This window comes from Phocoena sinus, chromosome X (genome assembly GCF_008692025.1).
Source record: "Phocoena sinus isolate mPhoSin1 chromosome X, mPhoSin1.pri, whole genome shotgun sequence".
Taxonomy (NCBI): domain Eukaryota; kingdom Metazoa; phylum Chordata; class Mammalia; order Artiodactyla; family Phocoenidae; genus Phocoena; species Phocoena sinus.
The window spans coordinates 35,595,503-35,667,150 of NC_045784.1; positions in this window are offsets into that span (position 1 = coordinate 35,595,503).

Consider the following 71,648-nt stretch of genomic DNA (forward strand, 5'->3'; position numbering starts at 1 on the left):
GCGACCCAGAGGGCAAATGCTTGGAGAAAGAGGAACCCCTGCACGTGGCCAAGGCCATTCTAAAATACCCGCATCTGGGGACCTCCCTGGAGGTCCAGTCGTTAGGACTCTGTGCCTCCACTGCAGGGAGCACGGGTGGAACTAAGATCCTGCATGCCACGTGGCGTGGCCAAAAACAAAAAATAAAATAAAATACCCGCATCTATATCCCAGTTCCGACTGCTCTAAGGCACCTCAAAGAGTTACCATCTCAGACGCAGAAAAACGCACGGAAGTTTCCCATCCGGCAGCTACGATTCTGCACCCCCAGTCTTTCGAAACCACAAGGCTGCATTTTCTCCTTTGTTTTGCTGTGTTTTTCTTCGCAACTCCAAGGGTATTACCCGTGCAGAGCTCTGCGTCCACAAAGCCACGTTTATGTAATCATTCCAAAACTCACAACTCCTAAAAACTTTGAGGAATGTTATTAGGCCCTGTAGGCCAGAAGGGCCGTTTCCAGGGTAACAGCAGCTCCACACTAAGGAAGCGAGGCCTTTCCTGTCCTGCACGTCTCTCAGAGTCCAGGCCACTGGGGAGAGACACAGGCCTGGAGCCTGAGGGACGCTCCCCCTGGTCCTGGCCCAACGAGCCAGCACCCACGGTGAGGACACACCACCAGTCCCGGTGCACTTAAGGCCATACCTCCTGCCTCCCATACCTCTTCCTGTTGTCTTGCCATAAATCCACCCGTTCTTGTTCATCAGCACGTCCCCATCTGCGGTCTGGAAAAGCCAGCAGAGATGTGAGAGGGACTCCTGCTTGGAGTTTGTTTTTCCACTGTGGAGCTGGAGGCCAGCTGCCTGGTTTTTGTTTGGAGCAAGGTGGAAATGAAAACTGTGTCTCGAAGGGGAAGGAATGCTCTTTCCAGGTGCTTGAGTGACTCCAGGCCCAGAGAGCTTGACTGTGCCCCTTTGACCCTGGTGCAAAGATAAAGCATCAGTGTCCTTCTTACCTAAACAAGATACGTTTCCCGCATCTGATAAGGAAACCTGGAAATGAAGAGGGAGGCCCGCAGGCGAGCATTGGGAACCGCTGTCCATGTAAGGCTTTCTCCCCTGTGATTGTCAGCTCTCTGAGCTGCCTAATCCAGCCCAGCTCTGGCCCGACAGCTGAAGGGGGGTGCGTTCAGCTGGGTGATAGACGCCCCCTGTGGGACTCATGACTTCTCACTGAAGTCCAAGAACAGGGTGATAAAGCTCACGGGGCCAAGGCAGGTCAAAGCCAGCAGCCGTTCTACCCTTTCTTCCTTCCCGTCTCTCTGCATCCCACCTCCCCTGCCCCCGTGGACACCAAAATCGGCCTTGGCCTTGCCTTGGCTTGTAAGTTTCTTACTCAGGAAAAGTCTGAGCTATGGCTGGCAAAACAGATGTTTCTGCCGATGACACTGAACTTCTCTGATTCATATGGAGTCAGACCTTCTGATTCCGCACGGGTGCAGAAGAAGTGACGAACAGGAAACCCTTGGGATTATGGGCCTTCACCCTTGGGAATGGGAGAGCCCAGAGGAGAGAGAAAATTAACACGTGTGACAAATAAGGGGCAAGGGCAAAGCTGAATGGCTCTATTTAAATTCAATAGCAATTCAAGAGCTTTTGGGGTGGGCCCACTTGAGAGGGGAGGGCCAGGCAGGGGTGGGAATGCCCCTGGCCTGTGCGAGCAGAGAGAACGATCCACAGAGAAACAGCGTTTGCTTACTTCATTTAGAGGGTTTTCTGATACAGATTGGAGCCACTCAGCATTTACCGGGCACCCACTACGGGGTACCTGCTGTGGGTCAGGCAGGGGATCTGAGGCTGGTTCAGCAAGACCAGGACCGAACAAGCAAGGACAAAGGATCGCAACAAAGTGACATGTCATCTGAACTTGGGTCCCCCGGTAGCCGCCACTGAGACAAAGACAAGTGGTTTATCTGGTAGGAGGCCAGGAAGTGAAAGCAGCCAGTGAGCAGGTTACCCTGTGGACAATCGAGGCTCAGTCCCACTGGGGACCTCTGAAAGCCGGCACAGGACAATCACTCCAGAATGTTCCACCACGGGGTGAGGGAGCTGGGGTGTTTATCCACCAGCTCCCAGAAGTCATTGGTTGAGGGCTGCTCCCAGGCAGCATTAATCCCCCGGCACTTCCTGGCTCCTGGGTGGCTAGACACAGGTGCTGGCAGCTGAGAACAGAAATGGTGAGCACAGGCACTTCCCTGGCCAGCCCAGTGGTTAAGACTCTACGCTTCCAAGGCAGGGGGGCGCGGGTTCGATCCCCGGTCGGAAAACTAAGATCCCACGTACCTCGGTGCGGCCAAAAAAAAAAAAGAAAGAAAGAAATGTGAGCACAAGGGGATGGGCGTGAGGCATGCGTAACATCTGCTGCACATGTGGTTGAAACGGGGGCGGGGGGGAGAAGAGGACACGGACTTGTGACCTCAGCAAAGACACCAGGACAGAGATGGGTTCCCGAAATAGTCCTCGAAAGATCCTCTGGAATCCAGTATGTTGATTGAGGGGGGGTGGGGAAGAGGTGCATCATCTCACATAGATGGAGCTACACGAATAATGACAGCCAAGCAAGGGTCACGTCTGCGGGAGGCTGAGAGGTGCAACCTGGCTGAAGCGCAGTGGCTGGGAAGGTCGGAGGGGCACCTGGGTGACCCCGTGGAGAAGGCAAGCCCTTTGACCCAGGCAACGGCTTTACTCCTCATTCATAAGCAGTGGGGAGCCACCGAAGGTGCTGGAGCAGGGGTGGCATTGAGCTGTGTTTGGGGAACATTAACCTGGCCAAAAAGCAAGGGAGTAACTCCGAGGTGGGGCGACAAGAGAAAAAGTCCCCAAATGAACCATTTGTCAGCCACAGCGGTGATGATGTTGCCGGGGAGAGAGATGAAGGGGAGCTCTGGCCCCGAAGAAAGGCCCTGAAAAGAACGGCGTGGGAGTTGCTAAAAGGGGGACCAGCCCCTCAGCTGGCTGGCCCGATTGTTCCTTCTGGCGGAGATGTGGGCCCACTCATTTCTCTCCTATTTTCTTTCCTCCCCAAAACACTTTTGGCCTCTGGTCGGTGAAAGCTTTGCTCCATGAGTTTAAACAGCATCTCACAGCATGGCCGAGCAGTAACAAATGGCGCCTGGTGGCTCGCCTGCTGCCGGCTTAAAACACAATTGATGACTTTTAATCAGCTGAATGAGCGCGGGACAAATGACAGCGCGGCCTGAATGCGCCCAGACGTCATCGGCTGACATCAGCGGGGAGGAAGGAGGTGTCCTTCTGGCGAGCTCAGGAACAAACAAGAGCAGTTCCTGGCCCGGGGCCTGACTCCATGGGGAGTCCCGCCCATGCCCCAAAGCTGCAGCTTCTTTCACAGCTTTTGGGGAGACCGGGAGAACCAGCTGCAGAAACAGCAAGGGTAAGCCTCTGGGAATTACAGAAACCTGCACATGGTGTCACAAGACCTGATGGGCGAAGGGCTGGGGCCCCCCCAGGTCCTTTGAAACCTGCCCAAGTCAGTTTTCCTCCAGACCTCCGTCTTCCCCTCTGGAAAATGGAGGTGACAAAGACAAGCCCGCTTCCACTGTCAGGTTGCCCCGCACGCCGGATGGCTTTGGGAGGGGGCCGGATCTCTAAAGGACTTACTTAGGGGGGGGTCTGTCTGTGTATTCTGCCTCTCCCACTCCTACCAACACCACCCCCCCACAATGACTCCCCCAACCCATACACCGAACAGTTCTGATAAAGGGGTACAAGGTAGAGCAAATGAACCCGAAATGGCAGGACCGAAAATGAAGGTAACTATTGAGTGTTTACCATGTGCCGGGCCTCGCGCTAAGCGTTTAGAGACGTTATCTCCATTTTGCAGGAAACAGACTCTAAAGGGTCAAGGCATTTGCCCCTAGTTCCACAACGGCTACTATGTTGTAGTGGGAGGGATCTGGACGCCCCCCCCCCCCAGCTGCTTTCAAAGCCTCACTTTTCCAGATCAAACGGGGGCACAGCGCCCACCTAAGAAAGTAAGAGGCCAGGGAACACGTGGCTCATTGCGGGAACACATAAATTATGTTAAGAAGAGCCCAAAGTCCGACTAGGCAGCTAAAAGTAACGCTTACGGGCTACACCTCGGTCAGAAGCACAGGAATGCAAGACCTTTGGGCCATGAATCCTCGCTGACCACCAGAAATTAGGGATCAAGAACCTGCTTCCCAGGATTATATTTTTTTCCTTCTATGTGCACTGCAGACTTTCCTGATACCTTCTGTGCCCACAGCCCCTTCCCAATCTTCCTTACGCCCATCCTAACACTCCCTCCCTCCTCTGACCTTCCTAGGACTTACTGTCCGTCTCTGTCACCAGCCCATCACAGACCCGGTCCCCACGCGCAGGAGGAAATCCGGACTCTCCTGCATTGCCCCAGGTGACGCCTGCTCTCCATGCTCCGTGCCCCTCTGCACACTGTTTCTCTCCCTCAGAAGGACTGTCCATCCCTCCCTCCTCCCCTCCCTCCTTCCCTTCCTCCCTCCCTCCCATTCTTGTGTCAGGTTGCCTGGGAGATGAGCCCCCAGATGGAGACCAGTATTTAGCAGGTTGGCTGGAGGGTGCTCTCGGGAACAACGTCCGAGAGGGAGTGAGGGCCACAGGATGGGGCAGAGAAGTTGAACTACGTGCAGCTGCAACAAAGGCCTCAGCCGACCAAAAGTTCTGGAGCTGGGCTGGCCCTTCAGAGGTGTCTCAAATTGAGGCAAGGGGGTGTGCCCTAGTACCCCCCGCCAAGACCAGTCATTGAGTACAAGTTGGCCCCCCCGGGGTAGGGGGGCATTACGTTGGGTAAGGCAGCTCAGCACCCCTCAGCTAAGGGCAATTCTAAGTGGACAGCAGTCCCCCGCTAACCCCTGAAGGGGGGATCTAGGTGGTACACCACCGCATCGAGTACCCCAGCCGTACAAAGTTCCTGCTCAGCTTTCCATTAACAGCTCCAGCCTGCCCCATCCTTGCCAGACTCTAGCCACCCCCTAGGTGCCTGGGACTCGCCACTATTTCAGTACTGATCACCGGGCTTCAGAAAAGTCAGACAACTCCTTACTCTCCGTGTCTACACAGTGAGAAGCAGGGATCACCTTTACTTCCCAGGGACCCCCTGAGCCTGGAGCACTGTTCTTGCCACACAGAAGTCTCTCCCTAAGTGCCGAGTAGATGGATATTGCATGGGAGGTACCAGCAGGTCCATGGGAATGTTCCAGCTTCCACGATTTCTACTCTGTCAGTGCCTCAAAGTGTCGACGTGGCTTCTGCCCATGACAGGCAGGCACAGAGAACGCTTGCTTCCACGGCCAACCTGGCAATCTCTCTTGGGCTCAAGCCAAGAAAGTCCTGTCCTTGTTTCCTTCCCTGTCCAGCATTCTGCTGCAAGTCCATTTCCTAGCTAAGAGGACCAAGTGCACAAGTGCATTTAGAGACCTCCGTGCCAGGGAAAGCCCAGTACCATTGCCAAGCGCGCTACATCGCCGTTCTTCTGAAGGAAATTACTATTGATCCCACAGCTCGCCTCCCCGTGCTGTTTGCCGGGGACAGCCAAGGATTCCCATGCCAGCTGGGCTCCCACACGGCTCCACTGTTCCTGCACCAGATGGCCAGACCAACACCCTCTGGCTGCCACACGCCCCTGGGAGACGAGGCTCTGACGTCTATCCGCCTGGCTTTTTATGTGCGGAGGGCTGCAGGGTCAGAGATTACAGGGCCAACCACATTACAATAAAAATCTCTGCAAAACGAAAAGAGGTCCAAATCCCAGTCGCTGTCAACGGAACCAAAGAACCAAGTTTTTCTGTAGCCCTGACTTTCACTGCACACTCACCAGATCCCAAAGACTTATTCGGCCAGAGGGATGCAGTGGCGAACAAGACAACCCTTACCCTCAGGGAAGTTACAGTCTAGCGGGACACAGGGAGGGTGACTACATCATTTATTGTTCAAGCCAGGACGCTTTTGAGAACAAAAGGGTGTGCGATTAATAGTTAAACCAAGGTTGTAGGCATAAGGCAGGACTTGTCCCAGGCAAACCAGGACCCTTGGTCACCCCAGATATAGATCCAACATGTCCAAAGTGGGGGAGTTCAGACAAGGGGGTGTGGTAGTGTTAGGTTGTGCCACAAGGTGGCGCAATTGAAATACTCGTAGCTTTTCTTTGTTTTTGTTTTCTATCTTGATGAAAATTAATTTTTCTTTCCATTGCCACAGAGCAAATAGAAGCCTTCCATGGTGTGCTGGAGCTGGAGAGTACCAGTTTGTGAGAGCTGATCATTAAATTTTCAGGAGTTTTGTAAGCCAATTGTTAAACACAACCCCCAATACAAATGAAATTAAAATCACTAAAATTAAATCACAATTAAAGTAATTAAAAACTGAACGTTGAATAAACCATATTAAGAAAACAACGGTGATAAATGCTCAAAACTCACGCCTTCCTGATGACTTTGCTGCCGTTTCTATTATCTGTGTTTCTGAGATTAGCTAATCTGTGTTTCTGTGTGGTGGAAATGCTACTTAATGGTATGCTATTGTCGCTCCCCAGCTCCACAGTCAGAGCCAGCGCCTGAGTAGCTTGAGACTGGCCGGGGTTGGAGTATTTCCATCATGGAAATCAACAGATGCTACAGCTCAGGAAAGGAAGTGGGTGGGGCAGCCAGTCGTTAAGCATTTACCAGCACACTGCTGAAACCAGAATTTAAGCTCATAATTTAGGTGGCCAACTTTCATGTACTTTGGACAGTTTTATCACATTCCCCCAAAAGGACGATGTCCTCCTCCACCTCAAAAAAACAGAGAGTTGGGAGAGAAAGGGCTCACGTTCCTCCCATAACCTCATCTAGACAAGTAGGAGTGGGGACCCCGCACAGATAAGCCAGTTCAGCGCTAAATGTCACAACAGGGGTGAGTCAGGGGGTCCACAGCCAGGCTCTAGACTGTTACGGAAAGCTTACCCCAAGTAATTGACGCCTAGCATTTGCATATTCAAATTGACCAATAGGGAGCTCAAGCTATCTTGTCTGTGATTGGTGAGATGACTTTGAGGCCGCCCACAGCACAGCTCTCGCTGTCCTGAGTCAGGGCCCCAGCGGGAACGGATGGCGCCCTCAACAAGACGGTTAATTGGAAAGAGTTTAGCAAAGGGGCTATTTACAGAGGTGTGGGAAGATTACAGAAACCACGAGGGACAGGGAAGTGCCCTGGGACTAGCAACAGTGGGAAGCTACTACCAGGCCCCGGGCTGAAGAGGCGAGGGCTGAGGGCTGTTAGCCGAACAGGAGAGAGCTATAGGTGAAGGCTGCCGTGGGCATAGAAATGTAGCCCGCACCAAACTGCAGCCCAGCCAGGGAAATAAATACTCCCACCTCTTGACTCTTCCTGCCAGCCAGGTTGCCCGTTGGTGCATCTCACTGGCCAAACCTTAACCCAACTGGGAGTCAGTGGCGAAGGCCACCCAACTGATCTGGTCCACGACGAGCAGCCTCCTGGGATACACAGACAGCAGATCTGCGGGGGGGGGGGGGGGGGGGGGGCGGCAAAAGGATCTGCCCAGCCAATGTGGTGCTGCCCTCACCGGGCAGCAGGCCCCAAAAGGACGCGCCAGAGACCACTCACCTGCTTGAGGCCTGGCCCGGCAGAACAAACGACAGGCTGGCCGTGGCCTGGCAGGGCTATACCAAAGAGTCAAAGAAGAGCTGTCCCACACCATGCACTTGACCCACGCTTAACGTGTGAACGTGTCTTAGCTACACGTATGCCTGTAATTAAGCATCTGCACCGGTGTGGATTTTACCTTGACGCTAATAAAGATTAATGTTCAGGCCACGGGACAGGGACTCTTCTCCCACCACCCCGCGTCTTGAGGGGAAAGAGGGGTTTCTGGGCTGCTACCTAAGAAGTAGGATCTAGCAGAGAAACGCACGGCTCTCCCTGACCCCAGCTTCTCTCAGAGGACCCTTTCCCAATCTCTTCCTTCTCGGGGAGAGGGTTAATAGATACGAGGGGGTCGGCGGAGGCCTTTTGTGGCCAAACACTCTGGAAAAGATTGGCGCTCCCCCCAGCCCCCCGAAGATTCACAGTGTACATTAGCATAGTAAAGGCTCCAGATAAAGAAAGCGTTTGGCTTTGTTTACATTGGAGGTTACCCGTACTTCCTGGAGCTTAAGCTGAAAGCGAAAGGAAGGGTAGGAGCTAGATAAGAGTGTTTGAGGCTGAGGGCACGGCCCAAGCGAAGGCCCGGAAAAGGCTGGAGAAGTGGATGAAGTTTGAGTGCAGCTGGAGGAGCCGGCCTTTGATCCAGAGGGCCCCGGGCGACGATGCGCTCGGAGCTAGCGCGCCGCAATCCGAGGCAGCTCGCCCAGCTCTCCGCAGGCTTGGCTGGCTGCCCCCTTGCATCCTTCCATCTGTAACCGATGTCTGGGGGACGGGCAGGAGTGGAGGAGGACCGCGGAATTAGCACGTCCTCTAGGAGTTTCTCCCCCGTAGCCTCCGGCTCTCTTCACTGGGAAGAACCACAGTGCCCAGGGGTCCCCGGCAGCAGATAACCCTGCTAGACCCTCAGAGGGGATGTGCACTTCAGGCTGGTTTCCCAGGAACCGAGGGAAAGTACTGTCCCCAAAACCCTTGGCCATGGGGCTGCAGCCTGGCACCACCAAGTAAAGCCGGGCTCCGGGGACAAAAAACAAAACAAACAGCCCGCAGGGGTGGCACTGGCTGTCTTGGAAGCTCTACAACCCAGGTCACTGGGTGCTGGTCTCAGTCCCGTGAGACTTCACAGTTGCCAGGGATGGCAGAAGTGAGAGTTCACAGATGGATCCTCTTCAGAAAGGTGGGGGGATGGACGGAGGTGCTGTGAATGGCTGGCAGAACAGGAGACCTCCGCAACGCATCCCTCTCCGCCACTCTCCTGGTTGAGGGCCTGTCCGTTCTCCCCAGCGAATAGTATCTGTGGACTGCATCTCCCGGACCAGAGTGCACTCTCCAGCCTCAAATTACCACCCTCCTTATGTCAAATATAACACATTCTCCGAGCTAATGACCTCTGCCCTCGCCTTTTAAAAAAAAACAGAAAACAGCCCTCCACTTCATCTGTCTTTAGGCTGGTGACTGCCTTTCCAGGAGCAGGCGGAGAGTCTAGCAGTTCTTTTGTTTTCCAATGATGTTTTTTCTCCTTGATTCCCTTCCTTTCAATCTGATTTTAGTCCATGTCTCTAAAGAGCAGGGCGGCCCAGGCTTACTGGCTCACCCTGGCATCAGGTGGAAGGCGGTCAGGGGAGCCTCTGATTCGATGTACAGATTTGCAGGGTTGGCATTCAACTCTCAGATTCATGCTCGGAGTGGCCATTCGGAAGGAGCTCTGGGCTTCAGAGTGCGGCCTGGCCTGAGGACTGACTTTCCAAGAGCAGCCGGGCAAGCTGGTGGGTAGAGCCAGCCTCTTTGGCAGCAGGGGTCCTGGGCAGAGATGAGTCCGACTGTACCCAGGAGCAACTGGAAGAATAAATACAAGTCACAAGCATCACGACCACCCAAGTGTGGCAGCGCGCCACCTAGCCTTAGAGGCACGTGGGAGAGCGTCTGGTGCCTACAACCTTCTGGAACAGGGGCAAAGGAGTAGCCGAGAGCTCCGAGCTTCACCCTTGACTCTACATGACCCTGCACACACAAGCGTTCTACCTAAAATGGTGGAGAGCACAGGAGTCTGAGTGTTGGTCCCTGTGGCAGTCCGGGTCCTCCAGGTAGCAGACACCAACGTGGAATCAGAAGTTCAGGAGATGTATTGGGGGTAATGTGCGTGAAGGATCAAGGGGGAGGGGGCAGGAGTAGGTGGGAGAGCCTTCAGGATTCAGGTCTGATCCCTGAGAAAGGAGGGGAAAGGAAGGAGGATGGGGTGGGAAGAGCCTCAGAGGAGCACAGCTCTGAGAAAGGCTGCACCAGGCCGATGGGGAGCCCCGGAGCAAGGACCGCCCATCAGAGACGTCCCACGTCCGGCAGAACGGCCCAGCTCTGGTGCCCCCATCTTGCGGTCACTGGGTGGGGCAGCCTGGGGGAGCGTGTGGTCTCAGCTGCTGTGGCTCCTGAAGGTACAGCAGCTGGGGGCTGTCAGCTAAGGGTACTCCTTCTAGAACCTTCTCCACCGAAGGGAAGCCTGGGCAGGACCCCCCCATGGCTGCCACAGTGCTTTTGTGCCAAAGCAAGAGGCTGTATGGGAGGGTGCGGTGCACTGGCTCTAACCCTGGTCTCCTGACCGCAGACAAACTTTCCCCCCTTTTTGTCTCGGTGTGTGGATGAAGAGAATTAGCTGTCACCTCATCTGTCCTCGTCTCTATGGGATGCTGAACACCCTTGGATTCTGGTTATTTTCATCTTTGAGCTCCTCCGAGGTAGATACGGAAATCAGAAAGGATTTGGGGACTGAGGGGCCTCTACCCCAGAGATAATTACATTCAAGTTGGAAAGGGTCCAGAGTCGTATTTGCAAGTCCAGAAGGGAGGTGCGGTGGGCCAAGACCACTCAGCTACCCGTTGATTTGATTATTCCTCAAAGGTGTCCTAAGCACAGGCTCTGTGCCCAAGAGAGGCCACGAGTCTCGAGTACCCCAGCAGCTGGAGCAGGAAGACCCTGCCGTCCACTCCCTCCATCCCCCACCCCTGAGGTAGAGAGATGAGGGCTTCAGAAGTTCCCTAAGATGGAGAATGTAATCCCAACGCCCCCCTCACACACACACTGCCCATTCACAAATGAACGCGCGTGCGCGCACAGAACACACATACACACGCACGCGCGCGTACAGAGCCATCTTTGGCATCGTTAATAATTTATCTTTGTAGAACTCTGTACAGTTTACAGATATGAAAGCGTTATCTCATCGTTTCGATCACAACAACTGCTTTGGAGTAACCTCATTCTTCCTGATGATGAAGCTGGGCTCAGAGACAAGATCTGAGCAAGGTGAAACAGCTGCTAGGCAGTTCTTAACCTTTGGGGCGACCTCAGATCCCTTTAAGAACCCTCCTCTCAGAAAAATGCTGACCGACTCAAATTCTTCCCCAAGCTTTCAGTGCATGACAATTCCCTCCTCCAAACCCTCCGAAACCAGGGTGAACGCCCCACCCACCAACCCCTAGTGGTAGCAGGCCAGACTAAAGTTTCGACCTGCTGGGGCTGAGGTCCTTGAGGCAGACCCTGGATGCAGTCCTGAGAGGAATCTGCATGCCACCACAGCAGGACGAGGAAATCTCTCAGCCAGGTTGGGCATGGAAGGGTTAAGGGGGTGTAGGGTTTTGTTTTTCACCTCTGAGGACTCTGTTCTGGGTCATTAAGAACACACAAGGCCGAGTGAGCATTCCACTCGCCGGGCCTGCCTCTAGCTCACAGCTCTGCTCCCCAACAAGATAAGTCCTGTACAGAAGACAATCCTACTTCCCCGAGAGGCAGATGGGAAATCGCCCCAGATAAGGGCCGTCCAGTGCCGGAGTCACACGGGGCCTTTCTGCTGCAAGAATGGCCAAGCCCGAGGCTGCATTTTTTTGCAGGCTGAGGTGGAGGAAGCCTTTCTGAGGGGCCCCCTAACACAATGCTCTTTCGGGCCGCTGTGGAGGAAGAATCCTGCCCGGGGTGCAGCACGGTACGAGGCAGAAGAGGGGCTGCCTCCAGGTTGTGGAGACGTGGCCTCGGTGTCGGTTTGGGGCATGGCTGGGTTCCAGCGATCCCTCAGCCGTATCCTGCTGGGCTCACATGCCGCTTACCCACCCTACCCGGGCTTTGGAGCACCCCCCAACCCCCATTCACCATCCAGGTAGTACCTGGGCCCGCACAGGTAAGTAGAAAGGCCTGTGGAAAACACCATTACAGATAAGTAACAGCCCTTTTCAGGTTTAATGACACGTTGCATCCATCCTAAAGCTCTCAGAAAAAAAAAAAAAAAAGGCCCTCTCGAGGGACAGCGCCTCGCGCCTGTAAGTAGGAACGACAGGCCGGGGCGCGCGCGGGGGGAGGGAGCACGGCTCGGCACGGGTGTGTAAATTAACTGGGGGCAGCAGAGTAAATACATTACACACGGTATTTATTATGCGTCCGGGCCTCGGAGGGTTTCTCCGGCTCCCGGACGTGGCAAATCTTGTCCTGAGCGCCGCAGGCCACGCTGCCGAGGCCGATGGCGAGCCGGTCGGGGCCCGGGGGGTGGCGAGGGGAGCGGGGGGACTTTTGATCCCGCCCCCAGGAGCACCCGCCCCCCACCCCGGCAGCCCCCTTCCCACGGCTGGCGGTGGGGGGAAGGGCAGGGGCGGGGGAGACGTGGCCCCGGGCGCCAATCGGGCGAGGGGCCGGGCAGGGAGGGCGGCGGGGTGGGACCGGGCGGCGCGCCCGGTCCCTTAGCATTCTGCCGGCGCGCCCGCCATCGCCGCGTGCGCCCCCGCGCCCCGCTGTAATTACCCCGATTACCAAATGAATCTCGCGCTTTTGTGCTCGCCGGGCGGTGGGTGCGGGGAGGCAGTTCTAATAGTTGTCATTAGGGCCGGGGGAGGCGGGGCGCCGGGGGCTGGGGGTGGGGAGCACGAGGCGCGGGGAGGGGGGGTAGGCCCGCCGTTCCCTCGCTCGCTCGCTCTCTCGCTCGCTCGCAGGCGGTCCCGGGCGGCGCGCAGGCCGCTGCTGGCTGCTGAGTAATGATTTTTTTTCTAATTGGAGGCGAACAGCGGCCCTAATGGATGGAGCCGCTCTCGGCGCGCTCGCTGCGCCCGCCCCTCGATCAATACTGCTTGCAGAGACCGCCGGGCCGAGCTCCCCCGCCCTTTGTGTCGGAGATGCCGCGGGGGGCCCCAATCTCCCCCACCACCGAGCCCCCCACGCAGCCTCTGCCCAGCCCGGGGAGGCCCCCGCCTCCCCGGACACCCTTCCACCCCTCACGGACTCTCCGTCCCCTCCTGTCCTCACACCACGCCAGCAGCCTAGTCCTGGTGGCTTTCCAGCCAGGGCAGGTTGTCGGGGAGGCGCAAGGATGTAGCGGGAGGACGGATCCTGGATTGCGCCCCGCCCCCCTCCGCAACCACGCTTCCGCCGAGTGCCCCAGGCCCAGAGCAGAGCCAGGCACTGGCGGCCGCCTCTGAGTGTTTGCGCCGGCTGGTCCGGGAAGGGTTCGCTGAGTCCAATGAAATCCCCACGTTTTTTCCTCCCTGAGCCCTTTCCAACTCAAACTCGCTCCTCCTCGGCCCCTTCAGCTTTCTGCACGAGTAGAACCACGGCGGCTAGACACACACCCCGGGGTACCGTTCTCCAAGAAGCCCCCGGTCTGTTTGGCTCCGAAACTGGACAAGGGGAAGAGTTCTCGGGTATGACGGGTCAAACGTTGCTCCCTGTTTCGCCAGCCCGGTTCCTGCACTGCTTCTAACTAGCTGGTGACCTTGGGCAAAGACTCAGCGCCTGGGAGCCCTTTCGGTTACACCCTGCCAAGTTTATCCAGCCCTAGCAGCTAGGTGCCTGGGATACAGCGTTCAAAGGCATGGCCAAACCCTCCAGATCCTCCCTGTAGTTTGCAGACCCTCCTCCCTCTGGAGAAAATCCGAAAATCCGGGCTTCTGGGAGGCCCTAGCTGCTCCAACTTCTTCTACCCTCCTTCCATTCTGCACTTTCTGTTGCTGACCATCAGTCATGCTTATAGCATTTAACATCACCCAATAAAATAAGCTCTTGTTTGTTTATTATCAGTCTTCCCCACTACCATGTAATCTCCATAAGGACTGGGATTTTTGTCCATCTTGTATCCCCAGCACCTGAAATTAAGCCTGGAACACAGGAGGTGCTCAATAAGTATTAGTTGTATGAATGAATTGAAGGAATTTGAACTTGGCCCAACTTCTTCATCTCCTCTCCCAGAAGCAGATAAGACCTTGGCTTCTCACTCCCTGGGTTCTGTGGCACATCGTATTTTCCAGAAATGGCCACAGCAGTATTTCTGGTCTCACATGCTCTTCTGTACTTTATTTATTTATTTATTTAGGCTCTGTTGGGTGTTCGTTGCTGCACGCGGGCTTTCTCTAGTTGCGGCGAGTGGGCTACGTTGCGTTGCGCGGACTTCTCATTGCGATGGCTCCTCTGGTGGAGCACAAGCTCTAGGCGCACAGGCTTCAGTAGTTGTGGCATGTGGGCTCAGTAGTTTTGGCTCGCGGGCTCTAGAGCGCAGGCTCAGTAGTTGTGGCGCACGGGCTTAGTTGCTCCGCGGCACGTGGGATCTTCCCGGACCAGGGCACAAACCCGTGTCCCTTGCACTGGCAGGCGGATTCTTAACAGCTGCGCCACCAGGGAAGCCCTCACATGCTCTTCTAGAACCTTGCCACTAGCCCCCTTTAGGAGGAGAAGTTTCCCCTCCACTTGAGCCACGTCTGGCCTTTGTGACTACCTCCACGAATAGAATGTGACCCAAGTGATACTGCAGACTTCCTAGTCTAGGTCATAGAAGGTGATATGGCACCCATCTGACTCTCTTTCTCTCCCGGGATGGTCACCCTTGGAATCCAGCCACCATGTTGTAAGGAAGCCCAGGCCACATGGAGAGGCCAAGATAGGTGTCCCAGCCAACAGCCTGATGTTCCCACTAATGTCCTAGCTGACAGCCAGCACCAAGCACCAGATAGGTGAAAGAGGGAGCCTTCAAATGATTCCTTTGATCCACCCTAGTCAATGCCAAGTGGCGTCACCCTTTAAGCTACCCAGCTGACACTGAGTGGAGCCGACAAGCTGTCCCTGCCAAGCACTGCCCAAGTAACACATTCATGAGCAAACTAAATATGGATGTTGTGAGTCACTAAATTTGGGGATAGTTTGCTACCCAGTAGTAGATAGCTGGATCTCCCACTCAATTGACTTCTCTTCAGCCCCCTACTTCCTTCCAAGCACACCATGGACCTGCTTGCCACGGTACACAGAGCCACCCCTCTTCTGAGGCGCTCAGCTCTGGGCTCCGTCCTTCCAGCCCAGCACTTTCCTGAGGGTCCTCAGTTCCCCTAGTCAGCTCTCTCCCACCTGACACACACCTACTTCTTGCTCTCCACTCAGCTCCAACTTCACAGAGACCACGGGAGTCACAGATTAACCCCATCCCATCCCCCACCCCAGCATCTGTCCACCCCTCCCTGTCCGCCTGCCCTCCAGTGCCAAGGGAGAAGTGTCCTCTCACTCATCTCGTGGCCAGTCCCATTGAACTCTTGAGTCCCAGGAGCTCAAACTCTAGGGCCGAGATCTACAGTAGATCTTTTTTGCAATGACGGAATTGTTCTACACTTTCCTAGCCACTAGCCACGTGTGACTCTCGCGCACTTAAAATGTGGCTAGTCTGACCAAAGAACTGAATAGTTTTATTTTGTTTATTTTAATTAATGGAGAGAATTGAGCATGGCTAGTAGCTACTGTACTGTACAGCGCAACTCTAGACATTAGTCCCCGTCCTCCCGTGTCCCCAGCCTCACCCTCTCCATCAGCAATTAACGTGTCCTTCTCTCTCTCTCATCCCCTTCCACTGCGTGCCCCTCATCTTTCCCTGGTCTTTCGCAGCCACGAACACCCAGCACCCACACCTGCACCCTCTCCGTGCCCCAGGTCTTGCACACGCTGTCAACTCTGTGAACTCTGATTCTCTTGGAAGCCTCCACGAAAAGTCTGGAAGAAAGAAAAGGCTTATCTTCCAGGAAGACTTACCTGACCGCCCGCCATCCCCAAATAGGTTGGGGGTCCCTGCTGCGTGCTGCCATGGTTCCCAGTTCCCCAGGACTGCACGTGTCACTGGGTATTGCTACTGTCTGCGTAATCTTCCCTGCAGACTGGTTGGCCCACGAGGGCAGAGGCCAAACTCCCTCATTCGTCTTCACACCCCCGTGCCTGGACCAAGCACATAATGGGGACTCAGGACACATCTGTGGAAGAAATACCCTGGGAAGAGGGGGACAAAAGTCACAGCCTAGTGGGGGAGACTATAGCTCTACAAGCGAGTGACAGCTGCTTCAGTGGAGGACCCACTGGGTGGGTGGGAGCATTCTGGGGGCAGGGAGAGGGGGGAGAGCTGGGGGCTGGCAAAGATTTCACAAGAAGGTGACGTCTCCAGCAGAACTGAAAGGACAGAGTGCATTTACCGGGTGGGTAGGTTGGGTGATTATTCCAGGGAGAGGAATGTCCTGAGCAAAATTCCAGACAGGAAATGGCAAGGAGCAGAAAGAAATGGAGTGTTGGCGTGAGGGGTCAGAGAAGGGAGCTTCCGGTGCCCTCGACGTTTGGTGTCCCCCCGTGCCTCAGGCTAACTTCCTGTCCCAGGACTGCCCACCCAAGACGCCCATGGACAAAGGTGAGGTTTTTCTCCTGGCTTTCAAGGTGATCTGTGCTCTCGGCTCAGAAGTCTGAAAGATGATGTTTGCAACCAGGGGGGCAGAATACCTGAGAACGGCTTAGGCAGACCGCCAGGCCAGGCTGCCCGGGGAGAAGGCTTCTGGGTGGGGAGTGCAGGACGGAGAGAGAGGAGCCCACCCCAGGCCTGCTTGAGCCGGAGCCTGGCCCTGCCCACGTTCACAGCCAAGAGCTTCTCCAGGAGAGGCTGCAGGGGTCGGCAGTGACCCACTCGGCTGCCCGCTCTGGGGGTCTAACCAGTGGTGTGCTGGTGAAGGTTTAACAGCCGGCTCTGGGGTAGAGGAGTCTCAATTTCTAGCATTTGCCGCTTTCCATAGAAGAAATCCTCCTACCCTAGCCAGTTCCAAGCTACCTACTTGTCCCTGAACACAGAGGTGGGAAGGGATACGCACAGTGGACTTGGCTCTTTTTTCTTTTTTTAATAAATTTGTTTATTTTATTTATTTTTGGCTGCATCGGGTCTTCGTTGTGGTGTGTGGGCTTCTCATTGCGGTGGCTTCTCCCGTTGCAGAGCACAGGTTCTAGGCGCGCGGGCTTCAGTAGTTGCAGCACGTGGGCTCAGTAGTTGTGGCTCGCCAGCTCTAGAGCGCAGGCTCAGCAGTTGTGGCGCATGGGCTTAGCTGCTCCGCGGCATGTAGGATCTTCCCAGACCAGGGCTCGAACCCCTGTCCCCTGCATTGGCAGGCGGATTCTCAACCACTGCACCACCAAGGAAGCCCCGGACTCGGCTCTCGTGAGCTGCGGCGGCTCCAGCACACCACTGGGTCCAGGCCCTTGGCTAAATGGGCCATGGCTCCCTGGGTACAGCCAGGGGCTCCTAAGTACAGAGGGCAGGGCTGGGGAGCGGAAGAATCAACGAGAAGGGACAGGGGTTAGGGGCTTCGACTGCCTAGGCCCATTAGCTGGGCTGAGGTCCTGGGAGGGGAGGTGGCCCCAGATGCCAGATCACAGCCCGGGGTGTGCCCAGATGGTCTGGCCCAGCATTCATTCCTCTGTTTGCTGTCTCTTTCTGGTGACCCTCTAGAACTCAGGCCCTACACGAGCGGACACTCACTACCACCTGTAGTTGAGAAGCGTGTGCAAGCTTTGATCCAGGCCTTTTTCAAGGAAAGCTGGGCCATGGGCTTGGCTGCTCTGGGCTGTTGGGGTCAGAGTCGGGGGCTGCAGTTCAGACCCCAGGGCTGGGGGGGGGGGGAGAATTGCTCAGGGTAGAGCTGAGCTGGACGAGAGGCTCCTGAATCAAAACTGGCAACAGGGCTCCCCTTCTACAGAGAGACCCCTCAGACCAGGCCTGAGGCCATTAGGAAGCTAAAGGCCGCCGCCCGACCCGCTCACCCTCAGACCATCTTCCCTGAGTCCCATCCCCTCCCTGCTGCTGCCTGACTGACCCGAGATCCCTTTTTCTTTTCTTCTTTGTGCACAAAGGAGAGGACCAGTACTTCTCAGACCTGCTCCTCTCTGGGCATTGCTGGGAATCTGACTGAGTGACGCCCGCACGCGGCGGAGGACGGGGCAGGTTCCCGAAGCCCCGCGTGGGCACCTCTGATAACCCCCATGGTGTCTGTTCTTCATGCCACCGGCTCATTAGGCTTTCTGGGCCCGGGCCAAGGAATTGCCAAGGACAAGACACACGGTGTCTGCTTGCAAACTCCGCGGAGCCCACTCCCCTCCGAGGCCCTTCCTTCAGTGTGAGTTCCGCTGAGCTAGAACCGCGCCTGACAAGTGACACTTTGACGAGAGATGTGATGACGAGTCCCTTGGGAGGCTGTGGAGTCTGGTTCCTGCAGACAGTGTCTCCCCTGAGGCAGTCTCCGTGCTTAAGTGCTGAGTCTGTGTGTGTGTGTGTGTGTGTGTGTGTGTGTGTGTGTGTGTGTGTCCGCACATCCTGCTTCTCTGAGGAAGATTCTCCAAGCTCCACAGCCAGCTTGACAGAGACCCTCCTGAACACTCGTGGGGCCCACAGACACGGAGAGCAGATGTGACACACCAGCCAGTGGCTGCCGGATTCAGGAGATCCTTCCCCGGGTTGCCCGGGCTTCACCCCCTTGTTCCAAGCTGGTCCCGACGTGGCAAGGGAGCCTCCAGGTGTGTGATTTGCCTGTTAAGTCCAAACCCCTGGATGGAGCCCGAGCCATCAGCCCCGTGCTAGGCACTGGGCGAACAGAGAAATAAATAAAACAGGATCCCTTTCTTTAGAGAGCTTGCCATCCAGGTACCGTAGCTGGTAAAAGCTTTCAGAAAGAGGTGGCATTTGAACTTCAAAAATGCCTAGGCTGAGAAAAGCGCGTGGAGGTGGGACAGACGGCAGGACTGGTTCTGCCCTTCAGCAGGAGTGGCGGGGCCAGCAGAGTTCCCTGTGTGGGAAACAGATGGAATGAATGTGGAGGAGAGTAAAGAATCGAAGAAGCTTCGGGTGGGACGGTGTGCCAGTCATCTGGCCCCCCAGGTCCCCTTCCAGACGCCGACAAGCAGCCTGGGCTTTCCCCTCCTGCCCCGCAGGGAGCGCACCAAGGTCACACATGGTCTCATTTAGATGGCTCTCGATGTCTCAGAGTCCCCACCTCTACTGAGCCAAAAGGGGCTACTCCCTTGCTCTGCTCCCAGGGGCTTGCAAGGGCAAGTCTCACTCCTCTGCCACCAACTGCCCTTCAAACACAGTTGACCCTTGAATGACGCGGGAGTTAGGGGCGCCGGACCCCATGCAGTCAAAAATCCACGTACACCTTTACTGTCAGCCCGCCATTTCCACGGTTCCACATCTGCAGATTCGACCAACCGCAGATTGTGCATACACGTTGACTGAAAAAAAATCTGCGTGTAAGTGGACTCGTGCAGTTCAAACCCATGTTGTGGGAGCGTCAGCTGTATTTGAAACAGCAGTGTTTTGGTTATATACTGCTGCCTGAGAAGCAACCCAAAGCTCAGCGCCATAAAACAACAATTGACTTTTTCGCACGATTGATGGGTTGGCTGGGCCCAGCGGGTGGTTCTTCTATTCCACATCGGCTGGAGTTGCTCACGCAACCGCACTCAGCTGGGAGCCTGGCTGGGTCTGGGACATCCCAGACGGCCTCACTCACGTCTTTTGCACTTGGTGGCAGCTATTGGCTGAGGGGGGCTCTGTTCTCCCCGACTCGGCCTCTCCGGCGGGATGGCCTGGGCTTCTCACCTGGCGCTTCCGTTTGAGGGAACGAAAACAGATGCAGCCGGACCTCTTAATGCCCCAGCTCAGAAGTTAACGTGGCGACACTTCCGATGAATTCTGTTGGCCCAAGCAGGTCACAAAGCCAGCCCAGATTCCAGGGGAGGGGAAATAGACTCACCGTTCCTTCTTTTGGATGGGAGTAGCAGCGCGCACGCGTAGGGCTGGGAGAAATTGGTGGTGGTTAAGTTTGTAGAGTCTGCCATCGTGGCCCCTCTATCTCAGCTCCTCCAGGCTGCATAGCCCACATCCCTTCAGAAGCTCCTGAGAGGCCCAAGGCTCTTTCTTCAAAGCCATCTCTCCCCCTGTGAACCCACTCTGGGTTGGGTACATCCCTTTCAGACCTGCCCTAGAACCTCCTTCAGCGGGTTGGGAGGAAGCCATCTGAGCAGAATACTGAGGGCTTTCAGAGGAGATCTGGGGAGATGGCTGAGGCCAGAGTAGGCTCTCACCTCTGAGGCAGCCCCCAAATTGACTAGGGCCGGAGGATGGGGTGAGGGAGAGGGGCCTCTTGATTGACTGAGGATGATTTAGAGACCTCCTTGTCCTAAAGGTCCTTAGGAAAGAAAGCTTCCCGGCTGGTAAAGACTCTGGGAAACCTGTCACACAACAGAACACCGCGTTCTTTAAAAAACGCTAAGGACTCTCCCTGTCCCAGCTGGTCACTAGGAGCAAACACTGCTGGTTAGGAAACTCGTAGCGCTTACTTGGCAATTCATCACTTAAAGCCCTATGACGTCCTGCATATTGTGTTGGGGTGTTATTTAACTCTGGTCGTGTTTCGCTGCCAGGCGCTGGGTGGAGCCTCTAGGACAGAGTGCAGAGTGGCCCAGACACCTTCTTCCTGGGGAGAGAATCTCTCCTCTCAATCTCTCTCTCTCTCTCTCTCTCAATGATCATTTTTATTTTCTTCTTTACATTCTTCTCTATTTTTCGATGGTTTTCTATACCAAGTATATTGCACTTTCATAACAAGGAAACAAATGTCAGAAACAAATCCAAGGAACCCCTGACAAAGGTGTTCATTGCGGTATTATTTATGTTAACAAAAACTTGAGAACAGCATCCATGTCCAGCAACAAGAAAATTGCTAAGTAAATTAAGATGAATCCATGGGAAGCAAGAAAGCTATTTAAAACGATGCTCTAAACAGACTTCTGGTTGCCAAGGGGGCGGGGTGGGGGAGGGCTGGATTGGGAGTTTGGGGTTAGCAGATGCAAACTAGTATATACAGGATGGATAAACAACAAGGTCCTAGTGTATAACACAGGGAACTATATTCAATATCCTGGGATAAACCATAATGGAAAAGAATATGAAAGAGAATGTATATATATATATATATATGTATAACTGAATCACTTTGCAGTACAGCAGAAATTAACACAACACTGTAAATCAACTGGACTTCAATAAAATAAATTAAAAATAAAAGTGAAGAATTAAGTGATGCTCTAGAAAGAGTTTTTGATGATACAGGAAAATGCTCGTACTAAAACATTCGGTGGGAAAACAAGTAGCATTCAACACGTTTTAAGGGTTTGATCTAAATTGTGATAGACGGAAATAGGCTGGTAGGAGCTAGCGTTTATTAAGCACTCACTGTGTGCCGGCACTTAAGGAATCATCTCATTCCATCCTTGCAACATCCCTATAAGGTAAGTACTCTTCGTATCCCCATTTTAAAGACGGGAAAGCTGAGGCCCAGAGAAGTTAAATACCTTATCTAAGAACGACACAGCTAATGTTACAGGGCACAGATCTGAACCCAAAGAGTAAGATTCCTCTCCCATACTCTTCACCACCGCGCTGTGTGTACACTTATAACAGGCTGGAAGGAGACGGGTTAAATGTTCACGGCCGTGACGTCTAGCTAGGGATTATAGGTGGTTTTCAGTGTCTTTGTTACACTTCTCCGCGAGTTCCAAATTTTCCACAGTAGAGCGTGATTTACTTTGATCACTGGGAAGAAATAAGTTGGCAGCTCTTCATCAGTATCTGACTGGACCTCGCAGGTCCTAAGTGACTACGGAGAGGCAGCTGCTTCCCCCACGCCAAGCCACACCCCCATCCTTTCCACCTTCCCCCCCCCTCACCCGCACACCCCCCTGGTTTCACTGCCCCAGCATCTGGCAGACACGTGTGTATTATCCCCCACTCCTCCCAGCGCAGACCGTGCCTTGCACACATCCTGCCATCACCCACGGCAGCTGACGTTTTGACATAGATAACCCGCCTCCAAAAACACATCTACCCACTGGCTGCCCGACACCAACACCGACACCGGAAGCTTAGAAACACTTGGGCAGTGCAGACAGCTTGGAAGGTTATGGTGGGTGGAAGCATCACGCCAGCCCCAGACATCCTACCCGAGTGGGGAGAATCGAGAAGAAAGTGTGTGCCTCAGACCAGACATACCACAGCCACCAGATGGGCCAGTTTGAGGCAGTCAGAAAAAAAAAAAAAAAAGCAAGAAGGGGCACCAGAAACTCCATTCCTGCCATAGAACCTTGAGGTGGGGTCTTGCCTGTACTCACAGCAAGGAGGTCGTCTTCAGACTCATTGACATTCAATCCAAGCCCCGGTGGGATTCGCTTCGTCCCTGTGAATGTCAGCCTGTATTTATCAGCAAGTTACAAGGTACTTGGGTCAGGGCAGGGGTTTGTGGGGTGTGGGGAGGAACAGTGGGCCCCTTATCTGCCCCACGCACTCCCCACCACACACACACACACACACACACAGACACACCACACATTTTGGAACCACTAACATTGGAACTTGGGAGGTTGGTTCTGGTAGATTTCAGATGGCATTAATGGCTGGTTTACAGGCTGCAGGATAGAGCGGTCAATGGATCATCATCCCCCCAATTCCTCTCTGCTCCCTGCATTAGGATGATACACCCACACCCCTTGACATGAGATTTTTGCCGTTTTTCTCACTGAAAGTGGAGTATATTTCTCCACCCCTTGACTTTGGCTTGCACCTGTGACTTACTCTGGGGCAATGGGGTGCCGGCTCCAGAAACTTCCAGGTGAAACACCAGGTGGTGAACGGCTCTCCTCACTCTCTCCTGACTCCCTGGGAACCTCATCAGCCAGTAGATTCTGGGCTCCCAGGTCAAGTCCAGCCCAAAGGGAACATCCCTCACCTGTGATGACCTGGTAGCTGTGTTTCATCTCAACCCCTGGCTGATAAAGAGCCTGGAACACTCCTGCCCACTCTCACCACCACGACACTCACCTGCTTCAGAGGCCCGGGCCACTTGAGCTTCGGCCCTGGGCCACCAGAAGCAGCCTGTGGCAGTGAGCGTGCCCCTGGCCGCGTGACAGAGGTCCTGGATGTGCTGGGGGTTGGCCTCCCGGTGGCCCCGCTCCCTTTCACACTGGAATTGGAAACCTCAGGCAAAGAATAAAATCACCACTTTTTCCATCTCCTCCAGGGCCAGGGCCTGGGGGTTTGGAGATAAGGGCCCAGGATAAGACCTTATCTCCAAACCCAGAGGCCCATGGCGCCTGTAGCCTGAGGACGGCAAGCACAGTGTCCTGGGTTTACATAAGAGAAGACCCTTTCTAGTTTATAGCCCCTGAAGGACAGGGCAGGAAGGTGGAAGCCCTGTCCTTTACTATTGTATTAGAAAAGGAGATTTATTTGAGTCAAACACTAATTCACACCAAGTCCATAAGATGGCTAAACAGTCCTCTACTTAAAGTCCCTTAAAATCCCACACAGAGCAGATCTCTACGATTAGTACAGGATTTGTACTCTGAGTAACAAAGGCCAAAGATAAGAGTGCCTTAAGAGAGTCAGAGTATATTTCTCACTCGACTTCCAAGCTAGGTGATTGAGGCTGGTATGGTAGCTCTCTCCCTGAACTCTAAGGGAATGTGGCAGGTGGTATTTTCCAGAACTGACCACCACAGTACATCTCATCCCTCATGCTCTTGGACAATGTGACCTTGACGCTCTTCCAATCACGATGGGGAGTCTAGTTCCCCTCCCCTTGACCCTGAACAGACTTGTGACTGTTTTTGGACAATAGAGTTGGCAGAACGGATGCTGAGAGATTTTTGAGAGTGGGTCATAAAAGGTCATGCGGTCTCCTCCTTGTTCACTGGAATATTCCTGCTTGGGGCTCATGGAAGACACCAAACTACCCTGAGGCCACCATGCTGTGAGGACGCCAAGCCACACGGAAAAGCCACGCGTAGATGCTCTGGCTGGCAGTCCTAATCTCTTTAGTCATCCATTTCGGGCTCTAGCCACGCAAGTGAAGCTGTGTTGGATCCTCCAGACCAGCCCTTCAGCCTACCACTGAGTGACCTTAATCAACACCACCAAGGGTGAAAGAATTGCCCAGCCAAGCCCTGCCCAAATTCCTGACCCACATAATCTATGAGCACAGTTAAATGGCTGTTTTAAGCCATGAAGTCTGAGGTGTTACATACCAAAAGTGACTGGAACGGGCACTCAGCTTCCATCCAGTTCATTGCTCGGCCATACCTGGGTGGGTGGGTCGGGAGGGATAGCCTTGTCCTCATTGTTCAAAATGGTGTCTAGAGCTCCAACCATCACATCTGCATCCGAGACAGCAGGGTGTTGGGAGCGATGAAGAAGAAAAGCAAAGGGCATGACCCTATTAAGGAAGTTCGTGAAGGATGTCTCGGGACATGACACATCCTATTGGCTAATATTTAGTCATGTAGCCATACCTAGTAGTAAGAGAGGGTGGGAAACATTGTCTTTGTTCTAGATGACTGACTATGTACTGAACTAAAAATCAGGAATTCAATTACCAAAGAAGATGAAGTAAATGAATATTACAGCAGTCTGCCCCTCATCCCAAAGTTCCTTTGCCCTCCTCCCTTACCACCCCCCAAATTTATTTCTATACTCTCAACCACCTGAACACCAAGGCTGAAGAAACTATAGACCTTCAGACTGAACACCCACAAGATAAATGAGTGCTTCTCCAGCCAGTACTGAAGGCGTCTCTCAAGGCATGATTTCTGATGCTGACATAGTCCCTTTTCTCTTCTTTCTAAAGACCCCTTTCCACAAAGGATGAGGAAAGATGGTAAGTTTGGGTGGGGGTGGGGGACCTGGCCTGCCACATATATTAATTAAGCATCTGCTAGCTTGTCCAGCACTGGCTCATCTAATCCTCACCCTGAGATCCAGCACTGCTATTATCTTCATTTAACAGATGAAAAAACTGAGGCTCAGAAAACGTAAGTGACTCACTCAAAGTCACACAGCTCATCCCCCGAGCACAAGGCCGGGGCAGTGACTCTGTAAACACCAGGTCCAAGCGTGTCCCTCCCTGAGTTCCTCAGAGGGCCCACCTGTGTTCTGCAAGGTCCTTCCACTATGGAGATGCTCCACGTCTTTCTCCTTTCTGCTTCTTCAGGATCCTCAGTGAGTGTGCCTGAGGGCAAGAAGCCAGTGTCATTCTTAATCACCTACCGCCTCAGCCAAGAGCAGCCCCACTGACTCCTGTGAAGCAGGCAGGCTCCACAATGGGGTTGTCAGAAGCCTTGAGCTGGCTGGGGATGGGGGTGGGGGGTGGCCACAGCTGAAGCACCGGGAGCCTCTTTTCTTTCAGCTCGGGCTGGGTCACGCTCCAGAGCCCCGTGCCCTAGCCTGAGCCTCCCACCTGGCTCCCCTCAGAGGCAGGCTCACCACTGTGAGAGAGTCAGGGAGGTGGGGGCAACCCCCACAGCTTATAAATCAGTGAGCCTTGCTATGCAAAGAACCATCACAAATGATGAAAAAGTTCTGAAGATGGAAGGTGGTGACGGTGGCACAACAATGGCAATGTACTTAATGCCACTCAACCATACACTTAAAAATGGTTCAAGTGGGGACTTCCCTGGTGGTCTAGTGGCTAAGACTCCCTGCTCCCACTGCAGTGGGCACAGGTTCGATCCCTGGTCAGGGAACTAGATCCTACATGCCACGCAGTGAGGCAAAAAAAAAAGTTCAAATGGCCAATTTTACGTAATACACATCTTACCACAATAAAAAACATCCTAAAAACTTAGTGGCAGGACTTCCCTGGTGGCACAGTGGTTAAGAATCCATCTGCCAATGCAGGGGACATGGGTTCGATCCCTGGTCCGGGAAGATCCCACATGCCACGGAGCAACTAAGCCCGTGCGCCACAACTACTGAGCCTGCACTCTAAAGCCCGCAAGCCACAACTACTGAGCCCGCGTGCCACAACTACTGAAGACCGTGCGCCTAGAGCCCGTGCTCCGCAACAAGAGAAGCCACCTCAGTGAGTAGCCCGCGCACCGCAGCGAAGAGAAGCCCCGCTCACGGCAACTAGAGAAAGCCCACGACCAGCAACAAAGACCCAGCGCAACCAAAAATAAATAGATTAAATAAATACATTAAAAAAAAAAAACTTAGTGGCTTAAAAGAGCAACCGTTCATCAGTTCGTGAGTCTATGAGTCCACAGCTTGGGCTGGGCGAGGCTGGGCAGTTCTGCTGGACTCACCCGGGCTCGCTCAAGAAGCCGTGGTCGCCTGACAATGGTTGGCCGAGGAGGGCTTCACTCCTGTCTAGTGGTCGGTGCGGTTGTCAGCAGTCTTGAGCCACATACCTCCAGCCGCCTAATCCAGGAACGTGTTGTCGTAACCGAGGTGTATTCACAGCTTGGTAGTTACGGGGGTCGGGGGCGGTCCCAAGAACACCAACAGAGGGTAAGTCCCAGTACACAAGCACTTTGCAAACCTCTGCTAGTCATGTCTGATAGCGTCCCTTTGGCCAAAGCAAGTCACATTGCCAAGCCCAGAATCAGTATGAGAGGAGACGACACCAAGGGATGAATCCAAGGCGATGTGAGCAAATGGAGGGTCACAACCGTTACACGTCTTGCCCACGAATTACTGCCACAATGACAACGTACGTGTGTGACCGCACAGGTGCCTTCATTTTCAAACCAGAAAAGAGAGCTGGTTGCCCAAACCAGCAGCTACTTTAGTCATTAAAGGCACAAGATGCCTCCAGGCAGGAGCGTGGTTTCTGATAATGCAGACCAGAGAAAGGGAACATTCTAGCATGAAGTCTCCCCATGGAGATCCAGAACAGAGCCCACATCTTCAGCTCTTGGGGATTTCTGCAAGTCTCGGGGAGCAAGCTGGTTGCCCCCAGCTCTTCCCCAGCCGGGTTTGTGGCAATGCTATCCTCTCCCGACCCATCCACCCCTTATGGGCCAACGGTGATTCCCAGGCCCTGTCCCCAACAACAGTGGTACGCTGAAAATCAGGGCTGGAAAGTGGTGAGGAGGCAGAAAATGACTCTTTCCACAGTCTCCCTTTCTGCCCTGCCCCGGGAAAGCTGACTGTGCCCTTTCACAGGTGACCCCCTGTCTGTCTGGGAGGAAGGTGGGGCGTTTGTCCTGCCCCAGTCACCTGTGGAAGGCCAGCCATCACAGCTAAATGGATGGCAAGAGAAGCACCCACACCAACAGCACAAGTTTGTACAGGGGGCTGGACGGCCTGGGTCAGCGCCACCGACCACTGCTGAGTGTCCCTGGGCAAGTTACTTAGCCTCATCCAATTAGTTTCTTCCTCTAAGTAAAAAGACTAGATTAGGGCTTCCCTGGTGGCGCAGTGGTTGAGAGTCCGCCTGCCGATGCAGGGGACACGGGTTCGTGCCCCGGTCCGGGAAGATCCCACGTGCCGCGGAGCGGCTGGGCCCGTGAGCCATGGCCGCTGAGCCTGCGCGTCCGGAGCCTGTGCTCCGCAACGGGAGAGGCCACAACAGTGAGAGGCCCGCGTACCACAAAAAAAAAAAAAAAAAAAAAAAAAAAAAAAGACTAGATTAAAAGACTAGATTAAGCCCTCCTGCAGGGCCATCCACAGGATCCTAGGCCCTAACCCAGCAGTCCCCAACCTTTTTGACCCCAAGGACCGGTTTCGTGGAAGACGATTTTTCCACGGACGGACGGTGGACGGGGGCAGGGATGCTTCAGGCGCCTGCTGCTCACCTTCTGCTGTGCGGCCCGGTTCCTAACAGGCTGCGGACCGGAACCGGTCCACGGCCGGGAGGTTGGGGACCCCTGCCCTAACCCTTGCATACAACAGACAGTTCGGAGCACGTAGAAGATACTTGACAACCAAGGCTTGTCTTTCAAAATGGCTGTCTCTCCCAAGCCACAAGACAAGAGAGCTTCTGTAACCTAGGCCAGGGTAACAGGGCACAGAGGTTGCTTTTAAACCCTTGTTTGGGCAGCCCATCTAATAGCCCTCCCTTCATCCAAAGGGCCATTATGGCATGATTCCAGATAGCCTCCCTCTCCTCTGCCCAGGAGCCATCCCAAAGTGTAAGGATATCCCAACAGTCCCTGGAAACCCTACTTCTCACTCACTATGGCAGGGGTAGGGGAGGCGCCTGACAGGAAAGGCGGTATCACCATGGCGGTGGTTGGGGGGTGATCACAGGCCGCTGTCAGGGTGCATCCCGGCAGGTTCCAGAGAGCAGGTCAAACCATGGCCCCGCACACCACCTCTCCACGGTGCACACCAAATGCCAACCCCGGGGGAGGGACAAGAGGGCATTTTTAATGACGTCATGTGGTAGCAGCATCCTCCAGGATGGAGCATCCTTTGGGGAAAAAAAAAAATTAGGATTCTCATCAGCTGGAGAAAGAATCTGAGGCTAAGAGATGGTGTTCTCTCATCCTATCCCAAAACTGCCACACACACACACAACCCCCCACTTCACATCCCCTTCACCAGATTTCACCACTGAGCATGTTCCGTGGTCTGGAGCGGACCGGCAGTGCACCACAGATTACCAAGGTGCTGGAACCCAGGCTCAGTTTGCATGTTGACTCGACAAACGCTGCCCCCACCTGTTCAGTTGGTTTATTGCAAGTTCGTTGGTCTCCCCACCCCTACCCAGCTCCGTCATACTCCGTTATTTATTTTAATAACTTTATTGATTTCTATATATCAAAAAACATAATGTTTTCCTGCTCTTTCATGAGATAAAAACCGTCTCTGCCTCCCAATTCTTACTTGGAGTTGGAGGGAGGGAGACAAGCGATGTCCCCCTGGCACTGGGGAACACTTGGAGGCTCCCTCCCCAGGTCTGTCCCACAGAAGCTGGGAAGGATGCACTGCCCCCTTTTCCTTACAGGTCAGGCTGGGAAGGCTGCAGGCCTCCTGCTGTCCCCTGTGGGCTCCTTGCCTCCTCAGCTAGGGGAATCTGGCCATTGTTAAATTGGGGGGGGCACATAGGTACGGAGTGGGGGGCAGCAGAGGACCCCGATCAATCCGTCCTGGCTTTGAAGCTCTAAAGCGGAGCTGCCCTCGCGGCCTCCTTTCTCCAGTTTCAGAAACCTGGACAAATAACTCCCCGCCTCCCAGGGCCGATGCCCAGATCCGGATGAGGGGGAGGAGAGAGCGGGCTGTGGGAGGGAGGAGGTGGCAGTGTCGCACCGCCGCTGCTGCCGCCGTCGCCGCCACCGCCTCCCCCTGTGTATAAAACTCCCTTTGTATGCAGGTCGCCGGCTGCTCCCCATGCCAGGTGCAGCTGCCAGGATTCTCAATGCGGTTTGAACACAATTTGCCAGTGTTGGTTCAGCTCCGCTGGCTTCCAGTTGGGGGGCCATATGCTGCCTTTAATCTGCCTGTGTGATTCTCCCCGATGTCAATAGGCGCGGGCGGGTGGGTGGCTCAAATGGCCCGAGAGCCGGGGCTGGGGTGGGCTCCCACTGCTGCCCGGCGCCCCGGCTCTCCACGCCGCCGGGGACCACCGGCGGGTCCTCGCGGGAGGCCGTGGCGCTGGGCGGAGCGGACAGGGGGGACCTGCCACTGGCAGCTGCCCCTGTGTTTGGCTATGGCGCGTGGGAGCCTCTCTGGTAGGCCATCCCCATAGCCATCATTGGCCTTCCCCTCCGCAGAGATCCCTGCCAAGGAAGTCGGCCAGGGAGGTGCCAGCGCTCAGTCCAGACTTCACATTTCCCTCATTCTTTCTTTAATTGGATTTTTGGTCCTGCTGGGCAAAATAAGCCTTCCACTGGCAAAGCACTCTTGCCTCTTCTGAACACACGATGGTGCCCGGAGGCTCTGGGCCGCTGTAGGCAGAGCCTCGCCTTCCTCCCCCGCCAAAGCGTTCATTCCTTCTCTCCAGGGGCGTGAGAGCATGGTGTGCCCACACGCGCGTGCACGCACACACGCACACCACATGCACAAACACACCACATGCACACACATGCCACCGACCAAATGCACACACACACACCACATGCACACAAACATGCCACCACCATCATGTGCGCACGCGTATACCACGTGCACACCCTACGTGCACACACGCACTCTACCAGGTCCAGGCAAACTCGCCTTCCCCCCAGAATTTGATTTTGAGGCCTTCTTGGAAAACAGTGATTCTCGCTAACCAGGTGAAGACCCCTGCTGCGAATGGCGCAGCATCGGGCACCAGTGTCCTGACCCAGCCACAGATCAAAGTGCCAAGAAAGCCATCTCCTGTCCTTACAGGACCACCAGGCAAGCAAGCCTAGCTTGCTGGGGGCGGGGCGGGGGCTGAGGAAGAAGCCGGCAGGCAAGCTGGAGTCTGACGGAGCAGTGGCATTTCACTAGCAACACAACAGAAGACATTTGGATACTCTGAGACTTGCACTAAGCGTTAGGGAAGAGAGGGAAAGGAGGGAGGGAAAGAAGGGGGACGGGGGGGGGGGAGGACGGTAGAAGGAAGAGGAGGAGAAAGGGAGGAAGGCAAGAGGAGAATGGGAAGAGGGGAGGAGAGGGGGAGGGGGAGGGGAGGGGAAGGAGGAAGAGGGGAGGAGAGGGGGAGGAGAGGGGGAGGGAGAGTAGGAAGGAGGGGGCAGGGGAGGGGAGGGCAGGGGGAGGGGAGGGGGAGGAGAGGGGGAGGGAGAGTAGGAAGGAGGGGGCAGGAGAGGGGGAGAGGGAAGACGAAGGAGAGGAGGGGAAGAGAGGGGGAGGGGAAGGAGAGAGGAAGGGAGCAGAGGAAGAAGGGGAAGAAGAAGAGGAAATGGAGGGGAGAAAAGGAAGGGGAGGAGGGAGAGGAAGAAGGGAGGAAGGGAGGGAAAAGCCATCCCCCACCCCATCCCATCCCCCACCCCATCCCATCCCCCACCCCATCCCATCCCCCACCCCATCCCCCACCCATCCCCCACCCCATCCCCCACCCCATCCCCATCCCCATCCCATCCCCATCCCCATCCATCTTTAAAGGAGGTGTTTTTTTGTGTGTTTTATTTTTTGCGTTACGCGGGCCTCTCACTGTTGTGGCCTCTCCCGTTGCGGAGCACAGGCTCCGGACGCGCAGGCTCAGCGGCCACGGCTCACGGGCCCAGCCGCTGCGCGGCGTGTGGGATCTTCCCGGACCGGGGCACGAACCCGTGTCCCCTGCATCGGCAGGCGGACTCTCAACCACTGCGCCACCAGGGAAGCCCAAGGAGGTGCATTTTATTTTATTTTATTTTATTTTTTTAAACATCTTTATTGGGGTATAATTGCTTTACAATGGTGTGTTAGTTTCTGCTTTATAACAAAGTGAATCAGCTATACATATACATATGTTCCCAAATGGAGGAAGCTCTGAGGGCAGGACAGGCTAACCCCCGCACCCCAACCCCGCCGGGGTTTAGCATATTAAGGAAACGCAGCCTGTGGCATCCTGGCTCCCACGCCCTCCGGCAGCCCAGCAATCTTCAATCCCGGTCACCGGAGGCCGCAAGTCTGCCGGCGGCTGGGCCCTTCCACCCGGGGCCCGCGAGCGTTAGAAACCTCCAAGGACTACCTTAAGCAGCCCTGGCCCGGGGGTTGCGAGGGCGCCTATTAAAATACACCGCGCTCAGCCCCAACTGCGGCCCCGGAAAGCTGCTGACCGTCAAGTACATCACAATATTTCAGAGTCCCTGTTAACAAGCGCCCATTAAAATGTGACGACCAGATAGTAGCGCAGAAAGCGCTCATTTTGAAAAAACGTGAGCGCTTTCTGCTGGTTCAGCAAGACAAAGCCGGTTTACCTGTCCCTGGCATTTTAAGCCCAGAGGAGCACGGAGGCCTTAGCTCCCGGGTGCCGCCTGGTTAACGGAATGCGGGGTGTTTATTTGCCAGGCCACATCTGAACCCGGCTTGTTAATGAGCCTGCCGTTGTAAGCTCACTGTCAGTCAGCCTGCCTTTTTTTAATCAAAAGCTAGAACAGTCGGTTATCAAGGATTAATGACTCTTACAGCATCCATACGAGACTCGTATTTATCTTTTAAAAGAAAACGGAAGGAAGAAGAATGACGAGATTTTGTTTCAGTAAGCAGTTTCAATCTGCTCTGGTAAGTTGAATTCATTCATTCATTAATTCAGTCATGTGTCTGGGAGAAGCCAGCGGGAGCCCCTTCCATCATAAGAACTTCTGACTGTGAAATAAACCCCCAGTAACCAGATTAACTATGAAGTATGTCTCCGTCAGGTTTTAGGCATTAGTTCAAGTGTAGTTTCTGGGCGTTCTGGCTTATTGTAGCGAGTTGCCGATTCTGGGATTCTAGGCAGCACTTCGGGAGGAGAAAGAGTCTCTGTTCCCCTTCTCTGGCTTCAAAATAGAGCTCGTGTGTGGAGTGACATGATTGTGCAGTGTTGATTTCACCGAGAATATCAATATTCTAAATAGATTCCCATATAATTCATATATTTTTGCATAGCACGGAGCACGTAAATCTCTCCCCACATCTGAACACACGGAGGCACATGTGCACACACAGGCACGCGCGCGCACATGTGCGTGCAACACGCACCCGTATCACATGTACGTGCTTGTGACCATGCACAGACTATGGCTACCAAAACACTCATTTAGACTGTCAGGGGACTTTGTTTACAACAAATAGTATGCTACTGGGATCTTTTATTTAGTAACCCAAGATATATAGTTTGGCCAAAAGAAAAAGCTATTGGCTTTGCTCTCATCCAAAGTGGGCCCAGCCGTTTTCTAAGTTGGCTGTCTCCATTCACGGTCCTCTCTGAGTGCCCGTGTGCTCTGGGCGATGAAAGCAATAACTCACATGAGGATACTTGAAATCACAGCCAGAAATGTCAAGGTGATCCTTCCCAACGTCATCAACAATGAGACACGCTCAGGTGACAATGCTGGACATTCTGGAAATCAAATGATGTTTATGGCGCTGCCGCCCAATATTCGATGGCTTCAGAGAAAGGCAAACACTGATTCTGGATGGGCTGGGGATCACAGACAAATTCAGAAACCTCAATGAGGTCTGTCTACTGTGGTTTAATCTCGCCGGATGTCCGGCTCCTCATCTGTAACATGGTGATATTAACACCTGATCTACCAGCCGGCTGGGGATCCAGGAGAATTAGAGAAGAAAATAGAAATGAAAGGAAATGCCTAAAGGGGATCATTTCAGGGTGGGGTAACTAATAGTTCGGTTCCCTTGGGAAAGGTGTCACCTGGAGGACCTGGAACCCCGGCTGTTCTGACCTCTGGGTTAGGAAAAGAGGTTGTTGGGGGTAGGAGTGTGGAGACAGAGTCCCAGGGACTCCCCTTAACAAAATGACAATGTCAGCAAACCAGCGTCCTATCACATGGCTTGCGACACGAAGCACTGAGAAGGACACAGCATCGCTTCTGCCACCTTCTCGTCCAACGTGCAGAAGCTGAATGGAGTCATGAGGAAACATCAGACAAACCCAAGTCGAAGGACATTTTGCAAAATAACTAGCCTGTATGTTTGAAAGAGATCAAGGTCAAGAAACTCAACTAAAGACCGTGGAAGTGTTCCAGATTAAAGGAGACTAGAGGGACATGACAATGAAATGCAATGTGCAACTCTGAATCGGATCTTGGAGCAGCGATTTTTTTTTTTCTTTTGCTATACAGAACAGTAGTGGGACAATTGGAGAAATATGAATGTCTGTAGATCAGATAACGGTATTATAGCGATGTTAATTTCCTGATTTTGATCATTGTATTGTGGTTATGTAAGAGAATATCCTTGTTTCTTAAGAAATCTATACCAAAGTATCATAGTTGAAGGGTCATCATGTCTGCAGCTTATTCTCAAATAGTTCACAGATATCTACTGTACATCTACAGCTATCTACCCATCTATGTCTGTCTAGAGAGAGAGAGAAAAGGAAATTGGTAAAATGCTTACCTTTGGAGAATCTGGGTGACGGGTATATCAGAATTCTTTGCACTATTTCTGCAACTTTTCTGTGAGCCTGAAATTGCTTTTAAGCTAAGGATTAATAACTATATAAAGGACTTTGGGTTTCTCTTTGGAGATGCAAGGAACGAGGGAGCGGAGGAGGGGACTGGAGCCAGACTTGGTGAACACGAGGGTGGCCGTGACCCAGCAGAGAAGAAAAGAGACAGGGCTCGGCACTAGTGCTGACCTCAGCCAAAAGCTGCCGCTGGAATTTTCTGCAACGTGTAGTGAAGTTGGCTGGGAAAGTGTTCTTTATGGCTCAGCGCCTAGCACTGGGCTCACCACTCAGTAGGGGGTCAGTCCGTTTTGTTGCTTGAATGAATGGATAAATGAGTGATGCTCCTCCTTTTGTATCACAGGGCAGCAGGCTCTACAGGTCTGTCCAGGGCGTTAGAGGAAGCTTGCTCCTCCGTTTAGTGGCCCCAGTCGGGTGAGAAGTCTTGAGTGGCGGTGGGGGTCAGAGCTCCCTGCATTCATCCGAATCCTTATTCGAGATTCATTATTGAAGCGACAGCACATCCCCCAAATAAACACGTGTGTCTTTGCAGCCTGCAGCCCAGGAGCACTATTAAACACACAGCAGCAAGAGGCCCAGGCCCCGGCTGCTGCATGCAATTTCCAGCCGGCTCACTATTCTTTTGTTACCGCCTTTTTATTGGTTTTCTCAAAGTGGTTACAATGCTGTTATTGTAAAACCCTCACACCAGAAGAGCGAGGGAGGCGGCAGTGAAGGGGAATCGAGCAATTTCTGCTGGGAGAGCCTGCCGACCCGGTGTGGGAGGCTACCTAGCAAAAGGGGTCTGGGTAGGGGGAAACAGAGCCCTTTCTTTGCTCCGGTCCACTTGACCTGCGCGTAAATCCACTGGGAGCCAGGGCAGCCCTTGAATTCCCTGGAGGGTAAGTGGCCTTGCGCTTTCTGCCCCTGGGGAGGCCCCTGTAAAGAAACTCAGGAGCCCCTCCCCCTTCACAGTCTACCCCTGCCTGGCCCCGGATGGGGGGAGGGGGGAGGCTGGAGGACAGAAGCCAGACACTTGGGGGCTGTGACTTCCCCAGCATCCCCACTCCTCACCCGCAGGAAAGACTTTTCTTTCAACCCACCCCGTTATAAGTATTGAGGTATAATTTACATGCAATGAAATGTGCAAATGCTGTGTCCCGACACCTCAGTGACTCTCTACACGGCCCAGTTCAAGAAATAGAGCAGCGCTGTCCAATACAATGTTGCGCAAAGTTGAAAATGTTCTGTATCTGTTACACGCGACCATTGAGTGCTTGAAATATGGCTGGTTGTGACTAAGGACACAGATTTGTAATTGTATTTCATTTTAATGTCCGTAGCCACATGTGGCTAGCGGCTACTATGTTAGCACAGATAGAGAACATTCCCATCAGCCCAGGAAGTTCCCTTGAGCTTTTTCCAGTCAGCCCTCCCCAAGAGGTAACCACTTTTCTGACTTGCATCGCCCAAGACCAGGGCTGCTCCACTTCGGATGGACATTTGGGGCCGAGCTGTGCCCTGGAGAATGTTCAGCAGATCCCTGACCTTGACCCACGAAGTGCCAGTAGCGCTCATCCCCAGTCGTGACAACCAAAAATGTCTCCAGACATAGCCAAATGTCCCCCGTTGGGGGGTGGGGGGTTGGTAGGGTGGAGATTGACTCCTGGTTGACAATCATCAGAAGCTCTTTTTCCCAGAGCAGCTGTGCCATTCTACGCTCCCACCAGCAACCTACGAGGGTCCCGCTTTCTCCGCACCCTCGCCTTGTGACATCACCCATCTTTTTCATTTTAGCTGTTCTAGTGGGTGAGAGGGTGGCCTCCTAAAGGCCGCAAAGCCTTCCACAGGAGTCAGATTAAAACTGCGGCTACGATAACGACAGCGTCGGGACTTCCCCGGTGGCGCAGTGGTTAAGAATCCGCCTTCCAATGCAGGGGACGCAGGTTTGATCTCTGGTCAGGGAACTAAATCCCACATGCATGCCGCAACGAAGAGTTCACGTGCCACAACTAAGGAGCCGGCGAGCCGCAACTAAGGAGCCTGCCGCAACTAAGACCCGGTGCAACCAACATGAATAAATAAAATAAATAATTTTCTCTTTAAATGATGTATTTTTTAAAAAATGACAGCGTAAGAATTGGGAGGGGCCTTGGAGACCCCTGGCCTTAGTGAGCTTGAGTCTGGGGAGCTGAGTGCGCCTTGGGGACACCCCCCACTGGGAGTGTGGCCAGTTGCTTCCCCATGAAGCTCTTTTCTGCTCCACAGCTTGTAGGAGCGGAGACGCCTCAGAAGGTGCCCCGGGGCAGGGAAGACACAGACAAGGAAGACAATTCCTGTAAAACAGTTTGCATCCCAAATGAGAACAGCACGGAAAAAACGTGTTCAACCCCTCCCCCCCAGCCCCACCCAACTTCCAACGCACATGCGGACACACACCCCTCCCTTAGAGACACAGGACAGCAATTTGTTCTTTGCAAAGCAGACGGGTGACATTGACGAAGGGGAGGCAAGGAGGAGGCGAGAAAAGCTGCTTGGCTGCTACTTGGGGAGTTCAGAATGGTTGGCCGAGGACTTGCCAACTTTTGGAGGGCAGGCCCTGCGAATATTATAAATTAGACACTAGAAGATGGGAAATACATCCAAGAAATCAATCCCTATCCCCACCTCGGAGCACCTTCTGGTCTAATTTTCGAGGGAAGAAAAATAGTGCAACTCTGAAGTTGGAGATCATATAATGCCACCAGGACCTGGATGCAGAGCACACCGCCCACGTCGGGACTGACAGAGTATGACAGGTTAATCCAGAGGGTTTACCACAGGAAGTTGGGGATATGAAGAAAAGGAGCACGTGGAATTAACCACGAGACAGAGGAAGCACCCCGTCCGAGTCAGAATCCGTGTCTCAACACGCTCTTTCATTTGGTGCTGTTTCTGAGGGTCTCTTTAACTGCATTGCTCCCCTTAATTGTGATCTTGGGGAAATGTCATTCCCCCCCTAAAAAACCCCCCACTAATCTCTTTTTTTTTTTGGCTGCGCTGGGTCTTTGTTGCTGTGCGCAGGCTTTCTCTAGTTGTGGCGAGCGGGGGCTACTCTTTGTTGCTGCACGCGGGCTTCTCATCGTGCTGGCTTTTCTTGTTGCGGAGCACGGGCTCTAGGCGCATGGGCTTCAGTAGTTGCAGCGTGCGGGCTCAGTAGTTGCGGCCCGCGGGCTCTAGAGCGCAGGCTCAGTAGTTGTGGCGCACGGGCTTAGTTGCTCCACGGCATGTGGGATCTTCCCGGACCAGGGCTCGAACCTGTGTTCCCTGCATTGGCAGGCAGATTCTTAACCACTGCGCCACCAGGGAAGTCCCATTAATCTCCTTTTAGAATCTTAAGTAAACTCCTGGTAATGAAGCAACCTACATCCACTACTACAAGAAGTGTCAATCTCTTGTGGGCCGCCAGGGAAGGTCTCTGACAATATTATCCTGTAGAGGTCAAGGTAGGGGTGGCAGACATAGGGAATGGGGTAGGGGAGAGTCCCCTGGAGACGGCATCACCTGTTCTGTCAATGGCTCAGGAAAAAATTGGCTGGAACTGGGAAGTGGCCCTTCTGGCATTCGAAGGTGGACCTTGGTCAACCTAGAGAGGGGACTTCGTCTAGTTCTCTCGGGGCTGGAACATTCTTAAGGGCACCCTCCCATGGTAGGGCTCCAAGGTGACATCTGCTCGGGGAGAAGAAATGTTAGCCAGCGAGGAAATCCTAGGGGGAGGACGATCAAGCTGAAGACGGTAAGCCAAATGCTCCAGGTTAATGTTTGTGTATTTCCTCTGTGCCTGCCTCAGAAATAGTTATTAAAATGTGAGCCCCACGAAGGCAGGGACATCAGCTGTTTTGTTCACAGCCACATGAACGGCTACAGATGTGTCTAGCACGTCGCTCACCGAAGATGTGTTGAACCACTCAAGAGCAGCGCCCTGATTCAATGCTCAGGTCTTGACTCAGCTGAGCGGCCCAATCATCTGGGAAGGCACAGTATCTGGGAGCAGAGAAGGCCCGCTAAGGATGTGGTAGAGAAACAGGAAGCGCCCGTGACGCCAGCGTGACAGGCTCAGGGGTGACCAGCGCAAAGAGCCCAAGGGGAAGGTGACGTCTCTGAGGCTTCGTTGTCCAGCCGTGTTCTCATTCCCTTGGTCCTGGTTCGGCTTCCATTGCCAGTTTCCGGGGACAGTGGCTTTTATCTTACTTCTCACTGCCCTTATGTGGCCTCTTTTCTTATACAGGCCCCTGAGCCTTCAAGGTGTGAACAAAAGCAAGTTTCCAGGAAGGAAAAGCTCCAGGCGGCCGGACTCCCAAACTTCCCTCCATCCCAGAATGGCCCTTCCCCTTGGGGTTTGTGCCTAGAAGCCTCGGGCCACCCCCCAGGAAAGATGCCTTTGGTGACTGGTCCCTGAAGGACAGAGTCCTTTTCTCCATTTCACCTCAGCAGAGTCGAGACAGGCAGACATTTTTTAAATGAGCTTTGCTGAAGACTGAAGGAAGAGCAGAAGTATAAGTAATAAAAAAATCAGGGGCTTCCCTGCTGGCACAGTGGTTAAGAATCTGCCTGCCAATGCAGGGAACACGGGTTCGAGCCCTGGTCCGGGAAGATCCCACATGCCGCGGAGCAACTAAGCCCGTGCGTCACAACTACTGGGCCTGCGCTCTAGAGCCCACGAGCCACAACTGCTGAGCCCGCGTGCCACAACTACTGAAGCCCGCGCGCCTAGAGCCCGTGCTCCACAACAAGAGAAGCCACTGCAATAAGAAGCCCGCACACCTCAAGGAAGAGTAGCCGCCGCTCGCCGCAACTAGAGAAAGCCCGCGCGCAGCAACAAAGACCCGATGCGGTCAAAAATAAAATAAATAAACAAATAAAGAAATAACCTCAAAAACAATATCACACTCATTTCCCAAGTCCAGACTCCAGGAGGTAGGCATGCCGGGACACAGAGTGTACCCTTGGTTCCAAACCTGCACTCCAGAGTAGGATAAGGGAGCTAGAGTGCCAGCCAGCAGCCCCAGTTTTGCCTAAGTCTCCCTACTCCCAGCCTACAAGAAGCCAAGGCCACCTTCCTCCAAGAGGCAGACACCGTCTCTGTTCCAGGGCCTGTGGGGAGTCGTTTCCCTGTCCTTCTGCCTCGGGATGGCACTTCCCAACTCCCCTTGATCTCTCCGCCATGGTGTGAGGGTGCAGCTCGCCTGTGGATGATTTGCAGGACAGCTGTACTTGACAGCCAGCAAATAATAGAGCTCCCTGGATCTATGTTATCTAATCCACCTACCTCTGGAGCTTCCCTTGGCAACTCACTCAGGAAGTGCCCCTCCCCCCACACCATCTGGAAGTGGTTTTTGAAAAATCGACTCATTATTGTTAAAAAGCAACACGTAGGCTTTTGCAAGATACAGTTGCAAGAGCAGCCCCTAAACTGTAAGTTCCTGGAAGGTAGGGATTTGATTTTGTGCCCCACTGTAGAACCATCACCCGGCACATCGTAGGAGCTTGATAAGTGATGGTGGCATGAATGAGGAATTAATAAACTTACAGAAGGGTGTTCCAGCTTTTTCTGCATAACAAATTATTCCAAAATGTAGGAGCTTAACAACTGTTTTATTATTCTTGCAGTTTCCACGGGTTGGGATTTTGGACCAGGTACAGCAACGGTGCCTTATCTCTCTGCCCCATGATGTCTAGGGTCTCAGTTGAACAAAGGTGAAGGTTTGGGGGCAACAAAGGTGAAGGAATCACCTGGAGAGTCCTTCAGTCACATGTCTTGCACTTGGGCTGAAATAACTCAAAGTCTGGGCTCCGCTGGGACCGTCAGTTTGAGCATCTACATGTGGCCTCTTTGTGTAGATTGGGCTTCCTCACAGCATGGCCAACTCAGGGTGATCAGAGCGCTTACACGATAGCCATTCAGGCTCCAGGGTGGAAGCTGCCTGGCCTTTCATGACCCAGCCCTGTCATACTCTTAGTTGAAGCTGTCATCAACACATCCAGATTCAAGGGGAGGAGAAACAGACCCCACTTCCCTTTAGAAAAAGTGTCAGAAAACTTTGGGGTCATGTTTTTAAACCACCACAATGACTGAAAGATTGGAAAGCCCTGTCTCTTAAGGACTTTGCATTCATTCCCTCAACAGAATTTATGCTGTGCCTCTACCACGTGTCAAACCCTGGGCTGGGTGATGTGTAGGGATTTAAGGGAGTGAACAAAATAGACATTGTCTCTGCCCTCGTGTAGACTGCATTCCACTAGAGAAGATAGACATTAAACTAATAAACATGCAAACAAATGCATAGTTACAGATCACGATGAGCGCTATTAAGCAGGGTGTGGGGGTGGGGAATGCCCTGAGAAAGAAGAGGGAGACTTAATTTAGACGGAAATATCTTGCTCCTCTAGAAGCAAAATCTGATGCAAGGTTTTGAGTGTAAGCAGTTTCTTCGGAGGCGATCCTCGGAAGCACTATAGGGCAATGAGGGCATGAGAGAGAGCCAGCAAGGAAGCCGGAGGATGTATTAATAAGTAGGCCATCCCTGTGGGCAAATGGGTCACTTCTGGTTGACAGTGTAGGACACACGTCAGCCTGTTCCACCCCAAAGTCAAGGAAGCTGGGGCATCTCCTACTACAATCCTAGTAGTTGTAGTTGGGGGCAATAGCGCAGGCTGCCCTCCCTGTGGGCACTGTTCATTCAGGCAGCCAGGGAGAGCCTCGGGCAAAGGGCCGCAAGTGCTGGTGGAAGGAGCTTTCCCTTGGCTCTGAAGCCAAGGGGATGTGGAGGGACATCAAGGTGCCTGCCCCAGGGGTCAGGGTGGCCCTCCCTGAGCCGGCGACCTCTCAGAGAAGGCATTCAAGTGTCAGGAACACAGGATCTGTAAATGCTGTATATATTTCTCCGTGTTATATGTGGGTTTTCACCAAACACCACCCCAATGCCAGCACTTAGCACGGTGCCTTCGATAGCAATGCATTTTGGGTTTTCTTCTAATGACTGTGGGTTTGCAATGACTGGCCACGCTGCCCACCCTACCCCCACCCACCTCTCCTCCGTTGTGACTAATGGAAAAACATTGGCAAAGTTGCCCATGGGCAGGCAAGGTGGAGCTGTTTGTGCCCAGGAGAGTCTTCCCTTTGTGTGAGGGTAACCGCCAGGGGTTGTGGGTGCCACAGCCTGCAACTCTGACCTCAGCTGGGCTTGCAGCAGAGAGGCTGGCCCACGTTAAGCCACCACGTAGCAATTCACGGGGCTCGTGCAAACCTAGTCAATTCCCCAAGAAGGGAGGATGTACCTAGAGGGAAATCTGGTAAGCCCCACCGTTGTCCAGGGGTGGTCCCGTTCGCTGGAGATCATGCTCTAGACACGTGCCGGATTCACAGTCAAGGCTGGCAGGTGGCTCTCTGGCTCTGGACCCCTTAGTGAGTTTCCAAGAGAACACACGCAGTTCCTGGCAGGCTAGGCTCCACCAAATCACAGGGCTGCCGCGAACTGGGGGTGATGCTACAAAAACAGCATCTAATTCTAATGAACTAGAGCAACGGGGTGGGGGGGAACAAGTGAGTCGCTGAAAGGAAAGGTATTTTTACTACGACAATATAATACCCTTTTATTTTCAAATAGCGAAGTAGAATTTCTGTAAAAATTTCAAAGAGCATTTGTCTTAATATGATCCTTTTAAAGCATCCTTTTCCAATTCCGCTGCTACCGAACATCAAGTATATGCCATGCCCTGAGTCAAGCAATTTTTTTAAGTTAAAAATAATAATGACTGTTGAGGTAGTGAAGCGCTTGGCAGGGTGGGTGACTGAAATCAAGAATGGAGCTCTTGGCCACTTGTCAACACGTTTTCCGTGCTGTGCGAGCACTGCCGTCACCTGCAGCTTACCTGAGAGGCCGGCTCGCCTGGGGGCTCTCGAGTGTGCTTCCCAAGCAGTGGCCCATCCCTGTGTCTCGCCTGGGTCACTGCCACCCCAAGGACGGCCAAACCGGGAAGGGGTGGGGGAAGGGGAAGAAGGAAGGAAAGGGAGCGGAGAGGGAGGGGAAGGGGGAGGGGAAAGAAAATGGAAAAAGGAAGCAGAGGAGAGGGAGAAGAGCGGAGGAAGGAGAAAGGGAGGAGGGGAGGGAGGGGAGAGAATTCTATGGGGATGGAAAAGCCAGGAAGTCAAATTCCTAAGCTAGCGATAAATAAAATCCCAGCTGCACTAAGAACAGAGCAGTGGTAAGACCATTCACACTCAGAATTCCTGACCGTGGAAAATAAACTCATTGTTGCTGGTGAATGGAAACTTAGTGGTGATGACGTCGGGGACTCTAGACCTCACATCCCGTGTCCCGGTAGAGGCCACAGACACCTCAGTGGGCTGAGAAAGGGGGCTGGGGGCCTGCCTGAGGAGGCACCCCTGGAAGTCTTCAGACCAAGTTGCCCAAAGTCCAGAGAGGCTGAGAAGAGAAGCCGGAAGGAGGCAGGGAAGAAGTTGGGAGTCAGAAGATGGGAAAGAGAGCGGGTTGGCCTGGAACAGGGAGGGGCACGGAGCTGAAGTCGGAACCCAAGGAGCCTGGGGCGGGGGGGTGGTGACCTGAAGGAGAAGCTGCAAGTCTGGGATGACGAGTGGAAGGAAGGAAGGCTGCTAGGCTGCGGGGAAGGAAGATAAAACCCCGGACGTGGATTTTGAAGCATTTGCAGCAGTGACGATCAAAAGCCTCGCCTGGGGGGTGGACAAGACTTAGTCGCTGGCATCCTGGGTCAGCACCTCCCTCACCCCCATGACCCCGCCTGGTGTGAGGGGCAAAGCCTGGGCAGCGCCTCGCCTCCCGACTCCAACCACCTTCCCCGCCCCTGACACCAGTCTCATCCATGGCGGGCTGCTGGTCACTGATGGGAGGAGAGGGACAGACCCCTGGGTCCCATTTTGATTATAAGCGCCCCTCCCCCAACTTCTGACAGCCTGCACCTGTGACCCTTTGCAGGCTGCCCTCTCCTCCTGGAGCAGCTACACCTCAGGGAGCCAGACGGGTCTGGGAGTTTGTCGCCCCACTCCCAGGGTCACCCTGAGCCTCTGACAATGCCTGGTGAGGGAGTATGACAGCTCACCTCTCTTGCCTGGAGTCAGGCCAGACTGTGAGGTATGACTTCCCCTCCAGAGCCCCTCGCCGGGTCAGGCTGAGGCTGCCCTCTGCAGTGGGACTTTGTCCGAAACTGGCTTCTTCGCCTTCCCGGTCCTGTCCCCTCCACACCTTACGGGGCATCTCCTGGAAGCCCTTCCATCAGAAATCACTTCCTCACACATCCTCGTCTCAGGGTCTGCTTGTGGGGAAACGGAAGTCCTAGGGCCCACGGGCTGGGCAAGAGTAACAGTTACTGTGGGTACACACGTTACCGACGGCCCCTCGTCCAGTCCTCGGAACCAGACGGCCCTGCTGGTACTGAGCGCGCCGCACCGAAGAGGAAGCGGAAACTCAGCGATCAGAAGGGACTCTCTCAGGGTGGCACAGCTGGTGAGCAGAGCAGCCTAGATTAAAGCCAGCTGTTGCTGGCTCAGAAGCCAGCATTTAGTCCTTGACATCCCACTGAAAGGAGATGGGGGCTGCCGGCTCTCCTGCGCAGAGCCCGGCTGCTTCGGAAAGGAGCCAACATCTCTGGGGCCCTGCTGCCAGGGCCGATCTGGGGCCAGCCGGGTATTTAGGACAGGGGACCAAGGAGAGAGCGAAAGCTCCATTCAAGCCCTTAGCTTAGCAATTGATGTCTCTGCGTTCACTGGCTCACCCGGACCCAGTTCCCCAAAGCCCTGCTGGATTTGCCAAGCACCCAGAGGTCTTCAGCTAGGGGCCTGCTCGTTCATCAACCCCCCCCATTCTCCATGTGGTTTTTTAAGACAACACCCCAAAGCCGGCACTTACTAGGAGGAGGGCAGAAGCTGCGAAAAACCGCCCTATGAATAAATGTTCAGGGTTCCATCCAGAAACGCCCACAGTGACTGGTGAGTCATCAGATGACCAGCTGTCACCACAGAGTGCTATATATAGAAGGGGAAAGCCAGAGGGGTGCCTGGGACCTAAAGCAGAGAGTAGGAACGGGCACCTAGGAGGCGAGGCCCCAGCTGGGGGGCGGGCCTACAGGGCACCTGGAAACTGCACCCTCACCTCCCCCAAATAATGGAAGGCGGGTCACTGGTGCCCCAGTACAGCATACTGCTTGATCTGGAAACAGACAGGGCCAGACGCGGGCGATGCCAGAACACTGGTGATGATTACTGCTAATGGCGCTAATGGGAGAATAATCGCTCAGAGAACTTCCCGCACATCACCTTGTATTCTTCCCATCAAACATACGTACGGAGGACGTACTAACAGCGCTGCCACTTAGGCAGCCTCAATTGAGTTTCTGGACTCCAGGCTTGGTTAGGCTGGTCATTAGGGGAAGAGCATGAGACGTGGTGGGTATAGGCTCAGGTGGGTATAGAGAGTGGTGGCAGGCTCAGACCCTTTATTGGAACTGGTTGCCTATGGAGCATCTGAAATGTGGTCAGTCTAAATGGAGACGTGCCGTAAGCATAAACTACACGCTGGATTTCAAAGGCTTAGTTCCCAAAAAACAAGGTAAACGATCTCCTTAATCATTTTTTTCTTCACTACGTGTTGAAATGATAATATTTTGGATAAATTGCATTAAATAAGATATACTATTAAAATTAATTTCACCTGTTTCTTTCTACCTTTTTCATGTGGCTACAAGAACATGCTGAAGGACGTATGTGGCTCACACTTGCGGTTTGCATTGTATTTCTATTGGACAGCACTGGGTTACAGGCTAGAGGCCAGAACCTTCAGGAAACCCTGGCTATGCCCTGTCCTGATAAATAAAGCCTGCTCCATGGTTCAAGGCTGAGGGAGGCCAAGGCTGCTCTCCAGACGACGCCGGTGGCCAGCTTCAGCTCCACACACTGGTCACAGCAGGCCCGGGTGGCACACAAAAGCCCCTGAGTGTCTGTCAACCTCAAACTTGCCCCTCATACCTTCAGAAAATTCCCAGCCTTCCTGGGAAATGTTGATGAATCCTCTCTGGCTGTGTCTGTCTTCTCCCATCCCCCACTTCACCCCCAGGAGAGTTCAATTCGATGCTGTGTGATTACAAAAAAGAGTCTCATAAAATAAGGCCACTTCATAAATGAAGTAGCCCTTTCCCTGGAATATGCAAACAGCAGAGTCAATCAAAGGAAAGAAGGGAAATGAGAAACAGATGAGTTATTACAATTCACACCGAGAGGGAGAAACTGTATCCCGGAGACAGACGCACAAACGTCGCACACCCTGCCCACAGAGGCCTGGGGGGAGGGAGAGCAGGGCGCTTGCGCGCACACCTGTGTGTGTACGTACACCATGAGTGTGTCTGTTGAGCACAAGAGAACACCAGAGAAAGGTTCAAGTTCAAGAACGAGGCAGACACACAGAAACTGAACAAGAGAAATGCAGGAGGTAAAGCCAAAGAGAGGTTCGGGGTGTCTGTGTGCGTGTGTGTGGTGGGGGGAGAGTTGACAGCCTCCCCTTTGTGGCATAGGGCTGCCCTTCCTTTCTGTGTCAGTTTAAATTATTCACGTCAGGACAATGGAAAGCATATAGCAAAATAAAAAATGCATCAGGGCCAGGCGAGCCCTAGATTCCTACGTGGTGGAAACAACCCAGAGGGGAGGAAGGCTGCCTGCCCTGCACCTAGGAGTGGGCTAGGCATCAGGTGACTTTGCTGGGGGTGGCTTTCTGCTGGTTCCCATACCTACAGAGTTGACAGAGTCAGGGCTGAGTGTGCACCCCCAGGGGCCAGGCCTGGAGGGTCCCTGCAGACCACAACTCCTCTCGGGCCAGACCAGAGGCCTCCCTACTTCCTCCTTCCCATCCCGAGACTGGCTAACACTTTGCACCAACCTCCTGCCTGCCCTGAGCTGAACCCTCACTGGTGAGTTCAGAGACCCTGCGTGACCACCAGTTAATCCAACCAAAGCAGCTTTACGTGCTGCCAGGACAGGACGGGGGCTAAGGGGTGCTCCCACCCCAGGGCTCCCACTCCTCCCAGGTAATAGTTCTAGGGACAGGCCTTCTGGGAGCCTGTACCCACCTTGGTAACCTCACCGGAAGAGGGCCTTCCTAAAGAGGATGCAGGATGAACGTGTTAGTCTGCTCGGGCTGCCATAACAAATCAAGAGATATTTAAGACTGGGTGGCTTAAACAACAGAAATTTATGTCTCCCAGTTCTGGAGGCTAGAAGTCCCAGATCAAGGTGTCAGCAGGGTTGGTTTCTCCTGAGGCCTCTCTCCCTGGCTTACAGACGGCCGCCTTCTCGCTGTGTCCTCACATGGCCCTTCCTCTGTGTATGCATGTCCCTGGTGTCTCTTCCTCTTCTTATAAAGATATCAGTCTTATTGGATTGGGGCCACACTCTTGTAACCCCATTTTAATCTTAATTACTTCCCTAATTAAAGGCCCTATTTCCAAACATAGTCACAATCTGTGGTACTGGGAGTCACCATATGACTTTGGGGGGACACAACTCAGCCCATAACAACAAAGAACAGAGAAAGACAAGGCCAAGCCAGCACAAGGACGGGGGGAAGGTGGGGACAGTTCAGGGTGAACCGCTCCAACTCCCTGACTGTGTAAGGCCACCTCCACGTATATTTATAAAAACTAAAGATGACAATTCTTTGGGATAGGGGCTTGGGGGGATTTTCTCCTCATGGCTGGTAGTTGCTGTTTTCTCCAGGACCAAGGATTTTGTATCCCCAATTCCAACTCAGTGTCTGGCTCCTAGCAGGGAAACTATAACAGGACAGAACAGAGGCTATTGGGCAAGGCTCTGGGTCCCTACTCATTTAGCATCTTCTCACTAAGGGAAGTGACTCCAAAATGAATTTGGACTTAATTCACAGAGGCCCTTACAAGGTTAAAAAAAAAAATTAAAGAGAAAAAGCGTAATGGCAGATTGCATTTTCCAAGATGGTCACGACAAGATCTCCCATGCCACGTGCCCTTCTTACAATCTCATGTCATTCTTCCCATCAAGAGCTGAGATCTGTGGTCCCTCCCCTTGACTCTGTGTGGATTTGTGACAGTGGTAGAAGTGTCACTATGTGACTTCTAAGGCTTCCCCTCTCAGGATACTTACTCTTAGAAACCAGCCGCCATGCCGTGGGGAAGCCCAGATTACACAGAGAGGCCTCATGGAGATGTTTCAGCTGACAGCCCCAGCTGAGATCACTGCTAACAGCCAGCATCAATGACCAGACATGTGACCGAGGAAGGAAGCCTTCCTTAGGACTTCAGACCCAGGCATTGTCTGATGCAATGGCACCAGATAGAGACAGAGACAGAGGGAGAACTGCCTAGCTGAGGGCAGACAACCCTCAGAACAGCAAGAGATAGTAATAAAATGATAGTTGTTTTTTTAAAATCACTAAGTTTTGGAGTGATTCATTATGCATTAATAGATAGCCAAAACACACACACACACACACACACACACACACACACACACACGTGCACAAAAGCCCCACTTCACAGGACCTGTTTAGGGGCCCCAGGCAGCAGGCCTGGGTGCTCACTACATGGGCCCTGGGGCCAGGCTGCCAGGATCAAATCGCTTTTCCACCACTTCTGCTCTACAACCTTGGATGAGTGAATTGACACACCTCTGCCTCAGTTTCCTCATTTCTGAACAGGAACCCATACCCGAGCCCTCCAATACGGGATGGGTGTGAGGATGCAATGTGATAACCCACAGCAAGTGCTCAGATGGGCGCCAGGTATGCAGTAAGCGCTCAATAACTACTTGCAGTGATGATTTTAGTCAATATCTCTCTTTCCTCTTCCTAACAGGTGGGCTGAGAAACATGCCATTTCTGGCAGACACTCTGCTGACTCTTTTTCCATCACACTGAGGTCACCAGCTCTGCCCCACGCTTATTTGTTTTGTAAAAATGTCAGCAGCTGGGCCCCAGTCCCTTCCCCCAGCCCTTGTGGGAAGTAAGCTCCCCTCCCCCTGCGGTATTTGAGTTGTGTTCCCTGCCACTGTCATCTCGCCTTTGCCTTGCAAACCATTGATTGGCAGAAGACAAAACACTAGCTAACAGCTGACCTCAAGACCTGTTTTTAAAGTCCCTGGGCCCGGCCCAGCCACCCAGCCGTGGGACCCGGGATGGGCCAGCAGCAGATGACGACAGTTGGCTGGGCTTGCCCCACCCTCTTGCCTCTCCTTTCGTGAGGTGGCTGGACGTTACAGCCCCGGGATGCCCAGTTCCTCTACATGCTGCTGGCACATGGGACCCCCCCTCCCGGAGGCAACTCCCCCAGCCTGCAGCGGACGAGGCCAATACAGGTTGTCTCCAGCTATAGCAAGTCCTCCTCCCTGCAGGGGGCCCCTCGGGGGTACCAACAGAGGCAGAGGCCCCTCCCCTTAAGAACTGGAGAAGCCGAGAGCAGAACACAAGGAAATCAGCGGCAGAACCCTTTTCTGTCCAGCTAAGGCTTGCCTGGCCTCCGCAAGGGCCCCCTCTGCCTTTTGGGGGGCAACACCTTGATTCTGCCTGACCTGAAATCCCATCTGACCCCGCCCCCACCTCCTCTGACTTTTGGGCTGTCTCGCTCTGGGTGGGGGAGGGGAGCCCAACCTCGCTGGGAACCACCCACAGTCTTCTCACTCTCCATTGGTGGTAACTGCCTTCCCTATGTAGCACTTCCCCCCTCCCCCACACCCCTCCCCCACACCCCCCCAAGTGGCCGCAGTTGGACCTCAGTGGGTCCTCAGGCGTCTCCCAAGCCTCCTTGGGCTGCAGGGTACACAGGCAGGCTTTTGATGAGCTCACCAACCGTCTCACTCGGAACAGTCCCTGCCCCAATACCTTGGGTCTCCTTGAAAAATGATCCTTAATCTCTAAGGAACCAGCGGGATCTTCAGAAAAGACACCTGGAACTTTCTTTGCAGCTACTAGCTCTGTCGATGGGAGCACTACTGATATCTGGGTCTGGGCATATCTCCATTGCATGGGACGGTCCCCCTCACTGTAGGATGTTAAGTGTCCTCGCCCCCCACCCCGCCCACTAAATGTCAGCAGCTCCCCCTACTCGTTGTGACAACTAAACATGTGCCCCCATTTCCAAATCCACCCCCCCACCCCCAGAGCGGGGAGACAGTTCCTGAACAGGGAAGCACCGTTCATCTCCGGATAAAATTCTTTCTGCTCCACAACCATCACGGAGCTGCAACTCCCCCACAGGATCAGTTATGCACACTTGATCACTGCAATCAGCAAGTCCCTCCTTCCGTTCCCACACTCACCTGTGCACACTGCGAGCTGGGGCTCCAAACCCCCTAACTCGATTCCCCTTTAGTAAGGCTTAGGCCACAAAGCGTTTACTGAGAAATCCTTTGTAGAATTCCGCACCTCCCCTTCCATCGCTGGGCATCACGTTAAAAAATAACTAACTAAATAAATAAGAGCCACCATGGTGGGAAGTGTTTCGTGGGAGTTATTTGTTCTTCAAGGTCTATCGAGTCAAAATTCCCAGTTTAACTTTGAATGCTCGGCTCTGCTGCTTCTACTGTGAGGTGGATGCGGGTACCTTAAAAAGAGAAGGGAAATCTTGTCTTCTAAAGAAAGAGAAAAGGGAATAAAATAATCCTCCCTCTACAGTGCCTACTGGATGCGTTCACTTTTCAGTATAACGTGAGGATGCTGGCCCCTTTCATCTGCCCTTTGAGCTACCCTTTTACTAAAACCCGTGGCCAGCCTGGCCTGAAGTACCCGTACTTGGATCTACCAGGAGAGAAAGCATCCGTTTTCACAGGGACGTAGCTTTGACCCTCCTGCTGACAGTGAAGTATGTCTGTGGGTTTAGCTGAAGTAGGTCCAGATACCTAGGGCAGTTTTCCTTCTTGGAACAACTGCTCCTAACACCAGTAGCTTCTTGCTTATGTCTTAGATCCCCAATCTCATAGTGACGGCCTGGGCCTGAAATTGAAGGGGGAGGGTAGTCTTTGGGAGTCCACTTTTACTACAGCCTCTCTTCCCAGAACAAGACGTGCACGTGTACGTGTGGGGTGTGCCCACACCCGGTCACACAGAATTTTTGCACACAATCGTAAAGCTTCCGGAAGCCTGTCCACAGGCCGTGGATTGAGAATCCAGCCCTGGTTTACCCCAACAGGGAATCTGATGTCAAAGCAGCTCTGGTGGCACATAGAGATAGGATTTGCTTCCAGCGGGTAAGGAGACAGACTCTGTGACTGTTCTTCCTGAAACAAGCCGAGAGCCTCGAGAAGACGATGGCCGCTGTACATAGCTCCACTGGTTTGCACATACAGCCAGAGATAGTGAGAGAAAGCTTCCAGAACCCACTGTCGCTCCTAAGCACACAAAATATATGTGGACTACTAAGGAGAGAGGCCATAAAACAAAATGAGCTTGAAAAACTCAAAAACCATTGCCCCCAAAATGAAACGGTTCGTGCTGGTGGCAGTTCCCATAGCTAATGACACCGCACTGCCTTGGACGATGATTTTCTCAGTTCACACTGCTTTCACGGGCGTTTCTCCATCAGTCTCTCAACCACTGCATGAGGAAGGCAGTATTCTTGCCCCCATTAAGAGGTTATGACAAAAAAGGAGGGTTCAAAGAGCTGCCTGAAAAGCACATGACGAGTAGTGGTAGGGCTGGAAGGACAACTTGGGCGTCAGCTGACCCCCCAAGTCCAACAGTCATAGGAATTGGAGAGGGTATTACACCATCACAGGGTAATCAAATAACAATAAATATAAGGACCACAATTCACTCTTGTAAGACAGATGCCTAAAGTTCTGCCCCCAGTGCTTCAGCAGCCCCATTGGGTCATGAAAAGGAATAACTCTAAAGGTTCTTTTCTGGAATTAGTGCTTGGCAGCCTGGAATTTAAACTCATGCCATTACTTCCAAATATTTTCCCGTGTCTTCCTTCTTTCAAACTGGACTTAGAGGATGCTGGAGTTAGAACAGGCAGAAAAAGGCAGAGAGAAAGGAAGAAAAGACAAAGGAAAACTAGGATTTCCCTGGTGGTCCAGTGGTTAAGAATCCATCTTGCAATTCAGGGGATGCCGGTTCGATCTCTGGTTGGGGAACTAAGATTCCCACATGCCACAGAGCAACTAAGCCCTCACGCTGCAACTACAGAGCCCATGCGCTCCGGAGCCCGCGTGCCACGCTGCAACGAAAGATCCCGTGTGCCGCAACCAAGACCCAACCCGCCGCGCCGCAGCCAAAAAATAAATTAAGAAAAAAAAGACAAAGGAAAACTGTATAAAAAAGTTATACTGATGCTGGTAACAAAGTGATGGGATCTGTAAGCAGAAGATGGGGCGGGGGAGGGGTGTCGGGGGGAAGCTATATGGATGGGGAAGGTCACAGTGATGGTACTGCATGCCCCCCCCAGGCCAGCACTGACACCAGCAAGACTCAGCCCCAATTTTAGCAAATGTTTAGCCACTGCCTAACATGGGTCACTATCTTTCCATCCTCTTTGCCATCTGCCACCCAACCCTAAGTCAGGACCTTATATTTTAGAGTTTCTGTTACGGCTGAATCCCACTTCTGGTACCAATTTCTGTTTAGTTTAGGTTATCCTGAGGTACCAAGCAGTACCCAAAATCTCACTCCCCAGACCCCCCAAATCTGGATCATTCTCTTCATGTGGTCTTTTCGTCTCAAGGAGGCTAGACCAGGTTTCTTCATATGGTGAGGGCAACAGGTCAAGTAGGCAGGCCTCAATGCCCAAGCGCTTCTTTCATGCTTACTGATGTCCCATTGGCCAAAGTAAGTCATGTGGCTCAACTCGAAGTCAGAGTGAGAGAGGACTACCTTCAGATGTGGTTACTGGCAGTTATGATCCATTGGGGGCCGTGTTTGTAACAATCCCCCCCACACATGAGCAAAATATCTCCCCATCCTCATGGTGCCTGAAATGCCATCATTTACATTTTAGACTTTTGGCCTCTTTTTGGCTTACTCTTTTAAAAATCAGGCATGGCTTCATTGCATATCCTGTGACCCAGCAATTTCATTTCGAGGCATAGAGCCAAGAGAAATGAGTGCTTCTGTTCACCAACAGCCATACACACAAATGCACGGAGCAGTTTCATTCAGAACAGCCCCAAACTGGAAACCACCCAGATGCCCACCAAGAGGGGAACAGATAAACTGACCATGACGTATTCATACAAAGGGACATTACACAGCATTGGAAAAAGAATGAATGACTGCTCCATGTGACAACACGATGGATGGATGGATGGATGGATGGATGGATGGATGGATGTTCCAGGCAATGGTGAATGGAAGGAACCAGACCCACAAGAATATATATTGTACGATTCTAGTTAATGGAGGTTCTCAAACAGGTCTATACTGTTAGGAGACAGAATAATGGTTACCTTCGGGGGCATGTCAAAATGTCAGCTGGCAGGGGGCATAAGGAACTTCTGGGGCAGATGCTGACAATGTCTTGTATCTTTTTTGTTGTTGTTTTTGTTTTTTAATTGCCGTATAGTTGATTTACAATGTTGTATTTGTTTCAGGTGTATAGCAAAGTGTTCAGTTATACATACACATATATTCTTTTTCAGATTCTTTTCCACTATAGGTTATTACAAGATACTGAATGTACTTCCCTGTGCTATACAGTAGGTCCTTGTTGTTTGTCTGTTTTATATATAGTAGTGTGTATCTGTTAATCCCAAACCCCTAATTTATCCCTCCCCCCCACCAACATCCTATATCTTGATCTGGGTGAATCTATACTTATGATTCATGAATCTATACTTACGTAAAAAGCCGTAGACCTGTACACTTAAGACTGGTGGACTTAACTGAATGTATGTTAAATCTTAATTGTTTTCAAAGTACAAGATTAGACGTAAGGATAGGTTTCCTAGCTTGGTGACTCTGGACAGGGTGGCAGGCAGAGGAGGGGCAGGTGGGAGCACCTGACCCAGGCCTTCTCAGCCTTTGAAGCCAGAGGGAAGAGACCTTGCTCAGGACCTGAAGGGTTCCCCATCTCCAGCCCTGGATGGGGGTACTTGGGGCTGGGGCCCGGTGGTAGTGGCCCAGCGGGCTCCTATGGGGACAGAAACGCTTTGAGGAGCCTTTGTTCCAGGAATTGATCAAGGAAACGAGCTGGTAATGAACAGTAGAAATAACAATAATTAATAATGGGTAGAATAAAAATGGATTTCAAATCCTGCAGCTAATTTGCCAAGAGACTTATTTCTGTGGCAGGCAGCCACTCTCCTCTCCTCAGACTGCTGAGTAAACCAGGAAGTGGCAGGACCAGGCCAGCCAGCTGCGGGAATGCGGGAGCGAGGAGAGAGGGAGGGGAAGAAGGGCCAAGGAGGTGCAATAACCCCGGGCAGTGGGAATGAGCTAGGACTTGTCTGGGTACTGGGCTGGGTCATGGGCTCTGCACCCCACTAGGAAGGGCAGGAGACCCCAAACTTCGAGGATGCCTCTCAGAGGCCAGGCAGCCTCCCCTGTCCCCATGACGGCTGCCAAGCCCAGGGAACGACCCCCCAGGGCCGCCCTCGGACCCTCAGACCCTTAGCATATATCCCCACCAATACTGCCCCCCTCCTAGGAGTCAAGACCACACAACAATGGAAGGAAAACCCTTGTCAGAGAAGAAAGATTCTAATTGGAGCCCTAAATGCTCCAGAAAGATTATCTTTCCGGTTCCCATTGCACAGAGAGCAACCAACAGTCGCCCCGCCCATTAACCCTCACCACCCATTTCCTCCCCCGACCCCCCTCCCCCCAAACAGGCTGAGTTGTATAGCTTTTATCACTCCGTTAAACAGTGAGTGCTCAGAGATCCTTCCAGCTTCCCCCCAGGACGGGGCAAAAGGCTGCCCTGGCCTACTCTGTTGGTTTTTCGTGCAGGGTCTTTGCAGGGAGGAGGTCGGTGCTTGCATGTGAGGGTCGAGTCTATTAAGACCTGCTCACACCGGTGTCTTCGGCTGAACTTGTCCGTGGCCTGTGAGAAAAATGCTCCGCTTCCCATCATGTCCTTCCCTGTGCGTCCCCAGTCCCCTTCAGCTGTCTCTGGCTCTGGAGGGCTTCTCTCCCGCCCTTCCCACTAGGGCCCAGGCTCCAAGCCCACTGTTTGCTGATAGCATCTACCCTTCTAAGCTGCATCCCCCGCTGTTTTCCAGGACGTGCTTATCAGGTGCAGGGGAAGCCAAAATCTATGTGTGCATCTCTGTCTTTGACCACGAGTCCTTGGAGCTACAATGCCTTAACCCTGAGGCCAGTGGACAAGCTCTGAGGGGACTCCTCAACCCCCACTCCTCGAGCAGCTGCCTACATTGACGAATGGATCTCCCTCCCTTTTCAACTTTAGCAAAGTGGATTCTTCTTGCTAAAGGCTAAGTACTCGCTAAGTTGCAAGTTTTAGGAAATGAGGCCATTGTGGGGCTATTTCTGAGGGAAAGAAAGGCCAGTGGTGCCAGCGCCAGCCCCGTCCACCTCCCACAAGAATTGGGCACCATTATTTTTACATCGGGGAAAATTCCATCTCCTGTTTCAAAAACAGCTGAATCTGGCTTCATCTTCTGCAGGTGACAAAATGATATCAGCTGTGGGGTTAAGGGGGTAGGGGAGAGACCCCGGCAGGGCAGTGTACCGAGAGCACAGCCAGGCTCTGGGCAGGGAAGCCAGGCCCCCAGGAAGGGGCCAGGAGAGGCAAGGTTCCCGGTAGGTTTTGAAACCTGTCATATCAGTCTGCTCAGGCTGACGCAACAAAGAACCACAGGCTGGGTGTCTTCAACAACAGTTTTATTGTCTCACAGTCCTGGAGGCTGCAAGCCTGAGATCAAGGTATCAGCAGGGTTGGTTTCATTCTGAGTCCTCTCTCCTTGGCTCATAGACGGCTGTCTCCCCCCCCCCCACCACCACCCCGTGTCCTCATGTCATCTTCCCTGTGCATCTGTCTGTGTCATAATCTCTTATAAGGACACCAGTCAGATTGGATTAGGGCCCACCCATGTGAACTCATTTTAACTTAATTACCTTTCAAAAGACCCTGTCTTCAAACACAGCCACATTCTAAGGTATACTGGGAGTTAGAGCTTCAAAGTATGAACCTGGGGGGAGACAAAATTTACCCATGAAACCAGGACAGGGTTTCCATTTTGCTTCCACAATCACAGCCTGTTCCCACTCCAGTCAACGTTGTTGCTGGACTGGGAGAAGCTCCAGGGCTGTGGACCCTACATAAAGGGGTCCTTGTCTGCCCATCCCCCAGGCTCCTCCCTATGCAAATTCTCCTCAGCAAAGTCCCACCTCTTCCAAGAAGCCCTCCCTGACTGCTAAGTTCACATGGAGCTTTCCTTTTGCCGAACTCCAGTGCACTATAGGAAGGGTCAGGGTCCAGCTCCGTGTCCTGAGTATAAATCTGCGTTCTAAATAAGACCTTTGAGGATAGGCAACCCCTGCCCACCCACTCTCCCCCTCCCACACACACACACACACACACACACACTGCCAGTATCTGTTTCCTCCCTTTCCCAGCTAGGCAGTTTGGAGAGTTGGGGTTGGCTTTACAGCCAGCTCCAGGGATCAGCCTGATCGGTTTAACTAGAGGACACACACGACCTAATTGGTGCAATCAAAGTGAACATCAGGACTTTTGCCGGGAATGCTGGGACATGGTCTCTCTTCTAGGTTGGGTTTGGCTGGGGGAGAAAGCCAAGCTTAGAGTACACAGCTGCAACTAAGGTGGGGGAGATGGGGCGTGGCAGGGTGCTAGAAGTTCCAGAGATTTGGATGGGGCAGGGCAGGGAACAACCGCTATGTGCAGCCACTGAAGCTTATCCAGAGGAAACGAAGCAAATAAGGTGTGCTAGAGTGATATTTAAGTCCTAGATCAAGCCATACCTGAAGTACGTTACCCCTGGACCATTCAGTAATATAAAGCCATCAATTTGCCCTTGCGCTAGCATTGGTTTGGGCTGAGAGTATAATGGAAAGATCACTAACTGATACAATTTCTTTCAGATCCTACAAACAGCCTAGCCCCATGATCACAAGGACACTCAATAAATACTACAGAATCACAAACTCGCAACATGTGAAGGCTTTGTAGATGAGGAAATTGGGACCAGGGTTAAAGGGATTTGCTAAGTCTCGTGACAGATTAGTGGCAGAGCCTGGATGACAGCCTAGGTCTCCAGTCTAGTGCCTTTCCCTCTGCACCAGAAGAGAGGAAGGCCACTGTTCCTCCTTCCCTGCCCCCCAAAGCTTGTCCCTGGGGGAGAGGGAAGGGCCGGAGAAAGCCAGTGCAAAGCCACAGCACCCTCAGCCCCCCAAACAGGAAGACTTGGTTGCAAGCCAGGGGGCCAGAGGGGAGGCGAGGCAGGAAATTGAGTGGCTCTGTGTCAACCACACGTGCCAAGTCACCTGGGAGCTGTGAGCAAGGAGCCAGTGCAGAGAAGGGGAGCAGCCGCTAACCCAGGCAGCAGGCACGTCCGTGTCGCCAGGACCTCAGAGGACCCCATCCCACGCTCCAAAGAGTCCTCTCCCCTCAGGAAGGCTGTCCTCAAGTGGAATAGTTTCCGGGCAGGCTCCAGTAGGGGTAGAAATACGTGGTCCCTAGAACAGAACAGTCAGACATTTGTGATAGGTAAGTGCTTATGGCCATCTGCATAGCAATCAGATGCCTTGGATTTTCCACACCAGTTGGCATTTCAGTCAATGAATTTTAAGCTCCAGAAGCCATCTTGGGCCATGAACTGACTTTGGGAAAAAGAGCTGACCTAGTTGTTTTACTGCTTCGTAACAAATCACCCCAAAGCCCAGTGGCTTCAAAGAACATCCTTCGGCGGTTTTGCTTCATTTTGTTTTCTCTTGGTCCTGGGGATGACTGGACTCAGATCAACGGTTCTTGATCTTTTGTGTGTTCGTGGTCAGATGCTGTCCGGGGCGGAAATCGTCCGAAGGCTTCCTTTCCTCGCATGTCCGGTGCCTGGGCTGGGAAGACTGCAGCGTCTGAGGGTGGGGTGTCGCAGAATACCTGACGTACCTCATGTATCTCTCTCCAACACGGCAGCTTCAGAATAACCAAGCTTCTTACATGGCAGCTCAAGAAGGAACCAGATGGAAGCCGTATCTCCTTTTGTGACCTAGCCTCGGAAGTCCCTCAGTGTCACCTCTGCCTCGTTTAATTCACTAGAAGACTCTGGCCCATATACAAGGAGGGGGGGGATTTAAACTCCACCCAGCTGAAGACTGTTCAGACATGGTTTTCAACCACAGTAGAAGCCGTACCTGGCAAAGCAACAAGGTCAAGGAGCCCGGGTCTCTGCCATACCAGAGCTGCCCGGGACTGCCTAAACCTGAACTCCCTAAACATGAGAGAGAAATCGAATTCTGTTGTATACATGCCGCTGTCAGTTGGGGTTTTTTGGTGACTCTCGGCCCAACCTAATCCTAATTAATACAGAGAGTACAGACTGCCATGTCCTGTTCCTGGCACAGAAGAAGTTCTCAAAGGGAGGGAGGTTAGGGGGTGTGAGGCAGGGACGAGCAGGACATCAGAGCTCAAATATTCCCTTGTCCCATAAGTTCACTTACACTATGTGCCCGTATTGATTTGTCAAAATGAGAAAACATGCAAAGGAAAACTAAGGAAGTAGAATGCAAACAGTAAGTGCCTATCAATGAATGAATAAGTACACGGGATAAGCGGACGGGAGAAGGTCCCCAAAGCAAAGGTTCTCAGATGTGGCAGAGGGGCCCAGGCCGGCCGTAGGCCACGTTATGCAAAAGTCCTTTGTCTTAAGACTTGTCTCTCATTGAGATATCATCTCACACTGGTCAGAATGGCCATCATCAAAAAATCTAGAAACAATAAACGCTGGAGAGGGTGTGGAGAAAAGGGAACTCTTGCACTGCTGGTGGGAATGTAAATTGATACAGCCACTGTGGAGAACAGTATGGAGGTTCCTTAAACAACTACAAATAGAACTACCATATGACCCAGCATTCCCACTACTGGGCATATACCCTGAGAAAACCATAATTCAAAAAGAGTCATGTACCACAATGTTCATTGCAGCTCTATTTACAATAGCCTGGACATGGAAACAACCTAAGTGTCCATCAACAGATGAATGGATAAAGAAGATGTGGCACATACATACAATGGAATATCACTCAGCCACAAAAAGAAACGAAATTGAGTTATTTGTAGTGAGGTGGATGGACCTAGAGTCTGTCATACAGAGTGAAGTAAGTCAGAAAGAGAAAAGCAAATACCGTATGCTAACACATATATATGGAATCTAAGGGGAAAAAAATGTCATGAAGAACCTAGGGGTAAGACAGGAATAAAGACGCAGACCTACTAGAGCATGGACTTAAGGATATGGGGAGGGGGAAGGGTAAGCTGTGACAAAGTGAGAGGGTGGCATGGACATATATACACCACCAAACGGAAAGTAGATAGCTAGTGGGAAGCAGCCGCATAGCACAGGGAGATCAGCTCGGTGCTTTGTGTGACCGCCTAGAGGGGTGGGATAGGGAGGGTGGGAGGGAGGGAGACGCAAGAGGGAAGATATATGGGAACATATGTATATGTATAACTGATTCACTTTGCTATAAAGCAGAAACTAACACACCATTGTAAAGCAATTATACACCAATAAAGATGTAAAAAAAAAAAAGACTTGTCTCTTTTCCTCTCCTCCTCCTCTTTCTTCTCCTTCATCTTCTCCTCCTCTTCCCTCGCCCCTCCCCTTCCGGTTTTTCTCCTCATCCTTCTCCCCGCACCCACTGCCTCTCTTCCCACACCCACCTAGCTCCTATTCTTCCCAAGCAATCCAGGAATTTTCTGATGCCCTGGCCAGAGGAAAAGAGAAAAATCAATCCCTCCATCGATCCCAACTCTTTGACAGGCCTGGCAGATGTGGTCCCAGCCTCCGTCCACCCTCCCCTCCCGCACCACTTCCACCCATGCTCCGGTCCCCTCATCACATTCTTCCCCCCCACCTCCCTGCCTTTGCACGTGCTGTCCCCTCTGCAGGGATGCCTGTCTCATCTCCCCTTTCTGTTCTGGTCAACTCCCACTTGTCACTCACCACCCAGCTCATATGTCACCTTCTGTAGGAAACGCGGCCCCAGTGGGAAAGGCTCCCTTCCCACATGCTCCCAGAAGCCCATGCTTGCCTTGTCGGAACACTCATTCCACCAGGTAGGGATAATCTGTCTTGGTCTCTACGTGAGACACGGAGTTGCAGGGATGGTGTGCTATCATTGCAGACCCTCTAAGAGTACACCTTCCAGAACTAAGCAGCTCTAATGACTTATTCTCTCCTGGATTACAGCAACGACTAACCCAGAAGAGGGTGTGTCCTGTGTTCCGATACCTGGAATGAGTGCCTTCTTGGCATCTCTCTGATCAAGGTAGGTGGGCAGCCCCTATATTGTGTCTGGACCCAAAGGAGCCCTGGGTGTTCCTTGAGGTGGTTCCCTGGAATTTGAGTTTTTAACATGTTTGAGCAATGTCTTATCCATTCATTCCCTGGACACTTCTGTTACGATTGACTGTATTTTTCAAATACAGCACAGCAATATTTCCAGTCCCATAGGTTCTTCCAGAATCTTGCCACTCCATCAAGAAGTGGTGTCTTTTTCCTCTCCCCTGAACCTGGGTGGCTTAGTGACTCTTCCAACCAATAGAATATGGTGGAAGTTCCTTAAAAAACTAATAATAGAATTACCATACGATCCAGCAATCCCACTACTGGGCATATACCCAGAGAAAACCATAATTCAAAAAGACACATGCACTCCAATGTTCATTGCTGCGTTATTTACAATAGCCAGGTCATGGAAGCAACCTAAATGCCCATCGACAGACGAATGGATAAAGAAGATGTGGTACATATATACAATGGAATATTACTCAGCCATAAGAAGGAACGAAATTGGGTCATTTGTTGAGACGTGGATGGATCTAGAGACTGTCATACAGAGTGAAGTAAGTCAGAAAGAGAAAAACAAATATCGTATATTAACGCATATATGTGGAACCTAGAAAAATGGTACAGATGAACCAGTTTGCAGGGCAGAAATAGAGACACAGATGTAGAGAACAGACGTATGGACACCAAGAGGGGAAAGCAGCAGGAGGTGGGGACGGTGGTGTGATGAACTGGGCGGTTGGGATTGACATGTATACACTGATGTGTATAAAATGGATGACTAATAAGAACCTGCTGTATAAAAATATAAATAAAATAAAATTTAAAAAAAAGAAACGCAAGATGCAGAAAAGTGTGAATAATATGACCCTGTTTCTGTAAAACTAACAGCAATAAAAATATTTCATATACATGTAAAAAAAAAAGAATATGGTGGAAGTGATGCTATGTGACTCTTGATGCCAGGTCGTAGAATGCAAACAGTTTCACCTCTCTCTCTCTCTCTCTCTCTCTCTCTCTCTCTCTCTCTCTCTCTCTCTCAGGACACTCACCCTGGGAACCCAGCTGCCATGCTGTGAGGAAGCCCAAGCCACATGAAGAGGTCACGTGTAGATTTCTGGCCAACTGCCCCAGCTCAGCTGACAGCCAGAATCAACTACCAGACATGCAAGCAAGCCAGATGCAAGGTTTGCACTTTGAGTGAGAGGCTGTCAGGGTGAGCTGAGTGTCGGCCAGCCACAGCTGGAAATGGAGGTCAGGCCGCCGGGAAGTGAGCCTGGGCACCAGAGGCAAATAACCCAGCAAGTTCTTTAACCCCTCGGTCTCAGTTTCCTCATAGGCAAACTGGAAATCATAACAGGGCAGTTGTGAGGATTAAACTGAATAACCCATGCAAAGCGGGGGCCGTGTCGGAAGTGTCCATAAATCTTAGTCTGCTGGGAAGGAAAAGCTTCTGAGGTCCCACGAAGACTTCTGTACATCTGTAGCAGATTGGCTGCTCTTGAGAACCATGAATTCTCAATGCAAGCACCAAGGGCTCGAGACAAAAAGGATGTTCTGGAATTCTGAAAACCTACCTTTTTAGATGCCTGGGATTTAGAACGTTGATTCTATACCATAATATAGAGAATGGGGAGGCATGAGAGCAGTTTTCCTGGGGACTGGAATAAACGTCCTGCTTTCCAGGGAGCGAGAATAAAGGTTCTATCAGAGACCGGTAGGAAGGTCTCCATGTCGACTGAGGCCTAAGACAGGCCTGAGGCTCTTATGATACAGAGACGCGACAGACACAGCAAGCCCAGAGAGGTTGACAGGCATGGAGAGGAGAGAGGGGCCCGGACCTTGCTCCACGGCAGCCAGCAGGGAAAACCGCGTGTCCTAGAGAGAAGATCCGCACGCCCTAGAGAGAAGGTCCGCACTTAGCGTGGAGCCGCAGAGGTAAAGGGGCTGTGACTAAATGAGGGGACTTAGCCGTGGTGGCCCAGGCCCTGCACACCCCAGCACAGTGGAGGGAAGAGTCAAGACCACCCAAGTGCCCACAGTACCCCGAAGGGCTAACCAAAGGGACCCACCGGGCATGTAAGGAAACAGCACGTAGGGTCCCTGGACCCAAGGCTGCACAGGACATCAGGGTCTGTGTTCCAGTCTAGGAAGGACAAGTGCAACTTGTCCAAGGTCAGCGAGTGCAGTAGGGGGCGGAGGGCAGAAACAGGGCAGCATGTGGATACAGGCTCAATGCCTGGACGGCGTAGGACTCCTTCCCGCCCTCCCCAACCCAGGGCTGCAACTCAGACCAGGGAAGAAAGGGCGAGAGAGAATAGGCCCTATAGTGACCATGATTTCAACCCAAAGTGACTGTTGCCTCGACTTGGCAAGTTCGAGCTGTCCGCCGTCAGCAGAAACGGGTGCTCGGGAGCTCAGTGAAGCCTGCAGTTTGGGAGAAATAGAGAAAACCTACATCTTAGCACATCTGAGGGTCAGGATTCTAGAATTTCACCCCACGACTCGTCTTTACTCAAGGCTTTGAAAGGACATCAGGGAATGAAGCCAGAACGTAGAATCCGGTTGACAAGCTGCGACCTGCTCTCCAGGGTCCACGTCCCCGCGGGAGGCACAGCCACAAGGGGAGGTGGGGGGAGGGGCAGGATTTCAGGAGTCTGTCCAAAAGAAGACAAAAACGCGTGTGAGTCTCCTTTTTCCATCCTGCTGGCTCTCTCAACAACTCTTAATTACCAGCAATCAGCTCTTAATTACCTACAACAAGAGAGACGGGGGGAAAACACAGATAAATGAAATCCATAGATAATCCCCAAACCCCAATTTGGTCGATAACATCATCCAGCTTCCCCAAGCAACCTCTTGCCAGGACTTCTGATCTCCCGGCAACTTGCCGTGTAGAACGATCCCCAATTCCCCAGCGGGCCTTGCCCTTGCCCCTGGTACACAGGGAGAAGCCGGTGGGCCCTAAATAATGCCCAACTCCATACCGTACTCTTTCCTGCTGTCCCCGGGGGGCGGCTGCCAGGCTCTAAGCCTTTCGGGGACTGGACTGTTTTCACTGTCTGTTTGCCCAGCAAACAGGAGTGCTGGCTGCAAATTGAAGCCACCTCGGAGAGCAGGAAGGGCAAGGGCCTCTGGGACCACAACTGTCCAAGGGCTACTGTAGGCCACCACGTGTCCCACAGACCCAGGGGCCTCTTTGTCTACACCTGAGGCAGGATGGCCACCCAGAAGGAGGGATGCAACTAAAAGCAAGTTAGAGCCTCAAGTGAGAGCAGGAATGGGGCAAGATGCAGCATTCCCAGGGGCTCCCTGTTTCCTGACTTTTCCACACTCAAGTATTCTCAAGTGTTCCCTCCTCTTGAGTGGGCGGGCAAGGTAGACACCTCAGGCCCCATGCCTGGACCAGCAGAGCGCTGGGGAAGCTGAACTGTGGAAAAAGAACATCTTGTCATCAGTTTGGGAAAAATGTCCCATTGTGACCCAAGGGCACCAAAAATGGTGCCCGGTATTAATTCGAAAGAAAACAAAGATAGGGACGGGGGATACAGAGAATGAACGACAGCCCCCCTCAAACCCCCCCATCCCCTCTCCTCCCCCTGCACGCTGAACAGGCAGAAGCTGGCGGGAGTCCAGGGAAGTAGTGAAAGTTGAACACAAACCCGAACACTGCTCTCCATTTTCTGACTTTTCCTTTTCTCCTGCAGTCCAGTTAACACAGTGGACAAGCCAGTCCTCGTTCCCGCAGCCCTCGTTAATGAAACTGCAGTAGCAAACGCACCTTGTTATTGCTGGGAGCCTGGAAGCAGCACGCTCCCCAACGAGGAAATACCACACAGAAAGGACCCCCCTCCCTCTCCCTCACCGCCCCCCACCCCCGCCGCCATCTCCCAGGGCTGTTCTCGAGGCCAATGCCTGCAGCTGGGGCTTCCGGTGCCAGGAGTCCCGCTGGGCCGCCTGTACCCAGCGTACCACGCCCCACAGTCCCCATCCCACCCGCGACCCTTACCCATCCCCCTCCCCGATTTCGCCAGGATTGGGGAGGGGGCGGCCCACAGGGAGTCCCAGGGAGGAGGCCGCCCACCTGAGGAAGGACGGGACTGCAAGGCTAGCACTCAGCTGGACCTCAGACCTGCTTCCCCGCCTGCAAATCTGCAAATCGGGGCCGGACAGCGCATTGAAAGGGGACCACTGGGCCCGGGTTGACAAGGAGACTAAGGGATGCTAAGAGCTATGAGGCCCGCAGTGAAGGGGGGCTCCTGCTGTGGCCTTATCCCCCCACCCTCCCACCCCGGCCCTGACCCGGTCGCGGTCCCTTCCGCACTCTAAGTGGGCATTAATGCGGCCAGCGCTAACTCGATTTCATCACAGGGAGACAGGAATCATTTTTCTCCCGTCCTTTGCTTCTGCTCCGTCTCTCTCCTCTGATGGGGACAGTTGGTTCGGCCTCATGAGGCCAGATTTGCAGGGGTTTTGGCCTTTTCTTACTTGCTTAATGACAACCTGGGGAAAGAGGAGGCCAAGACGGAGAGATGGAGAAAAACACAGGCTCCGGGCACAAAGCAGTCTCCCACAATCTAAAGCCGACCTGTTTCGGGGTGGGGGGGGTCGTTATGCATATATCCTGTCACCTGGTGACCCGGGACTCCCGAGGGCCACATGGCACGGCAGGCGAGATATGCCAACAGCCCTTCTCGCCAAATTGATGGGAAATCAGATGATGCAGGGAAGTTTCTAGAAGGGAAAAGGAGAAAGACAACATTCGATTTCCCCCGTTGAGGAGGCTGACACCACCCTCTGCCAAGCAGAGATTGTCTGCCTTTCTCCAAGCCAGCACACTGGAGCTGTTTTCTGATTATTTCAACCAGCCTAATAACATGTACATTTCAGACAGCTGCCTTGGCGGTTTGGAGAGTTTGGCTTTTCTGCTGGCTCCCGCAGAAGCATAATTTTTGCTCCCCGAAGTTCACGTGTAGCTAGGGAAAAAGGGTTTGGATGGATTTCCCGACCCCAAAATAGAACCATCCCAGAATTCTGTTCTGGGTCCGGAAGCCTTTTCACATTGACTGGTCCGATCAGAGGCCCCGCTGCTGTGTCTCCTTTGGAGCATATACGTTCTCAGCTGGTTTCCTCCCCCCACGAGAGGAACTGGCTAGATTGGGGTTCTGTTAATTCCTGTTGGCAATCCGCAGGCCTCGGAGCCCCGTGGGGTGCACTGGCTATGATGGCTCCCCTTGTGGCTTGTTACTTCATGCCAGGCGTGTGCAGAGGGTTGCCGGCAAGATCATAAACAGCTACAAGAGCAGAGCACAGAGCCACCCGCCACGTGCAACGGAAGCCCAGAAATGGATGCAATTCATTGGAACGTGCTTAACTCAAGGTGGCTCTCCGAGCAGGCAAGGTTAGAATCAGGTTCCTCTCAGGTGGGGAAAAAAAAAAAATCGGAACGGCATCAGAGAAAGTTAACCAACGTATTGTATAAAGCTACATTTATTAGAATAATAACGCTCGCATTTTGAGCGCCTGCTCTGAGCGGGAGCGTTGCCAGACCTTTTTGCATACATTACCTCATTTAATCCTCGCGACAAGTAAAGCAGATATTACAGTCTCCGTTTTCATTTCTGAAATCTGGAAAACCTTCCTGTGAGTTCATTTTTTCTGCAGCTGCAAATGTTCCCTTCTCTGGGCCTGTGTGTTTCTAAAACACATGCCATCCTAAATAAACATTAAAAGATCGTGATCTTCAGAAAACAATGCAGGAAGAGGTCTGTCTTCCTGGAGGCCGGCACTGATGGGAAGGGGTAGGCGAGCTGGAAGGGCGTCCTCCAGCTGCAGTGGCATATGAGCTGGGGCAAGGAGCGGCCCTCCAAGAACTCCCCACAGCTAGCTGTCCACACCCACCTCCTCACAGTTCGGGGAAGCACGCTCTTTTTTTTTTTCTCTCTTTTTTATGGCTACTCTCCCCGATTGGAAGTTTCTTTCTGACACCACTGCACGCATGCACAAGTTGGTTCATATCTTTACTCTCGGTTGCAAAGCATTGACGGCAGCCTAACTGTCCTGAATATTTCCTGATGCTCATCATCATGCAGGCTTTCAGAAAGTGGGGAGGAAGTTGTCACGGACCCTGGAGAAGCTGACCTCCGCTGCCCACCGCAGGGGCAAAACCTCAATCCAACAAGGCATTCATGGAACATCTCTGCGCTGGGCTCCCCCGAGTTCACAAAAGCCCCCACCTGAGCAGGGAACAGTGTCCTGCCATCACTGAACAGAGCCTTCCTGGGAGAGGTCACAAACAAGGCAGGGTTAGGGAGCTAGAAGACTGAACAGTCTGCTAAGCGGTACCCCAGAGCACGGACACCCAAAGGTGTCTCCCTCACCGGTGACACCTTACAAGACCACAGATTGATTTCGATCACGCAGTCATCACTCAAAACCTTGAGAAATTCCAGCGGTAGTCGCCAGACCACATGAAAACCTTTGTTTCATTGCATTAATCTTAGTTTCATATTTGCCCCCTCCCGTAAAGTAGTAGTCCCCACGTACAGGTAATCTCTTTGGGAGGTGATCCCAGGAAATACAATTGAGAGAGTGGAGAAAGTGAGATAAGAAAGGGGGAAAAGGCAAAAAGAGTGCACTAGTAAACAGATTTGCATTGTAGGCAACTGACCCATTTGGGACCCTCTGGGAGACTGTAGAATTGTCCCACAGAGCAGTGATATTGATCCATTATCTCCCCTGCCTCATTGGTTGAGAGTCACTCTAAAGGTGTTCTTTCCCCAGCTCTTGCAGTGCCGTTATCCCGGCCGCAAGCCACTTGGAAGGGCCTTCATCCCCTCCAAGGCCAGCCAACCCCTTCTGGCAGAGACATGCAGGAAGCCATCTGCAGGTGCAAGAACTGTCAGCAGGGGCCTCTGGGGTGGGTGGAGGGCACACGGGCACGGACAGCACCTGCTCCAGATCTGGATGACTTTTGAACCGTCAGCAAGAAATCAGATCCACCTTCACGAGGTAAAGATTGCTATCGGCAGAGATCTTTAGAGGAGTAATAATAATAGCTGGAGTTTACTGAGTGCTTATTGCATGCCAGCTGCTGTCGTAAGCACTTTTATGCACTAAGTCTTTTCACGCACCTGTATAAAATAGGCACCGTTATTATAGCCCGTTGGCAGATAAGGATGTGGACGTACCACAAACTCCAAGGCAGTCCCACAGACATCTTGGAGCACTGAACGCATCGTTGGGATGAACAGTCATCCAAGGGATAGTTTTAAGGAAGGAGATAAGGTAGATTCGTGTGTGTATATATAAATATATGTATGTGCAAATGCATTTGGGTATGTTTGTTAAAAGCAAAAACTGTCTCGTTATTTATACGTGAACCAACAAATAACCAGTTGAATTTTGCCCACCTGAAATGCCCTAGGAATTTAGAAGCAGTAAGTACCTGTGCTGGAAATACTAAGAAAGGCTTTATGGGAAAGATGGTCCTGGAGCTGTGGTTGAAAGGTGAGAAATTAGCATGAAATAAGTCCTAGAGGCAGGATGGGGGAGGGCATGGAGGGGCCACCTTGTCTAGAATATCTGTCAAGATGTCAACCTACCATTCGCCAAGTATTTCCAGCTCTCTGCTTCCCCGGCGTATGGTAGAATGACATCGGCTTGCCCTCCTTTGGAGTTCGATGTGGCCATTTAACTCGATTTGGCCAATGAGACATTAGCAGAACTTACTTGTGAAACTTACTTAGAGTGAAAGTTTTAAGATTCAGGGCATGAGTCACCGTGTTCTTTCCCCCCTTGGAGGTGATCGTAGAGCACAAACTAAGATGGACTCTCAGCCCTCCTAGATACCTGAGTGACTATGACAGGAAGAGCCTCTTCTCCTGCTGACCTACCTAATGATGTCCACCACACCTGGCTCCAGAATACTGGAAAGTAGTGGGCAGTTGGAGGTTGGAGAGCACGGGCACAGGTTAAGAAGGCTTTTGAGAGCCAGAACGTGACCCATGAGGTATCAGGGAGCCACTGTAAGTCTGTGAGCAGGGCAGGGACAAAAGAAAGGCTGATTTAAGTATCACTGGACCAGCAGTCTAGTGCTGGACAGATGGGTATGCAGGGGACCAATGGAGCTTGGTGGGGATCGTATGCTTATATTCAAGGAGATTTGTTAGGAGGCTGTTGTATTAATCAATGCCTGTAGTGATGAGAGCTTGGCACCCACTGTTGTCAGAGGAAGAGAGATGAGGAGTGAATCTTGTGATATCCTTAAGGAAAGAGGAAGTATGGTATATTGGGAGCTCAGGCTTTGACATCAGACAAACCAGGATTCAAATCCCACCTCTGACACCTACTATCTTTTTTTTTTGGCCGTGCCACGTGGCTTGCGGGATCTCAGTTCCCCAACCAGGGATTGAACCCTGGCCACGGCAGTGAAAGCCTGGAAGCCTAACCACTAGACCACCAGGGAACTCCCACCTACTAGCTTTTTGATCTTTGGCAAAACACATTAACTTCTCGGAGCCTTGGTGTTCTTATCCGCAAAATGAGGATAATAATATTACTTACCTCGTACAGCTATCATGAGCATTGGAAGATTAGTGATTATGTTTCTAAATTGACAGAGGAAGTGGTGATGGTGGAGACGTTGATGGTTGTGGTGACAGTGATGGTGACGGTGGTCATATTGGTGGTAATGGAGATAGATGGTGGTCGTGATGGTGGTGGAGATGGTGGGAGTGGTAGTGGTGCCGGTGATTCATAAAACGACTAAGATTAAAGCTTAGGGGAATAAAATATCTAGAATTAGGGGCAAGACAAGGAAGAGGCTCCCACTATGTAAAATGTAGAAGTCATAGTCAGAAGATAGAAAGTGAACTATGAAATCTAGGACCCTAGAAACCAAAGGGAAAAAGTTTCATTAAGAAGGCTTAAGAACACTTTAGGGGGACTTCTCTAGTGGCACAGTGGTTAAGAATCCATCTGCCAGTGCAGGCGGGTTCAAGCCCTGGTCCAGGAAGATCCCACATGCCATGGAGCAACTAAGCCCGCGCGCCACAACTACTGAGCCTGCGCTCTAGAGCCCTCGAGCCACAGCTACTGAAGCCCGCGCGCCTGGAGCCCGTGCTCCGCAACAAGAGAAGCCACCGCAATGAGAAGCCCGCGCACCGCAACGAAGAGTAGCTCCCGCTCGCCGCAACTAGAGAAAGCCCGCACGCGGCAACGAAGACCCAACGCGGCCAAATATAAATCAATAAATAAAATTATTTTTAAAAAGAACACTTTAGGACACAGAAGACATGAACAAGTCATTAGATTTTATAAGAATGAAGTGACTATGACCTGGTGAAGGAGCAGGTTGGTGGCAAGGGATTAAGAGGGGCGAGGCATCTGAGAGGTGGAGCCCAGCGCGTGTAGACCTCCCTCATGAGTTTCCAGTGAAAGGAAGAATGAGAAAAGGACCTTTATCAGTCAGAAATGTTTTTGGCTGCAAGTAGCAGTAAATTTTTTAAGAAGTCCGCGGAGAGAAAGAGAGGAGAAATAGCTGTAAAAATGCTTTGCATTCACAGAGTTGAAAAGATCAGCCATAGATAGAGAGGGGAAAAGAAATCAATAGTTAAAATTTAAAATAAGGCTCTATTTAACTTATAGCTCCTTTCTTTTCCTAACAGATCTTTACAGACCATTTTCATTGAAGAACCCCAATATTTGGATGAGGTTGAGCCATTTTTCATAGTCTTTGAAGTTGTCCCTCAATATCTCTTCTCTCCTGGCTCCCCAGGAGAAAGACTGCATTTCCAAGCTAGGTGTGGTCACGTGACTAAGTTCCGGCCATTGGGACATAAATGGAAGCATGACCTGTCAGTTTCCAAGAATCTTCCTTAAAAGACAGCAGATCTGTGCCTTTTCATCTCCTTATTTTTAGTCACTTCCTCTCTCCTGTTGCCTTAAACATGGGTGTTGTGGTTGCCATCTTGGACCACGGGGCTAAAGGCCCCATTCTTTTTTTCTCTTCTTCTTCTTTTGGCCACGCTGCACGGCATGCAGGATCTTAGTTCCCCGACCAGGGATCGAACCTCTGTCCCCTGCAGTGGAAGCACGGAGTCTTAACCACTGGACCGCCAGAGAATTCCCTAAAGGCCCCATTCGAGGGCAGAGCATTGAGCTTGCGGATCCTAGATCCCTGAGGACTTCACGGAGCAGAGAAGTCACTCCAGCTCTGGCCTGAAGCCAAAGCCCATCTTCCCAGACGCAGTGCCCAAGGAGGGGACGACTGGCCTGGATACCCACCGGGGTGCTGTCTGAGATTCACCCAGAGACTGCGGCAGTCTCACAGAGGGCCGTCCCAGTTCCTAGGTACCACTTTGCAGGGGGGAGAAGTAAAATCCACATTGTCCTCTGCCTACTCCTCAGGCGGGAGAAATCTTAGAAGGAAGGTGCCCGAGCAGCCCTTCAGAGCAGCTTGTGAGACACTGTGCCTCGGCGCTGGCTGGCTGGCTGGCTGGCTGGCAGGAGGACAGATTCTGATCTCAGTTGTGCATAGCTAACAAGCGGTGACTTCACGTTGGCAAGGCGAGCCGATTTGAGTGCTTTCAAGGACACAATGTGTCCTGCTATCTGGAGGTGAAAATCAGAACTAAGCTGCTATATCTAGAGGCAAAGGAAAAGCTTTTGGAGGTTGATTCCACCCCTGTCCTGAAATGAAGGCTGCTCCTTGGCCACACCAGCCCTTCGCCCCGTATGAGCTTCTGCGTCATTTCCCCTTAGGATTCATCCAGTACATGCCACCTACTGCCTGATTCTGTGGTCATCTTTTGGGCAGGGTCATCCCTCCCATGACCCCATTATGAACTCCGGGAGAACAGGGAACCTGGTTTGTTCATTTTTGTAACTTCATGACATAGCCCCACGCCTGGCACGCAGCAAATGTGCCGATCCCCTGATGCCAGGCCAGCCTAACAAAGCCACATCTAGTCCATATCGAAGACCTGCCTCTTGTAACCCCGCAAAGTTTCAGAGAGAACTTCCACCAGCCCACCTTGGTAAAAGATAGTGACGTCAGTTTTCCAATGACTAGCCTACATTTCTCTGTCGCAGTTTAGAACCACTCCATGTCCTCTCAACATCAGTGTGACAGCCCAGCTGCCCACTGCCACCTACAACCTGGGCTGACATTCAGCCGCAAGGCACTGCTACGACAGCTGGACTGGTTGTTAAAATATTGAAATGCTTCTGTACCATATAGTAAAGAGCCACTGTCCCCAGCCCCCTGAATGTCCTCATCTGCCACCCTGACCACCCTCGGCTACTCCCCTGGAATCCTTAGATTCCACTCCAGAGCACAGAGGACCTCCAGGAACCCAAATCTCCAAGACAGTTCTGAGTCGTTGGTGCCCACATTCGAATCTCGCCCAGCCGTGGCAACTTCACCCTTCTCCTCCCCAGCTGAGTCCGGCAGCCTGTCCCCTCCCCTCGGGCGTTGATGTGCAATGACAGCAGCCCCTGGCAGATGTGTAGGCAAATGTGCCGACCACAGATTGGGAAGTGGAGCTGTCAGCTGTCCACCACGGGAGGAGAGGTGAAGTCACTCAACAGGGACAGGTGGGGATCAAATGCCCAGAGAGGGGACAGGAGGCCAAAGCCCGGTCTGTGAAGCCACTGAAAGCCAGGATGAGGCTGGGCAGGATGAGGCTGGAGCCTGACCTGAGCGGGATGCCTGAGAGAGACCAAGTTCTTGGGCAAGTGTGAGGTCAAGGCCAGCCAGGCAAAAGACAAGCTTATCTGGGCTACCAGCTCCCTCTCCCAAGCCTGGAAATGCCCATGAAATGAGAAGGTACCCTGTTTTCCAGAAGGCAACCAAAAACCCACGAGAAACTCCAGGAGAGCCTTGAAGACAGCCTTGAAGTGGTGTCTGTTGGGATGGTGGGTGGCCAGAAGCAGAATGAAGGAATAGGTAAGAAAGAAGCTTTTGAACTTTGGTTTTTGCATCATCTCATCCACCGAAGACCTTGGGACTGTCATTTCCTGCCCCTCCATGACAGAAATCAGTGGCAACAGCCCATGTTGCCAATGCCAGGGTCGTGGGGAACAATCAGGTGACACAAGCCCACTGGGTGAGGAGCTGATGCAAAAAGACACTGGGCGAAGCAGTAGCGCCCAGGACTGACGGGCTAGGATCTAGCAAGCCTGCCCCCTCCTCTGCTGCGGACATTTGAGGGCTGAAAGGAAAATCACCATCCGTAGGATTTGCCTGGTGACGTGGCTGCAAACTGGAGGGACCAAGACTGGTTCTGT